We start from the raw sequence: 72,089 nt of genomic DNA on the forward strand, positions 1-72,089 counted from the left end.
GTCACCTTGTCATTGTCCTTGTTACCATTGCAACACACCTTCAGCGTCGACAATCACATGGACAGCGGTGACAAGATCTGCAGCGTCACGACGGCCTTGGAATCGCACTAAGTCTTCATCCTCGCACCCCTCCGTGAAAATCCAGAAGAGGCCCCCGATCCGCCAGAGATTGGGCTTGGGATTTGGATCCACCGCCACCATCCGATAAACCACTTCCTTCAATTCCTTTGCCAGAGACATCGTAGTAAGATCCACAATATCGATCGGATCCGAATCACGCCGCTGCCCCTGCGTGATCGGACAACCAATAGAGATCTCAAAAACGTCGATCACCATGTGTACGCCTTCCAACACATGCTCGTCTCCCCGTAGGTACCGCCCCACGAGAATGTCCTCCTCTTCATCTCTCACCGTAATCCATCGTGACGTAGGGTGATGATTGAGGATTCCCCTGCAGCGATCTCCCGTTCCCCCGATGAAGGAGAACAAGGCCTGCCACCACATCGGCTCAACTAGCTCCGGTGCTCTAGGCACATCACGCGCGCACGCCGGTGCCGGGGAGCCGCCACCCTCCGGCAGTGCAGGCGCAATTGCCAGTTTCGCCTGGTCCGTCATCAACAGACCGTCTGTGATGGCCACGTGGCAGGGGACTGTAACGAGTCTGGTTTTCTGGAGGTTCTGATGGTTGTGGAGGCTAACCAACGACACTCACATTGTACTAGCCAACATAGGACTTCTAATCTCAAGCCATGCACTCACTCAGGTGTAGTTTTAGAGAACCAACAAACATTTCCCCTTGCTCAAGCAGAGGCACTGGCATCCTGAAAGACAGTAAACAGACGAGAGAGACAACATCGTATGACAAAATGAAGACACCATTAACCAGCCAACTAGGTAAAGAGTTCACAAATTGCATGGGCCGGGGAAGCCCAACAAGCACAACCTGATATAGACTTGAAAGAGACATAGACACATGACAACGATTTTTTTGAAGATTTGTGTGACTCGAGTTCCTACACAAGATTCCTCGTGTTATTTTATAACCGCCTGAAAGCCAGACACATGTTGAATATTGTTTGCGCCTTCAGAGATAAATACACCCCATCATGGGTGGGATCACATGGGGCTATGCTCTTTTTGCTTCGATTGCTACTACTTAGGACCACAGGCTGCGATCTGCTGCTCCAGCTACATCAAAAGAAGAACAAATTAATGATTACAACATGCCTAAGGCACTGTGCATAATGTTTGTCAAGTCACAAGGATTCACAAATCAGCCATGTTACAAGGTGGTCGGTATCTTATTCCGGTCGTTCGCCAGGCTTATTTTACGTTGAGAAACAAATAAATTATATGGCTTAAAACTACCCAATATAGCTACAGAAATGTGTTGACAAAAATTAAGGCACAAACATTTCAGATACTTAAGAAACCAAACAGTATAATAAGATAAATATCAATAGCAAAAAGAATGAGAACACATTTCCCTTTTTATCTTAAACAATACATGACCGATTTGTAGAGCATGACACTAGTCAGAAGTTGGAAGTCAAAAGCCAACATAGGTACATAAGGGGCTACCTGCATCATGGTCTGGAACTTGTTGCACACATCGCAGAACTCATTCCTAAGAAGAGACAACGCCATGAGGCACCTAGAATAATGCAAAAATACCACATTGTCAAATGCTGGAGAGAATAATTAAGCAAACTGAATTGACATGGTTCGAAAATCGTAAGCCTAGGCATGGAAAAAATATCTCGAGCCATCTCAGACTTAGTCATGCTATAAACATAAGTCTAGAAAAGTTACAATAGAACAATCAAAGAAGCATATTCAGATAATGAACAGAGTTCTGCCATCACGTGGATGGAAATAAAGTGAACGCTGGTCCTTAAGAATATTAGATTAGTATGAACATAGTATAGTGGTGTAAAAGAGGAAATTTGCCAACAGCTTTACATATGGAATGCAAACAATACAGAGTGTGGAGAATAATTATTGTGCAACATGTATAGTAAGCTACTAAGTGAATAATTCCTTTTCGAAAAAACTAAGTGAATAATTAAACTGAAACACATATAATAAGGTACCAAGTATACTGACCCTTCTTTGCTTCTTGACTCAATGAACTGATGGAAATACATACAGCAGAGGTTCACTTTCTTAGCACCAACACTGATACAAGCCAAAAAGAGCAAGATAAGGACACTAGAATTTTCTCAAACTTACTAAGACAGTGTTTATTTCCAGGGACTTATTGGTCTAAGGACTTAAATAAGTCTCTATAAGTCCCATCTAAACCAAACAGGAGGGATTTATAGGAACTTAAAGTAGGCATTTGGGACTTATGAAATAAGACTCTCAAGGAGGGACTTATAGAGACTTATAGTTGTAATATGGTCTTATAGAGACTTATAAGTCCCAGGAACCAAACAAGTAGGGATTTTTTAGGGACTTGGGACTTATAAGTTGGGACTAAAAAAATTCCTAGGACTTATGAACCAAACAGGGCCTAAACGCTGTTGCTGTCATAATAATGTTCTCAAGGAGCCATTTTCTCTAACGGTTGTCAACACAGTAAATTGTTTGATCAACCAGAAAAATAAATAGCACTACCCTTGAACGCAATTGTACATGTAGTACCAGAGATAATTACAACACGTTAAAAATTCCACTTGTCGAACCATAACATTTGCATGACTATCAATGATTTAGTTACAAAAAACACAACAAAATTCGGCTTTTCTAATTACAGCTATACGATCGTGCGAGCTACACGAGCCACATGCCAATGCCATACACACCCGATGCCAGCTCATCAGAATAAAGACAACAGCAATAGTGTGGACAAACTAGAAAAACAACCATTGTCATTACGTAGAATAGCCGATCATTCAAATGTTTGCAGAAAGACAATTTATTATTGCGAGCCTAGAATATTGCCACTAAGTAAATAATAGATTTGTTAGCACTAGAAATGTCGGCAAGACAACAAGTATTCCTTGCGGATCTATAGCATCGCCGCTGGGACGAATACACAAACAGAACTCAGATCTTATACTTATGTATCCAACAGTCGCAAACTTCACCGCGCCAACACATCTGAACATAAACTTGGACAAACCAGGAAACTACCATCAGCGTTACACATATATAGCAAATAATTAATACCAGTAACGTTCACAACACGACAGGGTAGCCATAATATTGCCGTTGGCATGAATACCGGTACATCCGTTTCATGAAACACAAGTAAACTCGACACTTCTACCTATGACTACACAAAACGCAAGCAACAGCATGAACTGCATGCCCATGACAAGCACATCTAAATCACACCGACATCGATGCGACGGAGAACAAACATACAGTAGTTATAAATGGGTGGGAGAAAGACAATGGCTTATCATCATCACCTGCAGCTGCACCCCTTGAGCTGATGCACCAGGTCGTCCACCTTGTTGAAATCTACCACGGGCTGGTTCCTGCGAATCGCAAAACAGAGTGGACGAAATCAGTACCCAAGATGAGATGACGAAAGCAGATGGAGGGAGGAGGGGTTGGGGGCGGACAGCAGGCCAGCGATGCCGTTGAGGATGCTGTTGGCGTCGCTGATGAAGAGGTTGATGACCTCGGCAACCAAGCCCGGCGCTGAGCTGCCGTCCTCTTCCACCGACTGCAGGTACTGGAAATACTCGTCCACCGTACCCTACATGAATCACATCACATCACGAGAAGGCACAGCCAGCCCGTCAGCCCACAAGCACACCGGATCTAGATGGGGATGGACTCACCGTGTTGAACATTGAAGTGACATGGGAGTTCAGTCGAGCCCTGAGCGCGGCGGCCGACATGGCGAAGGGATCCGATGGAAACTGTGGTGCCGGTGGCGGAGTGGTCGAGGTAGAGTTGGAGGGGGTTTGGGGTCGATGGAGCCCCTTATATATCTGGAAGCACGAGGCTCTGCCCGCGGGAGACGTTTGGCTGGGAGTGCCACCATTAACAGTACAGGCACGGCTGGGAACCATTAGCTAGCTACAAGGTGGACGACGCCGGATGCAGCCAGATCGGCTCTTCCGCGGAAGCTTTTGGCGGTGAGTGCTACGTTACCTCTGCTTGCTTGGCCATGCATGAACGAGCGGGCATGCGTGCAGTGCATGAATGGAGCTACAGGTTGAGGAAGCCAGCTGCATCCAGATGATCATAGCGATGTGCAGATGGAGTAGGCTTCTTCTTTGGATGGTTCTGTCCCGATGGTCTTGTTTTTACGTACTTTTGTGTGCGAACTGGTGTCTGGTTCTCGTGCGTGCCTGCGTGGGCACGTTTTGTTAGGTTTAAGATTGATCCTATGAGCGGCCTTGCATCAGTGGTTGACGGGAGGATTTCTCAACAAAAAAAAAAGTCACGAGAGCCATCGCTTAATCAGGCATCCCGAAGGATCACGGTCCACGGAATGGCACGGCAGAGGCTCCTTCTCCACCTTCTTCTCAGAACTCCTTTCCCTTTCTTGCTGTGTGATCTTTACAAGCATGCTTGAGCTTGTATCTGTACCTTGAATCCGCCACCGAATCTACACTGAGTGAATCCTAGTGAGGTAGCTAGCAGATTCTGTTATGACAGTGTGGTGCCGCTCAGTTTTCGCACCATGGTGGATGTCTCAATTGCAAAGAGATCAGCTGTGTGTTTTCGTTGATATATAATGGCCAGGGGATTAGCCCGGTTCAAAAAGCTGCAACAGTATGAGCATCCGATCAAGGCTATGACCCGGGGCGGAGCTCTGTAGGGGCTGACCTGGGCCATGGCCCGCCCAGGAACTTGACCAAATATTTATACCTATGTGTCTACCTAACCTACCCCACGCACGCACATGCACAACATCCCCTGCTCTCCTCGTCTCATGCATACACAGCACGAAATAGTCATATCGTCCACAAATCCCATCCTTTCAGCATGTAGCCGCGCCCGACGGCCGTGGACAGGGAGCACCGGGCCCCGGAGTGCGCCGCCCGCCATCTCTGACAAGGGGATTGGCCCGGTACAAAAAGCTGCAGCAGGATGAGCGTCCAATCGAGCTCTGTAGGCTGCCAGTGCAGCCTTATTCTCTAAACCTCAAACTAACTGACGAACTGACTATGTGCGGCAGGCTTAGGCTAACAATTCACCCCCTTAAGCCTACTGCATGGCGATGACACTAAGCTTCTCCGGCATCTCCACAAACCTGATCTTCCCCAACGCCTTGGTGAGGATGTCCGCGAGCTGGCCGTCAATACCAACATGGGATTGACGTCGAGCATGCCCTCGTCTATGCACTGACGAATGTACTGGTACTTGATGTCAATGTGGTTGTTCCGGTCGTGGTGCACCGGATTCTTGCTCAGAGCGATCGAAGATTTGTTGTCGACGAAGAGCTGAAATTTCTCCGCCGAACGCCCCGTCAGGTCGGCCAAGAGGAAGCTGAGCCACACCCCAGGCATGTCGCCGCCGATGCGGCCATGTACTCTGCCTGGCATGATGAAGTTTCCACCACCTTCTGCTTCTGTGAGGTCCAAGTGACAGTGCTGCCACCAAGGAAGACAACACCAGACGTGCTTTTGCGGTCGTTAACGTTGTCGGGGAGGTTGCTGTCACGGTAGCCGACGAGTAAGGGAGAGCCTGACCCCCTCTTGTAGCTGCACCCGTAGTGCAAAGTGCCACGGATGTACGTGAGAATTTGCTTCACCACAGCCCAGTGACGCGAGCTTGGCGCTTCCATGTATCGGCTGGTCACGCTGACAGCCAGAGCGATGTCAGGGAGGGTGTTGACGAGGTAGCGAAGACATCCGATGACGCTGCGGTATTCTGTGGCATCCACCCACGGCGAGCCATCCTCCTTGCTCAGTTTGAGCTGTTAGACTATACTGTATTTGTATACCGCATGTGTGTACGCATCGCCTCTGGCATACGGTGTAGCGCGTGCGTGTGATCGCGGCGCCCTCCCGCAGCGATGGTGGCGCACGATCTCTAGTAGTGGAGCACCCATGATTCCCTGGGCTGGCGTCCTCAAAGTGTATATATGACCCAGCCTAGAGCATGATCGAGTGTGATGATCAGTTCTCCCTAATCCTCTCAGTTTACATGGTATCAGACTCCCCCGACCAGCTCAATCCATTTGCGCCCGTAGCCGGTCCTACTTCCGGCGCCATGGACGACAACCCCGCCGTCTCTCCTCGCTCCTTTCAGCAAGGCGTTGACGGCGTCCTCCAAGCCGCTCCCCTGGCTGATGCAACACCTAGGGCTGGACACGAGCCGAGCCGAGCCGAGTTCGGTCCGAGCCTGGATTTGGCTCGCCATGAACGAGCCAAGCTGGACTCGGCTCGCTGGTTGAACGAGCCCGCATCTGGAGGCTCGGCTCATCTTGCCTATGGCTCGGTCCAGCCCGAGCAGCTCGTTTTGCCTCTGGAGGCTGGGTGCGTGGGCGTACGGGCGCATCAGGGGAGGCTGGAGCTTGACGACGTTGAGTGGAGCACGACCGAGACATGCCGGCGTGGCGAGGTCGGGCGTCTGGTGCGTCGAACGCAGGTGGCTAGCCTCCGTAGCAGTTGATCTTGCTTCCTCTCGTACGTGTGCATCCAGCCAACTCCAGGATTCAATCAACGTGATTCAAGTTTTGTACTTGTGTCCAAGAATCAATCAACAGGCTGGTGATGCGTGCATGCGCTGCGGCCGCTGGATGCGTTCGTGCGTGCCGACGCCGGCGGCAGGATGCGTCATGGTGGCATGCAGGAAATAGCTTGGCGAGAAGCGTGGGGCGGCGGCGGCGGCGGCGAACCCTAGCGGGAGGAGACAGTGGAGACGCCGCGACTCGCTAGGTTGGGCTGGTTGCGCTCCTCTGCTGGGCTGCGTGATTGCGTCGCGTCCTGGGCTTCGGCTTCAACGAGCCACCAAGCTGGACCGGGCCAAACAGGCTCAGCTCGGTCTGCCAACGGGCCCATTTCACGTGGCTCGGCTCGGCCTATTTAGCTCTCGGGCCAAGCTGAGTCGGGCCGAGCAGGAGCGAGCTCCGAGCCGAGCCTATTAGCCCGTCCGGACGTCTAACCCTAGCACCACCACCACCTCCTCCCGCCGATGCAACTGACGTTGCTGCGGTTCCTGCGGCACCGGCTGCACCACCACCTCCCGCTCTCCCCGCTCCGGTGCGTCCTTCCCAGCCTCCTTCTGCATCACCTACGCCCTCCGTCCCGTCCTCCATCTTGCAGACGGTTGACATTCGCCGCCATGTTCCCGTCACCCTCGACTTCCGTGCCAGCAACTACACGCAGTGGCGTCGCCACTTCGACACAATCGTCGACATATTTGGCCTCCGCGACCACTTCGACTCCGCAGCCGTCCATCACCACGGCGATCCAGAGTGGGACATGGTGGACCACGTCGTGGTGCATTGGCTCTACACCACCATTTCGCCAGAGCTCCTCGACGCCGTCATGCAGCCAGATGACACCGCGCTCACCGTCTGGGCGGCCATCGACGGGATCTTCCGTGACAACCAGCTTGCTCGTGCCGTGTACCTCGATGCCGAGTACCACGCCGTTGTTCAGGGCGACATGACGGTTATGGCGTACTACACCAAGCTCAAGCAGTTCACCGATCAGCTTCGGGACCTCGGGCAAACGGTGACCGAGCCACAGCAGGTCTTCAACCTCCTCCGCGGCTTGAACCGGCAGTACCACTCGGCCATCCCGCACATCACCTCGCAGGTCCTACTCCCATCTTTCCTGCAGGTGCGCTCCTTCCTCCTGCTTGAAGAGCACCGCGCCGAGCAGTCTATGCACGCTCTCGTCGCGGGCCGAGGCAGTTCCTCGACGCCACCCGCGACCCCGCCGAGCAACACCAACCAGGGGCGTGGGCGTCAGCGTCGCCGTGGACGTGGCAACGGCGGCGGCAAGCCTCCTTCGCCGTCTCCTTCGGCTCCCCGTCCTCCGACGTACCCCGCGCCGGCACCTGGTGCCAACTCGTGGACTGGCCTGGTTCAGGCCTGGCCGATGGCCTAGCGCGCGCCCGGCGCCGGCGTGCTCGGCCCACGCCCTGACACACCGCACCAGCAGGCCATGTTCGCGGCTCCGTCGCCACTGCCCCCGTCGTATGGCTACGGGGCTCCTCCTCTTGGGTATGTTGTCACCTCTCCTGGTTTCGGCAGCCCCAGAGCGAGCTCATCCATGACTTCCCACCAGGCCTGGGACATGGCCTCGCTGCAGGCCGCCCTCCACAGCGCCTCAACCGGCCCTTCGTCCTCTGGGAGTACACCGGAGTGGTACCTCGACTCCGGCACTGCGTCCCACATGACCTCCTCGCCAGGTAATCTTCTCTCTGCTCGCCCATCCTCTACTGATGCGTGCATCATTGTTGGCAGCGGCGAGCGCCTGCCCGTCACCCATGTTGGTGCTGGCTCGCTGATCACCGGCACATCCCCTGTTCCTCTTCGCAATGTTCTCGTTTCTCCTTCTCTTGTTAAAAATCTGCTTTCTATTCGCCAGCTTTGTCGTGATTATCCCATCTCTGTTGAATTTGACGCGCGTGGCTTTTCTGTTAAGGACCTTCGAAACAGGGTGGTGATTCTCTGATGTGATTCTGACGGCGACCTCTACCCTGTGGTGCGGCCCAAACTCCCCTCCTAGTGCATCTTCGTCGGCGTTGCTACGACCGACCTGTGGCACCAACGCCTTGGGCATCCCGGTGCTGCCTCGCTTCACACCATTGCTGATGATCTGCACCTGGAGTTCAGCCGCGAGCCGCCCATCTGTCATGCCTGTCGCTTGGGCAAGCACACTAGACTTCCGTTTCAGTCATCTAGCACCACTAGCTTTTCCCTTTCAAGCTTTTACATCTTGATGTACGGACATCTCCCGTTGTAAGCATCTCAGGCTATCAATTTTACTTGGTTGTGCTTGATGATTTCAGTCACTACGTCTGGACGTTTCCCCTAAAACACAAGTCTGAAACTCTCTCCGTCCTTACTGATTTCTTTGCATATGTTTAGACCCAGTTCCAGCTTCCCATCCTTGCGCTTCAGACCGACAACGGGCGCGAGTTCGACAGCGCTGCCGTGCGCGCCTTGCTTGCCCTCCATGGGACTCATTTCCGCCTCACCTGCCTGTACACGAGCTAGTAGAATGGGAAGGTTGAACGCGTGCTTCGCACTATTAACGACGGGGTGCGCTCGCTCCTATGCCATGCATCGATGCTGCCGCGATTCTGGGCTGAGGCTCTAAACACCTCCACCTACCTCATCAACCGCCGGTCGTGGCGCGCCTCGGCGCCTTGCACTCCGCATGAGCTTCTGCTCGGTGTCGTCCCGGACTATTCCCAGTTGCGCGTCTTTGGGTGCTTGTGCTATCCGAATATCTCTGCTACTACTCGCCACAAGCTTGACCCTCGATCCATCGCCTGCGTCTTCCTCGGATATCCTTTCGATCACCGTGGTTTTCGCTGCTTTGATCCGGTCTCGCGCCGCATACTGACTTCCCGCCATGTACACTTCCTTGAAACAGTATTTCCCTTCTCCACGACACCGCATGCTCCTTCGCCCATCGGCCTGCATCGCCCGCTTCGCCCCCTATCTTGCAGGTCCCGCCCGTGATCAGGAGCCGTGTTGTTCCCGCGCTTTTGCCTGCTTCAAACGCGGGCACTGGATCTTCATCGGACGCCTCGCCATCGCCTGCGCCAAGCGCGCCCTCGACGCATTCAAGATCCACTGTCGGATCTCCCACGACCGGCTCGTCTTCACCACCCGCTGCCCCACGTAGCCCTAGCCTCGCCGTGCGCTCCTCAATGGGCGGCTCGGCGTCATCTTTGTCAAGCACTCCTGCGTCCCCCTGCACTGGGTGCGCGGGCATCTACGTCAACAGCACCACACCGCCAGCGCCGCGCGCACCGCCCATCACGCCTTCGGCGCCCATGGTCACGCGGGCTCAACGCGGCATCTTCTGCCCCAACCTGCGCTACTACGACACGGCCACTGCCTCAACATCTGCCCCGCCCACTACTTCCTCGACGTCCTCGTCGGTTTCGCCGGTTCCCAGCTCCGTCCGCACTTCCGTCCGCGACCCGCACTGGCTCGTCGCCATACAAGATGAGTATGACGCACTCGTCCACAACCGTACATGGGAGCTGGTGCCGCGTCCCCCGGTGCTAACTTGATCACTGGGAGTGCAACCTACACTCTAATAGGTAATGATAGGTCCTAATCCTACCCCAGTATGTGTAGATTGCGTTCATTTTCCCATGCTATGCTCCGGATCCGACGCAAAATTTCGGCAGCACCTCCCCATTATTCTCCTGATACACGTCTCTGCAATAAACAAAGAGGATGTTTACCGGGAGAACAACAGGGGAGGCACTGACGAAATTTATGCGTCGGATCCGGAGCAAAGCATATGGGAAAACGAACCCAATCTACACATACTCGGGTTGTCCATGGATAGCGTTGGACAATTCGAAAGAATCAAGGTTATAAATATGCAAATGCATGCATATTTATAACTATAATGCTTTCGAACGGGAGACACATATTGGTTACGCATACTGATGGTTCAAGACACATGTATAGCTAGCTATCAAGTTTCATCGGCATGTACACCGGAACAGAGGAAATAATTAATGGGGGAGGAGGACATGTCATTTGTGCTCACCCACGAACGAAGGGGCAGAGCTCGTCAAACGCACGGCGAGGTCGTCAAACACCAAACCTTGCAGCGATGAAACAACTGCACATTTAATTCTACCCGATCAACACAATTATATATGATGTTTTTCATAACAAAATTGAAAAATATATGACCTAACTCATAATTCACAAATATATGACCCCGTCGGCCTCTGTAAGGCCAAAGAGCACCTTTTCGGGAGGTGTCGGGGGTCGGGGTGTCGTGTCGGTGTCGGGGTGCCGTGTCGGGGTCGGGGTGTTGCTTCGGGGTCGGGGTGTGGTGTCGGGTCGGGGTGTCGGGGTCAGGGGGTCGGGGGTCGGGGTGTCGGGGTGTGGTGTCGGGGTCGGGGTGTCGGGGTGTGGTGTCGGGGTCAGGGTGTCGGGGTCAGGGGGGTCAGGGGGTCAGGGGGTCGGGGTGTCGGGGTGTTGTATCGGGGTCGGGGTGTCGGGGTGTGGTGTCGGAGTCGGGGTGTCGGGGTCAGGGGGTCAGGGGGTCGGGGTGTGGTGTCGGGGTCGGGGTGTCGGGGTCAGGGGGTCGGGGTGTTTCCTTCTATCCTTCTTCTTCTTTCTTTCTTTCTCTTCTTCTTCTTTCCTTTCTTCTTCTTCTTCTTCTTTCATCTTTTTTCTACTTCTTTTCGTTTCTTCTTTTCTTCTTCTTCTACTTCTTCTACTTCTTTTCTTCTTCTTCTTTTTTCATCTTTTTTCTACTTCTTTTCTTTTCTTCCTTTCTTCTTCTTCTACTTCTTTTCTTCTTCTTCTTTTTTCATCTTTTTACTACTTCTTTTCTTTTCTTCTTCTTCTATTTCTTCTACCTCTACTTCTTCTACTTCTTTTCTTCTTCTTCTTCTTCTTTTCTTCTACATATTCTTTTTTCTTCTACTTCTTTTCTTCTTCTTTTCTTCTTCTTTTTTCATCTTTTTTCATCTAAAACCCATGCACTAAATCTAACACTAACACATATGTAGCACTAAATCTAACACTAACAATTAAACAGCAAAAAAATTGAAAAAGAAAAAAGAAAGAAATAACTCACCGAAGCAATGGGACGGTCGGGGGAGTGGGGCGGGTGGGCCGGCGACGTGGTGGCGCGCCGGGGCGCCAGGGCGGCGGGATGGTGGAGCGACGGGGCGTTGGCGGGTGGGGTGGGGGCGGCGGGGTGGTGGGGCGACGGGGCAAGCGGGGGCAGGGATGGTTGCGGGGGCGGCGCCGGGCGGCGGGATGGTGCGGCAACGGGGCGTCGGCGGGTGGGGTGGGGGCAACGAGGTGGTGGGGCGATGGGGTGGTGGGGCGACGGGGCAAGCGGGGGCAGGGGCGGGGCGGGGGCGGTGGCGGGGGCGGGGGCGGGTGGCGGGGGCGGCGCCGGGCGGCGGTGGGTGGATCTGGTGGCGGGGCGTCGGGGAGGAGAGAGGGAGAGAAACAAAGAGAGTAACGGCCGGGGGATGGGGGCTCGATCGGCCGTTAGTTAGGTTAGGTTAGTTAGCCTTTGCCGTCCGCCAAGCCTTTGTCGTCTGCTTTTTTTATCTTTGCCGTCTGCTAGCATCCGGCAAAGAAGGGGGGCGTTAAGTTTTTCTAATCGGCTCGTTAGTGGGGGCCACCTCTCTCTTTGCCGTCAGCCAGCTGACGGTAAAGAAGTGATAGATGGCAAAGACCTTTGCCGTCTGCCAGTTGTTTGTCGTCTTCTTTTTGGTAGCTGATGGCAAAGACCTTCTTTGCCGTCTGCTAGCAGACAGCAAAGAACTGGCAGACGGCAAAATTCCTGATTCCAGTAGTATATGTAGACATGACCGAGACATGTCTCTGGTCAATAACCAATAGCAGAATCTAGATGTTCATATTGGCTCCCACATATTCTACGTACGAAGATCTTTATCGGTCAAACCACATAACGATATATGTTGTTCCCTTTGTCATCGGTATGTTATATGCCCGAGATTCGATCGTCGGTATCTCAATACCTAGTTCAATCTCGTTACCGGCAAGTCTCTTTACTCGTTCCGTAATGCATCATGCCGCAACTAACTCATTAGTCACATTGCTTGCAAGGCTTATATTGATGTGCATTACCGAGAGGGCCCAGAGATACCTCTCCGACAATCGGAGTGACAAATCCTAATCTCGATCTATGCCAACTCAACAAACACCATCGGAGACACCTGTAGAGCACCTTTATAATCACCCAGTTACGTTGTGACGTTTGGTAGCACACAAAGTGTTCCTCCAGTATTCGGGAGTTGCATGATCTCATAGTCATAGGAACATGTATAAGTTATGTAGAAAGCAATAGCAACAAACAAAACGATCATCGTACTAAGCTAATGGATGGGTCAAGTCAATCACATCATTCTCTAATGATGTGATCCCATTAATCAAATGACAACTCATGTCCATTGTTAGGAAACATAACCATCATTGATTCAACGAGCTAGTCAAGTAGAGGCATACTAGTGACATTCTATTTGTCTATGTATTCACACATGTAATAAGCTCCCGGTTAATACAATTCTAGCATGAATAATAAACATTTATCATGATACAAGGAAATATAAATAACAACTTTATTATTGCCTCTAGGGCATATTTCCTTCACCCCAGGTCTATCTTTATCATATATTAAAATCGTAAAAATACTTGCTGCAATTTTACTTTACTTATTTTATTTTGTATTTTTGTTCTATCTATTTATCTATCACTTACTATTTAATCTCGCACTTTATCGTCGAGGGAATGACAACCCTCGTTCGCGTTGGGTGTGTGAGGAGTGTTTGCTTGTGTGCAGGTGTTGTTCACAAGTTGTTTCTTGGTTCTCCTACTGGATTGATAACCTTGGTTTCAAAAACTAAAGGAAATACTTACCATTGATGTGCTGCATCATCCCTTCCTCTTCATGAAAAATACCAACGTGAGTACAAGCAATCAGGAAGAATTTCAGGCGCCGTTGCCGGGGAGACATCATCAATAATTATCAAGTACCTAAGCATAATCACTCATCTCCTTTCATTTACTTTATTTGCCATTTGTCTCGCGTTTTCAGATCCCCCATTTCTAAAATGTTTTTACAAAAATACAAAAATATATTTTTCGTTTATCTTTTCAACGTTTGCTTGTTTTATCGCTATGGCTAGTTCTTCCCTTGTTGCGTGCACCCCTGAAAATGAGTTCCTTAATTTTAAACAAAGGGGAGGAGAGAATTTAAAAGATGCTTGGTATAGGACTTGCAATTCTCATAATAGATCAATTTGTAAGCAATCCACTACTATTCTCCTTTGAAATTTTAATGTGCTTATTACTACTAGGTATACATTTGTGCTTGACACTATTAGCAGAGGGAATTTTTTGACGTGTCCCTCTATGGATGCTTTCAATACTATGGGAAACTTAGTGGGATCACCACCTATTACTATTAATGAAGAACCTTTGACTATGGAACATGTTATGCAAAGGCTAGAAGCTATTGAAAATAAAATACGTACTGTTGAGCACCTTGAGAATTTAGATAAAAAGATCCATAATAATATCACTCAATTTGGTTCTAGGGTAGGAATGACTTTAAAACCCTTGAAGGAAACGGAACCTGTGATTGATAAGAAATTAGAACAAAGTCCCGCTAGAATCGATAAGTTGGAAGAAATTGTTGAAAAGTTGGCTCGGACTTTTCCCCTACTAAAAAAATTGGTAGAACTTCTCCCAATAATAATTGCAAGTTCATGTACGTCCCCAAGGCTAGTGGTGCCACTTCTACCAAAAGAAGCGAGGATCTTAAAATGATAAGTGTGCCCCCAAATTTTGTTGAGACTTTGAAGCAACGTATCCATGAAAAAGAAATTTATGATTTTGTGCCACGAAGTGTTATTATGAGAAACATGCATATTGAACCTCCTAAAATAGGTGGCTGTGTAATTGAGTAGTTAGTAATCAAAGATGACAATACTTGAAAACTACACATAATCCCTAGCTAGGGGCATAAAATATTAGAGCTTGTTGGGCCTTTCCTAGCTAGGGTATGCTTTACTCGGCTTAAGATTGATCCTCTGAGCGGCCTTGCCGAACGAAAGGTGCCACCAAGCCGGTACTTGGGCTGTGGGTGACGTGCTTGGCCCAACTCATAATAAAAAAAATTCCGCTCCCAGTTCCAGAGACATGGTTGTGACTCTGGCAGAAGAAATCCGTATCTGTACGAGAAGTAAATCCGTGCCTCTCGTCGTAGGAAAAGTTCCCCTTTTTATAAGAGGTATGACCATGCCTCTCACGTAACCAAATTCGTGCCTTCATGAAAAGTAAATCCGCGACTCTCACGAAAGGAAAAATAAATAAAACATGTTTTTCCTATTCAAGAGGCACGGTCTCGTAGAAGCAAATTCGTGCCTCTACGACAAGTAAATTCATGCCTCTCGTCATAGGAAAAAACATGTTTTTTTCGTATGACGAAAGGCAAGGCCGTAGAAGCAAACATGTGCCTGCACGACAAGTTAATTGGTGGCTCTCGCGGCAGGGGAAACGTGTTTTTTCGCATCAAAACTTTCTTTTTTGAAAATAATTTTTTCCAAAACCTAAGAAAAGTCGGTGAAGAACCTAAAAGCCAAAAAATAACCAAAAAGTGAACATAAAGGCGAAAACGCGTGCATAAAAATAAAAAATAAAAGAAATCCAAAGGAAACGCCCAGACTGCGACACGTGGCGACGTCTGAGAGCGCGTCAAGTGATGTGCTCTAAGCCCACCCTAAGTGACCCTTGGGGAGGCTTGTGAAGTTGCGCTTTTTGATTAGTTACTCTCTCGGTTGATGATCAGGCATCCAGAAGGATCGCGGTCCACGGAAGAGAACGGCGGTGGCTCCTTCTCCACTTCCGGCTCTGAACTCTTTTCTCTTTCTTTCAATTTGATTTTTAGCAGGCTTGTGCTTTCTTCTGTACCTTGAATCCGACACTAAATGTTCATTGAGTGAATCCTAGTGAGGTAGCTAACAGATTCTGTTATGATAGTATTGTGCCATTGGGTTTTCGCACCATGATGGATGTCATGATTGCGAGCGGTGCTTTGGACTCGATTCTTCCCTTTCCCGTCTCCTGAACTGACTTTCATCGGCTTTTGTAACGCCCAACATGTGGTACTAGTCCCAACAAAGACTTCACAGTCCTTGCTAAGGCTAGAAGCGCATATTGGTCACCCAACATATGACTTCATAACATACACACATTGTCATATACCGGTAAACAAGGTGGAGATCACAACAAATGCAACTAAGCATGAATAGAAGAGTTATAATACAAGTGAACAATAGGGCAAACATATGCCAATATCATAATTTATCACCATGAGGTCAACACGACCCAACATTACATCATTCAAGCAGCGGAAGAAACGCGGATCCGAGTACAGACAAGAAGCAAATGATGCCTCAGAGGTGAGATAAATAAAACGACGTCCACCCTGCAGTGTCTGACTGCCAATCGTGATCCACTACCATTGATCGTCGTTGAAGAACTCCACATAGAACATTCTGCGCTCTCACCTTAGAGGAAAGCTTTACCTGCACTTGGGGTTGTTGGCAAGGGTGAGTCTTTTGGACTTAGCAAGTCTCATTACCACGGGTACCAAGACCAACAATACTTATAGGTAGGGTATGGATAAGTGGTGAGGTTGCAGCAAGTCCTACGAGTACTACAATAAGATGAGATCAAACTAGTTGATAAAAAAGTGATCATGAACACCTGCCTGCGAGTTCATTCATCACCCTACTGTGTCCTCTTCCTTCTTGCATACCCACAAGAAGAGACAATCATGGTACGCACTGATATGTCTCCAAAGTATTTATTATTTTTTCTTGTTCCATGCTATGATATTATTATTCTTGGATGTTTTTAATATCATTTCATACATTTTTATATCATTTTTGGAGACTAACCTATTAACTTAGTGCTAATGTTAGTTCATGTTTTCTGCCATGTTTGCCTTTACCGAAAATCAATATCATATAAGATCAAATCGTCCTGAAACTTTTTGGAGATTTTTTTGGAGATAAGGATAAATGTCAACTTGGAGGCAAAGGAAGAAGCTTCTGGTGGGCCTTATATGCCACCAATGCGCGCCCCGGGGGGGTGGCGTGCCCCTATGCCATGTGGGCCCCCATTGGCTCATTTTTCCTACTTCCACCTCTATAAATTCAAAAAAAATCCAAAAAACCCTAGGGGAGCAGAAGAAACACTTTTTCCGCCGCCGCAAGTCTTTGTTCTTGCGAGATCCCATCTGGACGCCTTCTCCCGTACTCCGCCGGAGGTGGAACTCGTCACGGAGGGGCTCTACATCATCCTTGCCGCCTCTCCGATGATGCGTGATTAGTTCACCCTAGACCTACGGGTCCATAGGTAGTAGCTAGATGGCTCTCTCTCTCTCTCTATGTTTCTCAATACAATGGTATCCATGATCTTCGTGGAGACTCTTGAGCTCGGGTGGCGTTCAGGCAGCGGGGCGGCGGCGCTCGCCGCCGCGCTGTAGGGAGGCGCGGAGGAGGCAGCGCGTGCGGCAGCGCAGGACGGAGGGGACGGCGTGGCCATGGCCCTGGAGATGTGTGGTAGACCTCCCAGCCAGTGGTGCTAGCACACGGGCCTGATCTGGGGCGAACCTTGGGCTCGATCCGAGCCAGAAGGGGTTAGCCCGCTCGATCCGATCGCCGAAAGCCTGTCGGCGGTGTGGGGGCTGCTGGCTAGGCATGAATAAGTGTGGTTTGGCCTTGCTGTTTCTTCAAGCTCCATGTCCTCGATCACCTTGATGTGGACCTCCTCGATCAAGACGCCGACGAGTTCCGGTCTTCCTCTTAGTGATTCCGCTGATTGGCGCATGACGCCACTGGATATGTAGATCGGAATTGATCCTGTCGTGCTCTCCCTTATCTTCGGCCAGTGAGCCTTCGTGAGGGTGTTGCGCGAAGCTTCACTTTATTGACAGGGTCATGGGACATGTCTAAATATAGATTTCCATCGCACTGACAGAGGTGGAGAAAGTCATGGTGACCGCGATCGGAGGTTTGCAATGGTGTAGAGGTGCTTTGGTGCCAATGAAGAATGGCGGCACAGGTTCTTCCTTTGTGTCTAGTGTTGATGACTTGCTACAGCGATCTTGGCAAGAGGGGGTGGCAGCACAGGTGAACTGCATTTGTTGTGGTGCTCCTCGAGCACCGAGTCATGATTTTTCAGGGTGAAAGCCCAAGGTCTGGCCTTCATTGGTTGTGCCTGGCAATGGCCTTGCAGAAGGCATTGTTTTGTGAATCGGATTTTCTCCTGAGTGAAAACTCAAGATCTTCGATCGGACGACGAAAATGCTGGTGCATTTTTTCATTCTTTAAGGCATCATTTTTGGAGAATCCTTTTTGCAGTTCAGGTGTTGTCTTCGATGGTGGTTAGAGTGTTGCTCTTCTAAGTTTTTCACTGTGACAGGTCTTTTTTTATTTTTCTCTCTTTTTTATCTTTTTTCTTGGCTGTGTGCCTAATATCTTTGGATATCTTATTCGTATACAGTGCCCCTTAAAATGTTGCCCACGAGATTTGTATGTTAATATGTAAAGGCTGAAGGAGTGTTCTTACAGTGCACGCAGCAACAATAGACCAGCATCATGCTGATAGGTAAGAAGATCACCGAGCTGACACTAGTAGAAAAAGGGTCAAACGTGAAGCACATTAGTGCCGGTTTGTATTTGAGCCGGCACTAATGTATACATTAGTGCCGGTTCCAACGGCTAGCCGGGCCGCTTTCATTAGTATCGGTTCGTGGCGAACCTTTAGCACCGGTTCGTGCCACGAACCGGTACTAATGAGAGTGGTGGCAGGATGTTGTCAGACTGGGGGCCCTCCATCCCCTTTAGTACCGATTCTTGGCACGAACCGGTACTAAAGGTCGTCCTACATAAACCCTTCGTCCACCCGAGCTCGCTCTGTTCTTCCCCTTTCCCCTCTCCTCTCTGTTCTTCCCCTCTTCCTCTCGAGGTCATCACATATTTTGCCCAAAATTTGTCAAGATTTGAAGGCCCCCATCCATTCAAATGATCACAAAGGTTAGCAACTTTGTCCTTTCATCTCTCATTGCTAGATTAGCTCTTGCAATGCTTTATATAGTGATTAATTTGTGAGTTTAGTAATTTGGGAGGATATATATATATATGTATATGTGCTAGTATTTGATTTATATGCAATTTGAGGTCAAAAATAACACTTAGTTTGCATATGTAGGTGTGGTTTACTTAGTGCCTTCTAAATCTCCGTCGTAACCACCGTCGATCGCCCGCACCGTCCCGTAGCCGGCACCACCTTCTGGTGAGCCTCTTGTTCATGAAATTTTATATAAAAATTGATGTTTGTGTGATTTGGATATATAGTTACTCGTATAATTATCTTACCTGTACGTTGTTTGTTATACATATAGTGCCATGGTTTTGATATCCGTCCCCGTCGGCCCTCGTCCTTGTTATGATCCAGATGTGGTATATATATTCTCTTTTAAAACTAGTTGCATTTCGTGTTTATGACAAATTATGCCCATCAAGTTGACATAGAAATTTTTTCTAGGAGGTATGTGAACCGGAAATTCCAACCGACCCTATTGTCGAGAGGTTAAATTTAGTTGAAAGAGAAAACGAGTACTTGAAAGAAAAATTGAAAAGAATTGAGGGGGAGAAGATGGAATTGGAGTTGCATGTTGCCGATGTCGTCGATGATCACAAGATCAAGATGGAGAAAATGCGCTTGAAGATTAGAAAGATTAGAAAATATGCCATCGATAGTGAGACTTGGTATCATTATGCTGTTGGATCCATTGTTACCTTAGTTGCAATCTTGATCGTATTTGTTGTTGCATTTAAATGCTTTAGCTAGAGAGTTATTTGTTTGTTGCATTTAAGTGTTGTATGAACTTTATGTATGAACTTGTATTAATTTGGTCTATTCGGTGTTGTGTAATGAAGATGAGCCGGCAATGGATGTACGATGACCGATGCTCTCCCCAGTTCATTGAGGGCGTGCATACTTTTCTGCTTGCGGCTGAGGCAAACAATCGGGCGGATGGTTTTATTCCTTGTCCATGTGCTCGCTGTAAGAATGGTCACAATTACTCTACGTCAAGAACCATTCACGTCCACCTGTTTAAGTCCGGTTTCATGCCCCACTATAATGTTTGGACCAAGCACGGAGAAAGAGGGGTTATGATGGAAGAAAATGAAGAAGAAGAGGACGACGACAGCTATCCTGGCCATGGGTTCCCTGAATACGATGATACAACAATGGGGGAAGAAGCTGAGCCGGTAATGCGGGAAGAAGCTGAGCCGACAATGCGGGAAGAAGCTGAAGAAGAGGCATCAGATGAGCCCGTTGATGATCTAGGTCGGGCCATGGCCGATGCAAAGAGAAACGCGCAAGTGATTTGGAGAAGAAGAAGTTGCAGCGCATGTTAGAGGATCACAAAATATTGTTGTACCCGAATTGCGTAGGTGACAAGAAAAAGCTGGGCACCACATTGGAATTGCTGCAATGGAAGGCAGAGAATGATGTATCTGACAAGGGATTTGGAAAGTTGCTGGTAATGATAAAGGATATGCTTCCAAAGGACAACAAATTGCCTGAGAGTACGTACGAAGCAAAGAAGGTTGTCTGCCCTCTAGGGTTAGAGGTGCAGAAGATACATGCATACCCTAATGATTGCATCCTCTACCGCGGTGAGTACGAGGATTTGAACGCTTGCTCGGTATGTAGTGCATTGCGCTATAAGATCAGCCGCGATGACCCTGGTGATGTCGAGGGAGAGCGCCCCAGGAAGAAGATTCCTGCCAAGGTGATGTGGTATGCTCCTATAATACCACGGTTGAAACGTTTGTTCCAAAACAAAGAGCATGCCAAGGCGATGCGATGGCACAGAGAAGACCGTAAGAAAGACGGAAAGTTGAGAGTACCCGCTGACGGTTCGCAGTGGAGAAAAATCGAAAGAAAGTACGGGAAGGAGTTTGCAGATGACGCAAGGTGCGTATGGTTGGGTCTAAGCGCAGATGGCATTAATCCTTTTGGGGAGCAGAGCAGCAACCATAGCACCTGGCCTGTGACTCTATGTTTGTATAACCTTCCTCCTTGGTTGTGCATGAAGCGGAAGTTCATTATGATGCCATTGCTCATCCAAGGCCCTAAGCAACCCGGCAACGACATTGATGTGTACCTAAGGCCATTAGTTGAAGAACTCTTACAACTGTGGAATGGAACAGGTGTACGTGCGTGGGATGAGCACATGGGGGAAGAATTTGACCTAAAGGCGTTGCTGTTCGTGACCATCAATGATTGGCCTGCTCTCAGTAACCTTTTAGGATAGACAAACAAGGGATACCGCGCATGCACGCACTGTTTGGACGATACCGACAGTATATATTTGGCTAATTGTAAGAAGAATGTGTACCTGGGACATCGTCGATTTCTTCCGAGCAGGCATCCCGTAAGAAAGAAAGCCAAGCATTTCAAAGGTGAGGCGGATCACCGGACGAAGCCTCGCCACCATACTGGTGCTAATGTACATGATATGGTCAAGGATTTGAAGGTGGTCTTTGGAAAGGGTCCTGGTGGACAACCTGTTCCGAATGACGCTGACGGACGCGCACCCATGTGGAAGAAGAAATCTATATTTTGGGACATGCCCTATTGGAAAGACCTAGAGGTCCGCTCCGCAATCGACGTGATGAACGTGATGAAGAATCTTTGTGTGACCCTGCTTGGCTTCTTGGGCGTGTATGAGAAGACAAAAGATACACCTGAGGCACGAGAGGACCAGCAACGTATGCACGGAAAAGACGGCATACATCAGGGTCATGCAAGCTACGCTCTTACCAAAGAAGAGAAGGAAATCTTCTTTGAATGCCTGCTCAGTATTAAGGTACCGTCTGGCTTCTCGTCGAATATAAAGGGAATAATAAACATGGCAGAGAAAAAATTCCAGAACCTAAAGTCTCATGACTGCCACGTGATTATGACGCAACTGCTTCCGGTTGCATTGAGGGGGCTTCTACCGGAAAACGTTCGATTAGCCATTGTAAAGCTATGTGCATTTCTCAATGCAATCTCTCAGAAGGTAATCGATCCAGAAATCATACCAAGGTTAGAGAATGATTTGGTGCAATGTCTTGTCAGTTTCGAGTTGGTGTTCCCACCATCCTTCTTCAACATCATGACGCACGTCCTAGTTCACCTATGCGAAGAGATTAATGTTTTGGGTCCTGTATTTCTACACAATATGTTCTCTTTTGAGAGGTTCATGGGAGTCTTAAAGAAATATGTTCATAACCGTGCTAGGCCAGAAGGAAGCATCTCCAAGGGCCGTCAAAATGAGGAGGTCATTGAGTTTTGTATTGAATTTATTCCTGACCTTAAGCCGATTGGTGTTCCTGAATCGCGGCATAAGGGCAGACTGGATGGAAAAGGCACGCTAGGAGGGGAACAAATAATATGTATGGACGGACATTCTCTCACTGAAGCACACTACACAGTTCTACAGAATTCCGCCTTGGTGGCTCCGTATATGGATGAACACAAGAATTTGCTACGCTCCAAACACCCGGAGCGGTCTGATGACTAGATTACACGTGAACAAACCAGGAGTTTCGCCAGCTGGTTGCAGACACATACCATGCATGACACCTCTATTGAAGATGACCTGTACTTGCTGTCCCAGTTACCATCTTCAAATATAATGACTTTCAAAGGGTACGAGATAAATGGTAATACATTTTACACGATCGCCCAAGATAAGAAGAGCACCAACCAAAACAGTGGTGTCCGCTTTGATGCAGAAACCAAGACGGGAAAGGAAACATATTATGGTTATATACAGGACATATGGGAACTTGACTATCGACGTGGTTTGAAGGTCCCTTTGTTTCGGTGCAAATGGGTCAATATGACACGAGGCGGGGGAACGGAAGACCCGCAGTACGGAATAACAACAGTGGATCTCAACAATCTTGCGTATGTAGACGAACCATTCGTCCTAGCCAATGATGTGGCACAGGTTTTCTATGTGAAGGACATGTCTACCAAGTCAAGAAAAAGAAAAGATAAGTAAGCGAATGCATCGTACGATGAGCAAAAGCGGCACATAGTTCTTTCTGGGAAGAGAAACATCGTGGGAGTGGATGACAAGACAGACAAGTCAGAAGATTATGAAAAGTTTGATGAAATTGCTCCATTCACAGTGAATATTGACCCGAGCATCCCGTTAAATGATGAAGATTTTCCATGGTTACGGCGCAAAGGGACACACGCGGAGAAAAAGTTTCACACCAAAGATCTGGGATGTGATCGACTTCACTATCATCACTTTCTTCTGTGTTTCACACCCAAAAGGGAATCTCTGTAATAGTTAGGGTAGTTAATTATGTGTTTTGGCATTTGAAACGCGAAAATTTTTATGTGCAAACAAATTCTTTCATGCCTTTACTGATTTTTAAAGTGAAGTTATTCACAAACTAGTGATTCACACTAATTTCAAATAATTCAAAATTTAAACTATTCAAATTTGAAAACTACGGGCACTAACAGAAAGTTTGTAATTTTTTGTACCTAAAGCAAAAATATTCACAAAGAAACTCTAAATACACAAAAAAAACAACTCAAAAATAAATAAAGCAAAAAAATAAAAAAAAAAGCCCGCCTACTAGGCCAAAGCGGCCGGCATATGACTAGAAACCCAACCTGTTGTTGGGCCAGGATGCAGGCCCGCAAAGGCCCAGTAGGCCAACAGGGCAGCACAGAACATGTAGGCCCAGTAGGCCTGCTTTGGACAGGAGCTCGAGAGAGCTACCACACGGGGGTTTATAAACCAGTGCGGTCGCCCCTCGGCTAGCGAGGTGGGACTAAACTTGCCGCACCGCACCTGCACCAGCGCACCCCCTTTAGTACCGGGTCGTGGCACCAACCGGTACTAAAGGGGGGCCTTTAGTACCGGTTGGAGCCACCACCCGATACTAAAGGGGGTCGCTTCCCGCCGCTTGGCTTGGCCAAAACAGGCCTTTAGTACCGGTTGGTGGCTCCAACCGGTACTAAAGGCCCCTCCTATATAAACAACACTTACGAAAATTTTAGTTTCTCAGCTGCTTCTTCTCCTCTGCACCGTCGCCTGCCGCGCCCCCCGTACATCTCCATCCCTCGCCGCCGCCCCCGTCGCCGCCCAGTCCCCGTCGTCGCCGCCCCGTCGTCCCCGTCCCCGTCGTCCCCGTCGTCACCGCCGCCCCGTCCCGGCCTGTCCCGCGTCGTCCCCGTCCCCGTCGTCGCCGCCCCGTACGTCCCCCTCGTCGTCGCCGCCCCGGCCCATACGTCCCCGTCCCTGTCATCACCGCCCCGTCCCTGTCCCCGTCGTCGTCATCCCCGTCGTCGCCGCGCCCATCGCCGTCCCCGTCGCCGCCCCCCGTCGCCTCTCGCCTCGCCGGTGAGCGCGCACACACACACACATACATTTTTTGTTTTTTAGTTATACAAATAGTTAGAAATTTTTCTGTTTTTTAGAAATTGTTAGAAATTTTTCTGTTTTTCAGAAATAGTTAGAAATGTTAGAATTGTTAGAATAGTTAGAAATGTTAGAATTGTTAGAATAGTTAGAAATGTTAGAATTGTTAGAAATTTTTCTGTTTTTTAGTTATAGAAATAGTTATAAAAAATTTAGAATTGTTAGAAATTTTTCTGTTTTTTAGAAATTGTTAGAAATTTTTCTGTTTTCTAGAAATAGTTAGAAATGTTAGAATTGTTAGAATAGTTAGAAATGTTAGAATTGTTAGAAATTTTTCTGTTTTTTAGTTATAGAAATAGTTATAAAAAAGTTAGAATTGTTAGAAATTTTTCTGTTTTTTAGTTATAGAAATAGTTATAAAAAAGTTAGAAATTTTTCTTTTTTTTAGTTCTAGAAATATTAGAAATGTTATAGAAATGTTAGTTACATAGAAATGTTAGAAATTTTAGTTATCAAAATCCAATCATTAAAAAAATGTTACTTTTTGCGGGCATATAGCTAGTATTTGTTCTCGACGATGCCTGGCCCGCATCCTCGCTGCCGACCCGTCCGCGACGACGTCCGACTGACCCATGTCCGGGACTGGGCTCCGCCGGGCTGGCACTGGGAGGTGCTGCCTGGAGGGGCGCGCCGCTTGATGAGGAACCCGGCCCCGGGTCCCGTCGTCGACCCTGATCTCATTTGGTGGCGTTCGCATGGGCCAGTTTCGGTGCGGAGGGAGCCGGCCCCGCCGGAGGTGGTACGTCGCCGTGTCAGGGAGGAGGACGAACACGTCCATCGCTACATGGTTGTGTTAGAGGGCGGCGGGTTCTCCAATACCTGGCAGTTTCTTCAGGGATCTCACTGCAGCTATGACCCTGTGAGGGTTCCTTCTCTCTGGGTGTCCACCGCCTGCGCCGCAGGAACCGCGAGTGTCCTAGATTCTTCTATAGTATTCGATCTTTATGAGCTACCCAGCCAGTGATGTACTCGATATATAATATTCAAGACGATGTATTCGAGATTATATATTATTGGAGACGATGTATTCGAGATTATATCTATTATTCGAGACGATGTATTCGAGATTATATGTATTGTTCGAGACGATGTAATTTGAATACTAAATTGTTTTATATTTCTTTTGGCATAGTTAAATAAAAGCTATGGAGGACAATACCAACAGAGAGGGAGAACAGACCATGTTCGATATAATACGCGGGCCAGATGATGATCAGAATGAAGAAGATTATGACGGCTCTGAATTTCTAAACAACACCGGAGAGGGTGATATGATATTCGATCGCGACGACCGAATTGATGAAGTCATGAACTACGATTATGACAACACCGGAGAGGTATATATATTTATATAAGCAGGCATCTGGTGATCATCACATGTTTTAAATGAGTTGAAGATATATTAACGAATCGATCTTTCTTCTTTCAGCCATCCGGATCGAGCAAATCTTCAGGCAACAGGACGAAACGAGGCCCGAACAAAAATTTGAAGGAGGGCATAAAGTATAATATCGAGGCAATTAAACCTAATGGCGAACCATTAGCGCCTAAGAAGATTGCGGACAAGTTCGTTCGTCAGTGCGCAGTTCTTGTGAAGGACCAACTCCCGATCTCCCTTCAAGAATGGAGAAACCCAGCAAAGCCACATCCAGATCTTACTTTTGTCGACGATAGACAAAAAAGTATGCTTTGGGATACTCTCATGGAACATTTCACCCTACCAGATCATTTCACAGAAGCAGATGTGCAGAAAGTCAAGGACGCTGCTCTTAGGAAGATGGCGGTTGCATTCAAGAACCACAAGAATCGTGAATGGGACAAGTACGTCAAGGGAGGAAGGAAGACTCCAGTATTCGAGGGAACACTAGAGAATCAAAGTGCTCATTGGGACGATTTCGTGAAATTCAAGGATTCAGAATTATCTAAGGAACGGTCAAGAATAAACAAGGCCAATGCCACAAAAAAGGATAAGTTCCATAAGCTGGGGCCAGGTGGCTATGCGGTGGGAATGCCTAAGTGGGATAAGTCTGAGAAAGAGATGCTGGATGCAAGTGTCACTCCAGAAACATTGAGCTGGCCCCCCAAGTGCAGGACTTGGTTCTATGCGCATGGGGCGGAGTTGGACCCAAAGACAGGCAAAGTTTCCAAGAAGGCATGTCTGGACGGAGCTGAAGATAAGCTACTTGTTGCAATAGAAGAGGCTCAATCCGGGTTGTTCGAGACCAACAGAGAGAACGACGAGCTTACGCGTGCCCTGGGAAATCCTGAACACCCGGGAAGAACACGAGGCATGGGCGCTATTCCGTGGTATGAGGGGTTTTCGGACTGGAACGCCGACTACAGAACCCGTGCGAGAAAGAAGATTGCGGAGGAGAAGAAGAGGAAGATGGAGGAGGAGCAGAGGAAGCTCGACTATGAACGCCTTCAAGGCCTAGAATCAGCGCACGCGGACTTGGCAATCAAATTCCAGCGGCAGCAGGAGCAGATCGACTCACTTAGCCAGCAAAGGGGGTCTCAGCAGCTGCAGCAGCTAGTGGATGATCCAGCATTGGATACCACCGCCCCATCCATGCCGAGAAGAAGCGTGAGTTCCGCCCCGTTTGATGCAATGCTGGATAGATACCCCGTGGATGATATCGCGGAGAACACTAACTGTGAGCTACACTTCAAAATTAAGAACATGTCCTTGAAGGTGGCAAACGGCGTTGCTTATACAAATTCCCCCGATGCAACCTTCCATTGCAACCCGATTCCAACAGGCTATGCTCGTGTCGTGGTTGATGAGGTGGTGGACCAATATTCGGGGCTAGAGCTTGACATTCCTGGAGGTGACGAGGAGCACACACTCGGAGATGCCAAACATCGTATCATCCTATGGAGAAAGGATTGCATCATCTTTCGAAGGCCACCGACACCGCGTCACCCGATTCCTCGTCGAAGTCCGCCACCGAGTCAGCAGACTCCCGCTCCTCCAAGTCCACCAACGCGTGAGGCCACTCCTCCTCCTCCAAGTCCGGCAAAGTGTCAGGCCACTCCTCCTCCAAGTCTGACACAGCGTCAGACGTCCACTCCTCCTTCAAGTCCGGCACAACCTCAGGCCACTACAAGTCCGGCACAGCTTCAGGCCACTCCTCCTCGTCCAACTCAGCCCCGTCAGCCGTCTCCGCCGCCTCAGCAATTGCAGAAGAGACACCCCGCAGCTATGGTGCGTAGCGGTACGAGTCGAGATCATAGTACAGGAAGTACAGGCGGAGGCAAGCGATATAAATATGGTCCAAACCTCACTACTCCTCTTCCTGAGAGGGATTACGACAGGACCGAGGAGCAAACCAATTGGACCATAGTGCGGGCAGAAGTCGACGCCCATTTTGGACCGAAACCGCCACCGCCGCCAAGGGAGAAAGTGCCTGTGGAAGTAGTTGACCACTTCATTTGTATGGCTCAACCACCAGCTCCTAAGCCTGTTGACACAGACTATGAGCGCCACATCAGGAAGTTACATCGACAACGTCTACAGAAGAAGGCGAGCTCGACCTCGAGCAAACAACAAGCAGCTGTAAAAACATGCGGGAAAACCGTTGCCCGGCTGGGAGAACAGGCGGCGCAATCGATCCCCCCGCTTGTTGTGCCGCCAACAACACGTGACAGTACACGCGCCCAATATTATTATGGCCAAACAGTTTACGTTCCCGAGATGGGCGATGTGGTAATAACCCAGGAGCATATAATGCAGGCTGAAACTCTCAAAATCACTGTTGGACAACTTCTCGAGATAGAGGACATGCTTGTGCTTACAGAGGAGGAAATAAAACGGAAATATGCCCGGGGCCAACCTTTGGTCAAGCCAGAAGAGGTCAAGAAGCTCCCAACGAGAATGTATGAATTACATCAATGGTACATGGACATTACCAAGAGATCCGATCGAGAGTCCCTCATGGTGCAAGTCAAGAAGGATCATTACTACCATGAGAAACCTATGACCATTGAGTATTCTGAACTGTTTCAGTTATACAATCAAGACGCACTCGACAAATCTATCGTCAGTTGCTATTGTGTGTAAGTGATTTCTTTCTGTAATTTAAGTCTCAAGCTAGCTATAGTGATCCTTTTGATCAATCATTACCTGTAATTATCCTCACTATATTCTTTTCTATGGTATTATGCAGGATGAAGATGTATGAAATGAGAAAGGTGGACGCTATGGCATTGGGTTCATTAACCCAAACACCGTTAATGAATACACATGGACAATAAACAAGCATCATGAAAAGCAGGTAGAGGACAGCATGCTACAGTTCTTGAAGCGCCTCAAATACAATGAAGATATACTACTTCCTTACAACTTCCAGTGAGTCACACTTTCTTGTACTACAAATTCTCTGTTTTTGCCTACTAGCTAGCTACATGTTTTTGCTTACATATGCCCGCTTAATTAAGACATGCAAACGTGTATGCATGCAGATTTCACTGGATCTTGTGTATCATTAAAGTTGACGCCGGAATAGTTCAAATACTGGACTCACTACTCAAAGCAAATAGTGACTATAACATCTTGTTTGGGATAGTCAACAGGTAATTTCAATCATTATTAACTATATATCTCGGCCTATTTAGTTCGTCATTTCATGATATGAACTATTTAATAACCCCTTTATTCATTTTCTTTGTCGACGGGCAGGGCTTGGGTAAGGTTCATCAGCGTCACGGAAGGCGAATGGAAACGATAGCTGAAATGGTTTCGACCCAAGGTAAGTAATTAATTAGTACTAGCTAGCTAGCTAGCTGCCATCTCTTTAATTATCATGCTTGATTAATTATTATCTGATCAAATTTAATACCATTCTCGTAATAAAGGCCCTGAAGCGGCGCAGGGGACTAATCTGTGTGCATTCTGCGTTTGCGAGAACATTCGCATGATGGCGTCCGAAAGGAGCAGATCTCAAAGACAGGAATGGGTACGCTTGTCAGAACACTATTTACAATTTTTACACTATTATCGATATCTAGTCACACAACTAATACACATGCATATTGATCTCCTTCTTAACAGTTCAAAGAGGTGCAGGACAAGCTCCTAGAAACGGAGCGCGTAGAGGCACTTCAAGAGGAAATAACGGGATTTTTGCTCGACCAGGTCATAAATCCGAAGGGAGAATACTATTACCCGCTACCGCCCCCATCGACCAGGTCATGAACCACTCCCAATTGTCATCGTGCTCCGAAGACACCAATTAGGCTAATGCCACTGGCTCCGAAGGCAACATGCATATGTAGGAGAAATTGTATATAGCTATACATGTGTGTATGTGTAAATTAATATGGTGGTTTGTGAGACATTGATGATATATATATGATTGGTTCCACTAGAAATTCTATATATATATATGCATAACGTGTACAATGTGTAGTATCGTAAAATACCAACAAACGAAAAAGAATTAAAATGGAAAACACAAAATGAAATGAAAAAGAAATCATAAAACCAAAAACCCCCCGAACATTTTAGTACCGGTTGGTGTTACCAACCGGTACTAAAGGGCTCCCGGGCCCCGGAGCTGGCTCGTGCCACGTGGTTGCCCTTTAGCACCGGTTCGTGCTGAGGGCCTTTAGTGACCACACTTTAGTGCCGGTTATGTAACCGGCACTAAAGGGCCTTACGAACCGGTGCTATTGTCCGGTTCTACACTAGTGTGATCAAGTTTCAGCGAGCCAGCAAGGGCGTGTTCCTGAGCTCAGCTCGGAGGGCCTGGACGTCATCATTGGGGAGCACCACCATGACGACGCGGCCAAGCCCGCTGGCGTCGGGCTGCACCAGCACGGCGCCCTCCTGGCCGACGCCGTCCATGCCGTACTCCACGTGCGCGGGCCTCTGCCCCTTGATCTCCAGCCCGTACAGGTCCACCTGCTCCATGTCCACGAACGTTAGGTTCGCGCCGTAGATGACCACGTCCCCCGGGAACCCGACCATCGTGGCGGTCTCGTCGACCAGATCCTTGGCCAGCAGCGCAGCCAGCTCGGACATGTCCGTGCTGGCCGGCGGAGAGCCCGCCTCCACGTACCCGACATTTTGCTCGTTGGCCAGGGAGTAACCGCTCCAGGCGGCCATGTCGGTCTTCACCACCGTCACCGTCTTCACCTCCTTGTTGGCCCTGATCTTGGCCACCGTCTGCCACAGGAGCGCCGAGATGAGCTCGAAGATGCCGCCGGGAGCCGCTGGCTCCTGCTGCCGCAGCCTCTCGAGCATCAGTTCGGTGACGTGGAAAGAGTAGCACACCATGTCGACGCCGGCGGGGACCAGCCAATGGTCTTGGATGGGTCCGACCGGCTTGACCGAGCGCGGCGCGACCGCGGCAGGCGCACGGTTTCTCTCTCGCGGCTCCTTCATGGGGCTCATGGTGACGGCGACTGGCTTCTCGCCGCCGAGTATCTGTGCCCAGCGGTTGAAGCAGGTCGTCGCCGACGCCACGTCGCCCATGAGGTGCGCCCAGCTGAACCCCAGCGCCATCCCTCCACATTTGAAGTTGGTGACCTGCGATCGAGCTCAATCAGATTTTGTCATTATGTACGTACTCACTCCGTTCTGAATTACTTGTCGCAGAAATGGATGTATCTATAACTAAATTACATCTTCAATAAATAATTCGGAACGGAAGAAGTAAAACTTTGAGTCACTACTATACTATACCGTGTGGGAGATATACTAACACAGTATCCCCACAAGAGCTTTGAGTCACCACTATACTACAAACATGGTAACAGAGCAGCGGGACGGTTAGTCTACCTGGACGAAGAGCAGCGGGGAGAAGGAGAGCTCCGGGCCGAGCACGTCGTGGTAGCAAAGCTGCTTCACGCGATCGACGGCGTCGTCGCGGAGCAAGTCGTCGAGCGCGCGGTCGCACTGGGCCTCTACGACGCGGATGCCACAGTCGTTGCACTTGACGTATGGGCGGCGCGAGGCGTCGGCTTCGTCGGCGGGGCGGCGGACGCGGCCGGCCAAAGGGTAGTACGCGTCGAGCCAGGCGAACATGGGCTCCTTGAGCACCATGGTGGTGACCCCCGCGGAGTAGTAGTACACCCCGCGTAGGTAGTGCAGCCGGAACGCCAGGTCCGCGTCCGCCAGCTCGTAGCTGCCCACCTCCGTCACCGAGCTCGGCACCACCGTCGACAACTGGTGCCCGTGCACCGCCGCTGCTGCTGCCTCCGAACCCATGCCGTTTGCAAGTTCTTTGGCGTATTTCGTGAACGGTTTCGGCCCGTGGGACGCGTGTACTGCTGGTGCCCCCTTTACTTACCGGTGGTGGTGCACGAGCACGGGCTGGTGTTTAAATAGAGTTTTTCTTTTTCTTTTTCTAGAGCATCTCTAACAGACGCGCTAAATAAGCGCCGCGCCATAAATTTGCCCTTTTTAACGCGCGCAATCGGTAGAGGGGCTCCAGCGGACGCGCAATAAACGTGCGCGCGGCATATAGAGTTAGACGCGCGGTCCGAATCGCCATCGTGCGCTGTGTATTTGGTGCGCCCGCTTTCACGTGCGGCACACTCGAGCGCTCGCGCCGCACTCTCTCCGCCGTGCCACCTTCGCCTCGCTCGAGCCGCCGGCGGCGAATTGACCCGATGGACGTCCCCGCCGGCACCCCCCTCACCCCTTCCTACAGCCGTTTGCGAGTTCTTTGGCGTATTTTGTGAACGGTTTTGGCCCGGTGGGACGCGTGTACTACTGGTGCCCCCTTTACTTACCGGTGGTGGTGCACGAGCACGGGCCGGGGTTTAAATAGAGTTTTTCTTTTTCTTTTTTTGCTTATGGGGTTTAAATAGAGTTGGGTACTCACTTTTAACAGGTGTGTTGATGCTGAGTTTATGAATAAATGGCATGACTTGATCCAGATCATATCTACCAAAAACCTAACCAATGAGGAGGACTAACCTGTTTGGCAGTTGGAGCCATCAGGGGTTTATTCGGTCAGATCCTTTTATAACATGATTAACTGGGGTGGGGTTTCTACTCCGTTATGGAAAAATTTCTGGAAGATAGTGGTACCTAACAGATACCTAGTCTTTGTGTGGTTGGCTTTTAATAATAAAATTCTTACCAGAGATAACCTAAACAGAAGAAGTGTAGTGGAGAACTTAACCTGCTTATACTGTTATGAAGAGGAATCAGTCCACCATTTGTTCTTTGAATGTGTGGTAGCCAAACAGAGTTGGAGTGATGTTGCTGAAACTTTCGGTTTCAATGTGCCTAGAAATATGATTGAGCTTTCTTTCTTTTGGAGTATGAATAACAAGAAAATTGTCGTTAACATTGCTTGTGTTGCTGCCATTTGGGGCATTTGGATTTGCGTAACGATATCTGTTTTCAGGGTGTGCCATGTACAAGCACTCGCGTGATCTTGGGGAGGATCAACTCTTCCCTATATCAATGGAAGATTCTCTGCGGGGGTGACCAGTCAGTGCTGCTACGACGCTGCCTCCAGCTCCTAGACCGTCGAAGAGGCGAACTGCTCAGGATCGTCTGGGTTGGGAACTGAGAGCGTGCGCAAAGAGAACTCGGGGCGGAAGCGTGCTGAGAGCTCACTCGAGATGAGCTTTGGATGAACCTGGTGATCGCTCTATATTCATGAGACAACAATTGTGTGTTTCGGCTGATGATTATGTTGTTTGCCTTGTGTGGCGCATAGACTCTTTCTGAACAGTTCATGTTGAGGGATGATTTAGTCGTTTTTAGGGAGACCGGCTTTTCTACCATGCACGGGAGGTACCGTGCATGCATAGCTGAGCTGTTTATGCTTTTATGGGAACCCTCCCACTTTTGTCCACTATGATATTTCTTTTTACCTCCATGCTCTCATAATCATTTAGTGTTGTGTCAGAAATGTTACTACAGTTATTTCTCCAAAAAAATGTTACAGTTACGTGCGTGATTATGGAACTTGCACAGTGCAAATATTCATCTATTCTCTCCTTCCACAAACACATGCTTTACACTATAAAGGCACTAATTAATTCAAATGTTTTATTATGTTTCAAAAAAGAACAATCACACTATTTCAATGTGGTTCATTTGTTCGAAATTGTATCATAATGTTTCGTTCCGTGTCAATACACTTAATAGGGAAAGTAGTGGCTGAGCCTCAACTTAATAGGCATTTGTTCTCATGAATTTTTATTAGGTTTTATCATGTTCTAGATTGCATCATTATGTTCATACAGTTTCATCATGTTTCAAAATACGAATCTAGAACTTGTGAAAATATATTTAGAAGTGGTCTTGTTTCAAAGTCCTAATCACAAGGAAATCAAATATTTAAATGAATAATAAATTGGAATTGTGATTCAAAAAATAAAATATATTGAAGCTTGGAAATCATATGAAAATGTACGGATGGGTGAGGTACTATTGTGTCAGGGGGATATAGAAGAGAGGTTGCTAGTGGTCAATGTATGGCATAATTTAACCGAAAAAGGTACTATGGCTTAATTTGTGACTCATTAATGTGTGTGGACCAGCATGCATGGATCCATCTTCAAGAGAATGGACGGCTGAGCCATGCACGGGATCTCCCGTGCATGGTAGAATCTCTTTTCTCGTTTTTAGGCTGTAGTTTGATTTACTTTCTCTGGTCTGCAAGTCAGGTAGACCCGAACGCGTGTAAACAGTCGCTGGGACTTGCTTTGCCCTGTTTTCTAATAAGATGGTGTGGGGGGAAACCCCTTTCGATCAAAAATAGAGTTGGGTGGTGAACCAAAGGCATGGATGGATCCATGGATGCTAGGTATGGAAATACAAACATTCTTGTACATGCTCTATTGTGTGTTTGCTTTTGTTTAATTCTATAAAATTGCAGTAGGATCCTAGCTACTCACGAAAATGAACCTCCATAAGTGACAGCCAATACGGTTTTTTTCTTTTTCCTTTTTGCGAGTAGTGACAGCCTATACATTGGAGCCTGGAATTTTCTTTGCAGGTTTTAGTCTGTTCTTTACAAGCTAGGTTTATTAGGGTGCGTCTATGTCTCTGTCAACTTGGTTGGGTCTAGGTCGATTCACAAATTTAAGGAGTTGGGCACCTGCATGTGTTGAAGCGGCAAGCTGGCAGGCGAGGGGGTTGGGGGAGTTGGGAATTGAACTTGCCGGACCACATCCACCCACGGGATCAAGTGAGCAGACGCAGTGCCTGTCCGTCCGATCAACGTGTTATAATGCATGAGAACGGCACCGCAGCAGCAGCTAGTTGCGTGTCTCGACCACGAGAGGAGACCACTCAACAACACAGCATTTTGCATTTTATCCAACTCTGAGAACATGCATGTCCAGAGTGTTAGATTTTATGGGCTTCAGCCCAGTAAATTTTGTACCTCAGCCCAGTAAAATATACTGCTTATATGTTATCATGACATTTATATTTTACCAAAAAGGTTGCATCTATGACCACTGAGCAATCTCAAGAGGAGAAGCGGGGCTGGTTATGGGGCTATCATACATGAAATACTAGAGTACTCTACTAGTTTTACTTCATGTAATTTTGTTCATGAATTTAGGAGCTCGAATGTCATGGCCCACAATCTAACAAAGCATGCACTTAAACTGGGGCTTGGTCGTCATGTTTGGTTGGGCCACCCCGGGGATCTTCATTTCGTCCATGTAAACTGTGTGACGGGTTAATAAAGTTTTGCTGATTGTCTAAAAAAAAACCAAAAAGGTTGCAATTCTATTTACGCACACCATTATCTAGAAAAGCCCTCTTGCTTGCAGGAATTGACGGAACTCGTGGGCGAGTTCGCCCAGTGATAGCCGGCTTAGTAACTAGAGACGTGCTCCTCCGGAGAGTACGTAAAGAAACTTGCACGAACCAGGCCGTACCACGGAGTTCCATCTGAATTGTAACCTGGTTGGTAGTAGCTCGAATCCACCAAGCTAGAGGACTCGCCATAGGAAGCAGCGGGCCTGTCATAATAACCTTGGTCGTTGTAGCCCGAGTGTTCCATCTCGCCGGATGGACGTGCAGCCGACGATCTATATTTGATCGGATGTTGTGAAGTCCCCATGGTCGACGCCATCTCCGTCGAGGGTAAATATATTGGTGCGTCATAACAGTACGGTACCTGTACATGTTTGTTTGGTAGTAGGGTGCCGCATCTTGTCATTGGTCTCTGCGGAGTAATAGCAGCGAGCGCAAGAGGACCCTTGTGCTAGTGAGTGCCACCTTTGTTCTACGTTTGCCTTCACCACAAGCTGACCCTAGAACACCATGGAAAAGCAATTTTGACGCCGCAATTAATCACTGGGGGTTTCTTCATTGCTTTTTGTATAGGGGTACCCAACATGGTATGAGTCCAAACCTAACACGATGGCACCAGGAGTATATCTCACCGGTTTACAACGACTCACACAACCCAAGAATGGGATACAATCGGAGACCATCTTATAGATTGATGATTCGGTTACAAACTCAATAAACAGACCTTAATTGCCCAATGTGCATTCTCAAGACATCTCCCCCGATCTTAATAATGTTTAAACTCAATGAACTGATCTTAATAATGTATTTTGTAGGCTAGCTGCGTACTAGTTGTTTCGGACGTCAGGAATGTCCACCGGATACCTGTGGATGCACGTGGACCACGGCCCATCAGTGCTGCGGGCAGGAGGGTCTATGCACTCCCACACCGCGCTGTTGCACTTAAACCCTGAGCCGAAGCCGATCATCCAAATGCGGTCGCCCTTGCGCATCCGGCCCTTGGCCTCCACGTAGGCCAGCTCGTACCACAACGAGCTGCTCGACGTGTTACCGAACCGGTGCAGCGTCATCCGCGACGCCTCCACCTGCTCGTCGGAGAGGCTGAGGTTCTTCTGCAGCTCGTCGATGACGGCGCGGCCGCCCGCGTGGATGCACAAGTGCTTGAACGCCGTGGAGAAGTCCGGGATGTAGGGCTTGACTCGCACGCGAAGCACCTTCCGCGCAACGAAGGAGAGAGCGAAGAGGAGCTGCTCGGAGGCCGGCAGGACCAGTGGCCCGATCCTGGTGATGTTGGCCTCGAGCGAGTTCCCTGCGATGGCCATTAAGTTCTTGCTGAGGTTGATCCCGATGTTCCCCTGCTCATCCTCCTCCTGATACACGCACCGGTAAGCGCTGTCGTCGGTGCCGGTGAAGGTGCGCACAACGTGCTTGAGGCGGAATCGGGCCTTTGCGGGGGACGTGGACAGCAGCGCGGCCACCCCGCCGACACGGAACAGGCAGTTTGGCAGCAGCATGGCGCGCTCGTTGCCGACATAGTAGTTGGGCGTGATGGTCTCCGTGGAGACGACCAGCGCGCGGGAGCCTCGGGGAACAACCTGCAGGAGGTTCCTGGCGAGCCCCACGGAGATGAGACCCGCGCTGCACCCCATGCCCGAGAGGTTGATGCTACGGACGTCGCTACGCAGGTTGTACTTGTTGATGATCACGTCCACCAGGGATGGCGTGGGGCAGAACAGGCTGCAGTTGAGGACGAGCACGCTGATCGCGTCCGGGGTGACGCCGGTCTTGGCGAGCAGGTCGTCGATCGCCGAGAAGACCACGAGCTCGAACTCGGCGCGGGCGTTGTCGAGGGTGCAGTACTTGTGCGTCGGGACGTAGTTGTGCGCCGCCGGCAGGCAGGTCTCCTCCCCGAGCCCCGAGCGCTCCAGCAGCCGCGAGATGAACCGGACGCTGCGCTCGTTGATGCTGGGCGTGTGCTTGTTGTGCTCGATGAATGAGGCCATGGGGATGCGGGCGAGCGGGCGGTTGAAGGAGGAGCTGAAGCAGGCGTAGTCGACCAGGTACACGGCACGCGGACGGAGCAGGAGGTACAAGGTGGCTGCTGCGGCCGCAACGAACCCCGCGAAGAACAGGTGCGCTGGCTGGAACTCACGGCCACGGAGCCAGCTGATCAGCTCCTCTGGTCCGAGCCACACCAGGGCGACGACAGATAGAGTGGCCATGGCGGCGGTGACAACGGCAAGGAAGTTGTCCACGATGAGCCGGTACACGGCCTTGGGGTGCATGGCGGCAGACGACGAGCTCATGCTGCTCGATCGGTTACGTGTGGGTGTCTTTGGTGCTTTGTGGGTGTCTGATGAGTTTAGGAAAAACTTGCACTGATAATCACAACGGCAGTGGTTTTGTGTTATATATAGACTTCCATTAATGATTCTAGGTAGATACCAGCCAACCACTTAAGTGCACAGTTAGCACAACCGTACCTCCCAGCGCGCTCCCTCCACATAAGAGGTAAGAAGATAGCAGCGTAGCAACCTATCCGGAAATAGCCTTGGTAGATTTGATGTTCTCATGTTTTTCCTCATGGTAATATGTGTAAAATTTATATCATAAAGATCATAGTACAAGCCACGTAAACACCGACCTGTCAAAACTGAAAAGATAGTAGAACGCTAGCCTTTACACAAAGAAACACCAACCAAGAAGGAAATTACAATCAAGACCGAAGAATCCTCTGAGCTTGACACCAATGCCTGTCACCTGCCTCTAGCACCACCACAACAGCCACCAAAGGCAAAAAATGACGGACCACCTCCTCATCCGAGCTTGACGCGGCTCCATCGCTTATATGCAGCTTTGCGGACATCCAAGGTGACACAGCAAAGGCGAAACCATTACCGTTGAACGAATCGGACCGGGACAACACCTCGGACGCTCCATCGAACTCCAGATCTAGCACCCCTACACGACTAAGACGTCGAACGATGAAACCATACCTGCCATCCACGAACCACGAACCTAGCACACGATCCATCATCTTCCAGATGCCGCTGATGTAGACCACAATCTGCATCCGCTCCTGGACTACTTCCCAAGCTCCGCCCTGTCGCTGGCAAACGGCGTCGCAACAGCAGAGCCCGATGACACAAGTCCACTACGAGGATGCCGCCGCTGCTACGCTATCCTTATTTGGACAGACTGGTTTCTAAATCCATCCACAACCATGGAGCCGATCGCCTCGTCATGGAAGGATCTGAAGATTCTTTATTCAGCGCCGCTAGCGCGCCGCCGAAGCCAAAACGATGAGCACCCTAAAAACCTAAGCTACTAGGGCCTAAAAACGATCCCCCGCGTGGATTCGGCAAACCCCTCAACACCGACAACCAAGGTCATCGGCAGAGGGAAGCCGCTGGAGAACGTCGGCGGAGGAGACTCCTAGAGGCTGGGCAAGATCGCCTTTCCATCCTTCAAGAGGAAAAAAATATGCACGTCATTTTTGAAGTAAAATATGTATACAACATGCATACGTACCTTAAACGTAGAAATATGCTTCATCTTCTTTTGCACGTGACAAAGTTTCTATAACAATTGTGTTCAGGTATAAACACTCAGAGGATAACCTTTTGAAACCTACCAATAAAGGGTAAATGTTGAAAAGCCAGCTTAAATATAAACTCAATTTCTTGTACGTAAGGGCTTGTTCAAAAGTCATCCGGCTTCACTGAATCCTTAAATCTCGCTTCTATTTCCCGATTCCGGCTTCTTCCACGTTTTGCCAGCGATGGAAAACCATTCGGCTTACGCGCTCGAATTCTCGTACGCGCCAGCAGGCCAGCCTGCCTAGGCATGCTGTAGCCCAGCCGGTTGAACAGTTAAGATGGCCTTAGGGCATCTCCAACGCTAGTTCTCAAATGGAGGTCACCAAATGTCCGTGGACACATTCGGATGTGCCCGTGGACATCCGGCCGGCTGGAGGTCAGCCAGCCGTGATCACCAAAAAGTTGCGGAAACCGGATTTTCATTAATATGTAGAATAATTTTTACATAGCAAAAAGAAATTCCAGAAACAACTTGTGGGTGTCTGATGCATTTAGGAAAAACTTGCGCTTATAATCACAACGGCACTGGTTTTCTGATAGACTTTCATTCACTACCGGAAAACGGCCCTACCCCGACGGCCAAAACAATGCCGACGGCCGCCGTCGGCCTACTTTGAGCTATGCCGACAGCCACGTCCTGGCCGTCGGGCTACCATGAGCTAAGCCGACGGCACCCGTCGGCATAAAACTGTCGTCGGCCCAGCTGCGAACATGCCGACAGCAACCGTCGGCATAAATAGGCCGTCGGCATACCCGTGGGCCTGGCGACCCCGCCCTTGATCAGCGGCTAACGTCGTCAAATCTATGCTGACGACCGGGATGGGTGGCCGTCGGCATATATCCTCATGCCACGTCACCGATCCGCGGCGCACCATCCAGCAGATATGCCGACGGCCGCCGTCGGCATACCCGCCATGTCAGCGATCCACGGCACGCCGCCCACCTAAAGCCTGCCGTTTATATGCCGACGGCAATGCCGTTGGCATATTAACTGACATGTAGCATATGGTTTTTTTATGCTTTTTATGTATTATTATATTAACTGACATGTAGCATATGCTTTTTTATGTATTATTATATGAATATATATATGTAGTCTGTAATTTTTTCCATAGATTATGAATATATATATATATATAGTTTGTAATTTTTTTCATAGATTATGAATATATATATATATATATAATTTGTATTTTTTTAGCACAGTAATAATGTGACGTCATGTTCTTTTGAATATAGGACATTATATTTTATTAAAATCAAAAACAGCTATGCCGACATAAGTTTTGTGGTGATTGCAAACTCCCGGCACCCTTCTTCGGAGTGTGACCCCCTCACGTCCTCGGTCTGCCCCCCTCACGGACAACGCCGACGCCGGCATCTGGAGGGCGGAAACAGCCACATCGGGTCTATACGGAGGGGACGTTGCTCCGAAGTGTTTCTATGGGATGACCTACCACACCCGGGTGGTGTTGTGGCATGTCCGAAGAGGCGGCACACATCTCCGGGGCATGGTCCCCCTAACGGACGGCGCCGCCGTCGGCACCTGGAGGGGGGAAACGGACGCATCGGGTCTACACGGAGGGGATGTAGCTGTCGGTTTGGCCCCGAATGTTGCTCCCAGGTGCCCCTCTGTGCTGACCTGACACAACCGGGTGGAGAGGCCCACTGGTCAAAACCCGTCCGTGGAAAGTCAAAGGGCTAGATCTCGTGGTCAGCCGCTCCAGGGTTAGGTGGGACGGGGCCCTGGGGGGTAGCAATGCCACTGGAGCGTCGCACCGGCCCCTCATACATGCGGGGTGGTGTGGTGGCATGTCCGAAGAGGCGGCACACGTCTCCGGGGGGTGCCCCCCCCTCACGGACGGCGCCGCCGCCGGCACCTGGAGGGGGGAAATGGACGCGTCGGGTCTACACGGAGGGGATCTTGTTGTGGGTCTGGCCCGGATGTTGCTCCAAAGTGTTCCTATGGGCTGACCTAACACAACCGGGTGGGGAGGTCCACTGGTCAAAGCCCGTCCGTGCAAAGTCAAAGGGTTAGATCCCGTGGTCAAACGCTACAGGGATAGGCGGGACAGGGGACCTGGGGGGTAGCAATGCCACCGGAGCATCGCACCGGGCCCTCATACATGCGGGGTGGTGTGGTGGCATGTCCGAAGTGGCGGCACACGTCTCCGGGGTGTGCCCCCCCTCACGGACGGCGCCGCCGCCGGCACCTGGAGGGGGGAAACGGACGCGTCGGGTCTACACGGAGGGGATCTTGTTGTGGGTCTGGCCCGGATGTTGCTCCAAAGTGTACCTATGGGCTGACCTAACACAACCGGGTGGCGAGGTCCGCTGGTCAAAGCCCGTTCGTGCAAAGTCAAAGGGCTAGATCCCGTGGTCAAACGCTACAGGGTTAGGCGGGACGGGGGCCCTGGGGGTAAGCAATGCCACCAGAGCGTCGCACCGGGCCCTCATACATGCGGGGTGGTGTGGTGGCATGTCCAAAGAGGCGGCACACGTGTCCGGGGTGTGCCCCCCTCACGGACGGCGCCGCCGCCGGCACCTGGAGGGGGGAAACGGACGCGTCGGGTCTACACGGAGGGGATCTTGCTGTGGGTCTGGCCCGGTTGTTGCTCCAAAGTGTTCCTATGGGCTGACCTAACACAACCAGGCGGGGAGGTCCGCTGGTCAAAGCCCGTCCGTGCAAAGTCAAAGGGTTAGATCCCGTGGTCAAACGCTACATGGTTAGGCGGGACGGGGGCCCTGGGGGGTAGCAACGCCACCGGAGCGTCGCACCGGGCCCTCATACATGCGGGGTGGTGTGATGGCATGTCCGAAGAGGCGGCACGCGTCTCCGTGGCGTGGCCCCCCCTCACGGACGGCGATGACACGGTAGTAGACGTTCTGCGGTAACGATGCGGCGTGAATATTATTAAATACTCGGAGTGCGATAAAATCATGAGTTTTTTTGCGTGACGTGGGCACATGTGCTATAGAAACGTTGGTATTTTTTCATAATTTTTGGTGATGGAGAAGTATCTGAAAAATTCCCTCTACGCGGATTGCCCTTCGCGCGTCTACGGCTGTGGCCGGCGGCCTCCGGGGGCTAGCTTGCCGCCAAATCTTGCGTAGGCAGCCTCTCACAAGTCTAGAAGTGTTGTGGTGGTCGCAAACGCCCGGCATGCATGTCCGGGATGTGCCCCCCCTCACGGACGGCGCCGCCGCCGGCACCTGGAGGGGGGAAACGGACGCGTCGGGTCTACACGGAGGGGATCTTGCTGTGGGTCTGGCCCGGTTGTTGCTCCAAAGTGTTCCTATGGTCTGACCTAACACAACCGGGCGGGGAGGTCCGCTGGTCAAAGCCCGTCCTTGCAAAGTCAAAGGGCTAGATCCCGTGGTCAAACGCTACAGGGTTAGGCGGGACGGGGGCCCTGGGGGGGGGGGGTAGCAATGCCACCGGAGCGTCGCACCGGGCCCTCATACATGTGGGGTGGTGTGATGGCATGTTCGAAGAGGCGGCACGTGTCTCCGGGGCATGGCCCCCCCTCACGGACGGCGATGACACGGTAGTAGATGTTCTGCGGTAACGATGCGGCGTGAATATTATTAAATACTCGGAGCGCGATAAAATCATGAGTTTTTTTGCACGACGTGGGCACATGTGCTATAGGAACGATGGTATTTTTTCATATTTTTTGGTGATGGAGAAGTATCCGAAAAATTCCTTCTACGCGGATGGCCCTTCGCGCGTCTACGGCTGTGGCCGGCGGCCTCCGGGGGCTAGCATGCCGCCAAATCTTACGTAGGCGGCCTCTCACAAGTCTAGAAGTGTCGTGGCGGTTGCAAACGCCCGCCACGCGTGTCCGGGGTGTGCCCCCCTCACGGACGGCGCCGCCGCCGGCACCTTGAGGGGGGAAACGGACGCGTCGGGTCTACACGGAGGGGATCTTGCTGTGTGTCTGGCCCGGTTGTTGCTCCAAAGTGTTCCTATGGGGTGACCTAACACAACCGGGCGGGGAGGTCCGCTGGTCAAAGCCCGTCCGTGCAAAGTCAAACGGCTAGATCCCGTGGTCAAACGCTACGGAGTTAGGCGGGATGGGGGCCCTGGGGGGTAGCAATGCCACCGGAGCGTCGCACCGGGCCCTCATACATGCGGGGTGGTGTGATGGCATGTCCGAAGAGGCGGCACGCGTCTCCGTGGCGTGGCCCCCCCTCACGGACAGCGATGACACGGTAGTAGACGTTCTGCGGTAACGATGCGGCGTGAATATTATTAAATACTCGGAGCGTGATAAAATCATGAGTTTTTTTGCACGATGTGGGCACATGTGCTATAGGAACAATGGTATTTTTTCATAATTTTTGGTGATGGAGAAGTATCCAAAAAATTCTCTCTACGCGGATTGCCCTTCGCGCGTCTATGGCTGTGGCCGGCGGCCTCCGAGGGCTTGCATGCCGCCAAATCTTGCGTAGGCGGCCTCTCACAAGTCTAGAAGCGTTGTGGCGGTTGCAAACGCCCGGCACGCGTGTCCGGAGTGTGCCCCCCTAACGGACGACGCCGCCGCCGGCACCTAGAGGGGGGAAACGGACGCGTCGGGTCTACACGGAGGGGATCTTGCTGTTGGTCTGGCCCGGTTGTTGCTCCAAAGTGTTCCTATGGGCTGACCTAACACAACCAGGCGGGGAGGTCCGCTGGTCAAAGCCCGTCCGTGCAAAGTCAACCGGCTAGATCCCGTGGTCAAACGCTACAGAGTTAGGCGGGACGGGGGCCCTGGGGGTAGCAATGCCACCGGAGCGTCGCACCGGGCCCTCATACATGCGGGGTGGTGTGATGGCATGTCCGAAGAGGCGGCACGCGTCTCCGTGGCGTGGCCCCCCCCTCACGGACGGCGATGACACGGTAGTAGACGTTCTGCGGTAACGATGCGGCGTGAATATTATTAAATACTCGGAGTGCGATAAAATCATGAGTTTTTTTGCACGAGTGGGCACATGTGCTATAGAAACGATGGTATTTTTTCATAATTTTTGGTGACGGAGAAGTATCCGAAAAATTCTCTCTACGCGGATTGCCCTTCGCGCGTCTACGGCTGTGGCCGGCGGCCTCTGAGGGCTTGCATGCCGCCAAATTTTGCGTAGGAGGCCTCTCACAAGTCTAGAAGCGTTGTGGCGGTTGCAAACGCCCAGCACGCGTGTCCGGGTGTGCCCCCTAACGGACGGCGCCGCCGCCGACACCTGGTGGGGGGAAACGGCCGCGTCGGGTCTACACGGAGGGGATCTTGCTGTGGGTCTTGCCCGGTTGTTGCTCCAAAGTGTTCCTATGGGCTGACCTAACACAACCGGGCGGGGAGGTCCGCTGGTCAAAGCCCGTCCATGCAAAGTTAAAGGGCTAGATCCCGTGGTCAAACACTACAGGGTTAGGCGGGACGGGGGCCCTGGTGGGTAGCAATGCCACTGGAGCGTCGCACCGGGCCCTCATACATGCGGGGTGGTGTGATGGCATGTCCGAAGAGGCGGCACGCGTCTCCGGGGCGTGGCCCCCCCTCACGGACGGCGATGACACGGTAGTAGACGTTCTGCGGTAACGATGCGGCGTGAATATTATTAAATACTTGGAGCGCGATAAAATCATGAGTTTTTTTGCACGATGTGGGCACATGTGCTATAGGAACGATGGTATTTTTTCATAATTTTTGGTGATGGAGAAGTATCCGAAAAATTCTGTCTACGCGGATTGCCCTTCGCGCGTCTATGGCTGTGGCCGGCGGCCTCCGAGGGCTTGCATGCCGCCAAATCTTGCGTAGGCGGCCTCTCACAAGTCTAGAAGCGTTGTGGCGGTTGCAAACGCCCGGCACGCGTGTCCGGAGTGTGCCCCCCTAACGGACGACGCCGCCGCCGGCACCTAGAGGGGGGAAACGGACGCGTCGGGTCTACACGGAGGGGATCTTGCTGTTGGTCTGGCCCGGTTGTTGCTCCAAAGTGTTCCTATGGGCTGACCTAACACAACCAGGCGGGGAGGTCCGCTGGTCAAAGCCCGTCCGTGCAAAGTCAACCGGCTAGATCCCGTGGTCAAACGCTACAGAGTTAGGCGGGACGGGGGCCCTGGGGGTAGCAATGCCACCGGAGCGTCGCACCGGGCCCTCATACATGCGGGGTGGTGTGATGGCATGTCCGAAGAGGCGGCACGCGTCTCCGGGGCGTGGCCCCCCCCCCCCCCTCATGGACGGCGAAGACACGGTAGTAGACGTTCTGCGGTAACGATGCAGCGTGAACATTATTAAATACTCGGAGCGTGATAAAATCATGAGTTTTTTTGCACGACGTGGGCACATGTGCTATAGGAACGATGGTATTTTTTCATAATTTTTGGTGACGGAGAAGTATCCGAAAAATTCTCTCTACGCGGATTGCCCTTCGCACGTCTACGGCTGTGGCCGGCGGCCTCCGAGGGCTTGCATGCCGCCAAATCTTGCGTAGGAGGCCTCTCACAAGTCTAGAAGCGTTGTGGCGGTTGCAAACGCCCAGCACGCGTGTCCGGAGTGTGCCCCCCTAACGGACGGCGCCGCCGCCGACACCTGGAGGGGGGAAACGGCCGCGTCGGGTCTACACGGAGGGGATCTTGCTGTGGGTCTTGCCCGGTTGTTGCTCCAAACTGTTCCTATGGGCTGACCTAACACAACCGGGCGGGGAGGTCCGCTGGTCAAAGCCCGTCCATGCAAAGTCAAAGGGCTAGATCCCGTGGTCAAACACTACAGGGTTAGGCGGGACGGGGGCCCTGGTGGGTAGCAATGCCACTGGAGCGTCGCACCGGGCCCTCATACATGCGGGGTGGTGTGATGGCATGTCCGAAGAGGCGGCACGCGTCTCCGGGGCGTGGCCCCCCCTCACGGACGGCGATGACACGGTAGTAGACGTTCTGCGGTAACGATGCGGCGTGAATATTATTAAATACTCGGAGCGCGATAAAATCATGAGTTTTTTTGCACCACGTGGGCACATGTGCTATAGGAACGATGGTATTTTTTCATAATTTTTGGTGATGGAGAAGTATCCAAAAAATTCCCTCTACGCGGATTGCCTTTCGCGCGTCTACGGCCGTGGCCGGCGGCCTCCGGGGGCTAGCATGCCGCCAAATCTTGCGTAGGCGGCCTCTCACAAGTCTAGAAGTGTTGTGGCGGTTGCAAACGCGCGGCACGCGTGTCCGGGGTGTGCCCCCCTCACGGACGGCGCCGCCGCCGGCACCTGGAGGGGGGAAACGGACGCGTCGGGTCTACACGGAGGGGATCTTGCTGTGGGTCTGGCCCGGTTGTTGCTCCAAAGTGTTCCTATGGGCTGACCTGACACAACCGGGCGGGGAGGTCCGCTGGTCAAAGTTCGTCCGTGCAAAGTCAAAGGGCTAGATCCCGTGGTCAAACGCTACAGGGTTAGGTGGGACGGGGGCCCTGGGGGGTAGCAATGCCACTGGAGCATCGCACCGGGCCCTCATACATGCTGGGTGGTGTGGTGGCATGTCCGAAGAGGCGGCTCGCGTCTTCGGGGTGTGGCCCCCCTCACGGACGGCGCCGCCGCCGGCATCCGGAGGGGGGAAACGGACGCGTCGGGTCTACATGGAGGGTATGTAGTTGTGGGTTTGGCCCGGATGTTGCTCCCAGGTGTCTGGGAGCGCCAACCATCTCCCTCCGACGGATTTGGATCCGCCGCCGCCCCCACCCCCACCGCCGACGACCCCCTCCCCCTTCACTCACCTGACCAACTAAGCTCCAAATCGAGCACGCAAGGCGGTGGCCATGGCGCTCCCGGACCCGCGACCAGGCCACGACCTCGGCGGACGAAGCTACTCGAGTTCGGCGCCTCCCCTTCCCTCCTCTCTATGTGGTTCCAGGAGAGGAGAGGGCCGAGCGGTTAAAAGAATTAAAAAATCTATATGAAATAATAATACAGAAAAACATAAAATGGAAAAATATTACTATAAAAAAATCTAAAAAAATATAACTATAAGAAAATATTAAAAAATCTAAAAAAATGGAAAAATATAACAATAAGAAAATATTAAAAAATCTAAAAAAAATATGCCTACGGCTAAGCCATCGGCATAGGTGCCACGTGGCATCGTCAGATATGCCGACGGCTTAGCCGTCGGCATACTTCACCTTATCCACTGACGGGCTCGCCCCCTCCACGCATTCCCCATCGCCCCCCGACTCCCCACGCTGCGGCGCCTCCTTCTCCACACCCGCGCCGCCTCCTCCTCCACACCCGCGCCACCGCCGCCGTCCAACCCGGCCGAGCCCCGCCCCGGCCTCTCCAACCCCGCGCCGCCTCGCCTCCACCCTGGCCCAGCCCCGTCCCCGCCTCTCCAGCCCGGCGCCGCCGCGACCCCGCTCCTGCCCTCTCCACCCCGTGCGCCCTGACCTCCCCGCCGGCCGCACCGCCTTGGCCCTCCCGTTGGCCATGCTTCTCTGGCCGGCCGAACCATGCCCTGGCCCTCCCGTCCCTTCCACCGCCGGCCCCAACTCCACAGCCGCGACACCCCTCTCCTCGGTGAGCTAGCACTCCTTTGTCTTTTTTTCTTCATTTTTTTGCATGATTTAGCTACTGTTGGATGTATGAATGGATGGATGTTGGATGTATGAATGGATGGATGTTGGATGTTTTTAGGTTGTTAGATGGATGAATGTTCTATGTGTCTTAGATGGATGGATGAATCTCGGCAAAATGAATGGATGCATGATTTAGTTTTTATTTTCAGTTTGTGATGTTGTTAAGTAGCTATGTGAGATGTGCTTCAAATTTGGGATATGATACGTGGTTATTTCATGGGTTAATTAGATAAATGCCACTCCAATTATGGTGATTCATAAAAATGCCATTGCAATTTCCAAACTTTGAAAAATGCCACTGCAAATTTTGCAATCTTTGAAGAACACCACTGCAGACTTCGAAAAATGCCACTGGAAGTGGCATGAAATGGCATTTTTCAAAGTTTGGAAATTGCGGTGGCATTTCTAAGAATCGCCATAACTGGAGTGGCATTTATCAAATTAACCCTTATTTCATCATGATGATCTTGCTAAAAAATGATATGCCAGTGCTTAATGTGAGGTGATTACCTAAATTGGGATATGATAAGTGCTTCCAAAATTGACACTTGAGAAAATATGATTTTTTTTCATAGTTTAATGTGTCAATGCTTAATGTGAGGTGATGACCTAATTTTTTCACTCGGTGGAATTAACAGGATTTGTGGTGTTCCATCTTCGTGGAGTGATCATCTACATTGGAGGTGTTGGTCCACGATTGTCCGTCCTTTGATCGACTACATCCTCTACATCGGAGGGTGAGCAACAATTCCATGACCTCGTCCGATTTTTTTCCATGTCACTAGATTTCATTTTCATGTCAAGTCGCGTAAACCTAGGCGTCTCCCGTCTGAAAGGGTTGCATCAATAAATATGCATTCAATTGCATATTTATCACCGCAGCTCTTTCGGATTGTCCAGCGCTTTCCACAGACAGCCCGAGGATGTGTAGATTGGGTACGTTGTTCATGCTCTACCCCGTTCCGAGACAGGATTTCGGCGGCGCCTCCCTATTGTTCTCCGGATGCACATTCTCTCGGCATTTTGCCGAGACGTGTATTTGGAGAACAGCGGGGAGGTGCTGCCAAAATTTTGTCTCGGAATGGGGTAGAGCATGGACAACGTACTCAATCTACACATTCTCGGGTGGGATTAGGACCCATCTTTACCTATTAGAGATGTAGGTGGATTAAATGTCGATTCTCGTCAACCTTGTAAAAAATAAAATATTGATGTGAGTAATTTAAATGAATCCTTAATTTTGTTGTGTGGCTTCCAATAAAGCAGAGATGGCAGATAATCAGTGGATGTATAGTGGGTTTTTCCATCGGAATCAAGTAACAACAGAGTGGGTCGAGAAAACTGATGTGTTTTTTAAAGAGATATTCCGTAGTCCAATGAGGATGGTGCCAGAATGCCCGTGTGCCAAATGTAAGAGATGTATCCGCAGAGATAAGAGTGAGATGACTATGCACCTTCGCACGCATGGATTTATGCCCAACTTTAATATGCCAATAAACTTTGCCCAGCGGGACCATGGTAGAGAGGATGTGATATGAGAACGCGTCGCTGGTTATGAGGACGATGGGGTTAGAGACATGCTAGATGATGTCTTTGCTGCACAGCCGACACCTCCGTCACATTCAGCGAATGAACCGGAGGAGCCGGAGGAAACCGCAAAGGCCTTCCTGGAAATCTTGGCCTCCTCAAAGAAACCTCTCTATGAGGGTGCCAAGTTGTCTGTGCTGGATGCCATCTCGCAACTGATGGTAGTCAAGGCTGAGTACGGCTGTAGCCGAGGTTGCTTCAAAGCATTTCTAGGAGTATGGGCTAACAGCCTGCCTGAGGGCCATGAACTGCCGAAAACCATGTACGCTATGAAGAAAAACATGAAGGCGCTCTCCATGGACTATGAGAAAATACATGTTTGTCCAAAGAATTGCCTTTTGTTTAGGCATGAGTATGCGGATGACAAGTACTGTAGGAAGTGCGGTTCCTCTCGGTATATTGAGGTGGTCGATAAGCATGGTCAGAAGCAGCAGCTAAAAATCCCTGTGAAGGTTCTTCGGTATCTTGATTTTATAAAAAGACTGCAGCGCCTTTTCATCACCGAGGAGTCTGCCAAAATGATGAAGTGGCACAAGGAAGGGAAAAGGTACAATCCAAAAAAAATTGTACATCCATCAGGAGGTGAAGCATGGAAGTCATTCGATATAGACTACCCGGAGGAAGCAGCCGAGGCTGGGAATGTCAGAATTGCTATAACAGGTGATGGGTTCAATCCATATGGTATGTCGTCTAATCCATACAGCTGTTGGCCCGTATTTGTTATTCCGCTCAATCTCCCTCCCGGCGCCATAATGCAACGCAAGACCATGTTCCTGTCGCTTATAATTCCGGGGCCTAAATATCCGGGGAAGAATTTGAGTGTGTTTATGCAGCCGTTGGTGGATGATTTGCACCATTCTTGGTACTTCCCGAGGTTGACATATGACCGACATCTGCAGAAAAATTTCTTGATGAAAGTTTGGCTACAATATTGCATGCATGACTTTCCCGGTTATGCCCTGTTCTGCGGATGGTGTACAAGTGGAAAGATGCCTTGCCCAGTGTGCATGCAGGCCTTGATTTTCATTTGGCTAAAGAAGGGTGGCAAGTATGTTGCATTTGACCTGCATCGACAGTTCCTCCCTCCAGACCATCCTGATAGGGAAGACAAGAAGAACTTCACAAAAGGCAAAGTTGTCCATGAAGTAAACGAGATTCCAACGTTTTCTGGTGTGGATGTGCTTGCTCAGCTGAAAGCTCTTAAGCCTGCCGGTGAAGGGAAAGGCAAAGGCAAAGGCAAAACCACAGGCGAAGACGAGGGTGAGGGCAAAGGAAAAGGTAAAGGGAATTTTTTTGAAGGATACGGTGAGACGCACAACTGGACTCACATTACCCCCTTCACGCAGCTTCCCTATTTTAAGGACCTCAAACTTCCATACAACATAGACGTGATGCACACCGAAAAGAATGTCACAGAGTCCTTTTTTCACACGATCCTCAACATTCCTGATAAGACAAAGGATAATGTTAATGCTAGAGTTGATCAACAGAATATTTGTGATAGACCACGTCTACACATGCAGCCTCCCATAGGCAATCGAAAATCTTGGTTCAAGCCAGATGCTGACTTCGTACTTAAAAAGGATCATAAGATGGAGGCATTCAAGTGGCTGAAACACGTCATGAAGTTCACTGATGGTTATGCGTCGAATATAAGTAAGGGGTCAATCTTTCAACGGGCAGAGTGACCGAGCTCAAGAGTCATGACTATCATGTATGGATTGAGCGGATTATGCCGGTGATGGTTTGGGGCTATGTTCCCGAGCGTGTCTCGCGTGTGCTTGCGGAGTTAAGCCATTTCTTCCACACGCTTTGTGCTAAAGAAGTATGTCCTGAGAAGATAAAAGAAATGCATAAGAAGGCGCCGGAGTTGATATGCAAGCTAGAGAAGATCTTCCCGCCAGGCTTCTTTACTCCGATGACACATCTCATTTTGCACCTCCCGAACGAGGTATTGTTGGGGGGCCCTGTGCAGAATCGTTGGCAGTACGGCCCTGAGAGACAGAACAAGCATCTGAGACAGAAATGTGGAAACAAAGCTAAGATTGAAGCTTCCATAGCTGAGGCAGTTATCCTAGAGGAGGTGGCAGACCTCAGGACAGCCTACTATCCGGACCATGTTCCCACGTTGCACAATAAGGTGTCTCGATACAATACAGAAGAACCCAAGTATAAACCCAAGTTGCCTCTATTCATCGGGCAAGGTGGTAGGGCTGGATGCTCGAAACCTTATCTCATGCCACGAGATGAGTGGGAGGATGTCATGTTCTACATCTTGCACAACATCAAGGAAGTTGAGGATGAGTGGATGAGGTAATACCTTTGCACCATTCTTTTAGTCAATTCGTTATGTTCACTTTGCCTAGTTCTTATACCGCTTTTCTTATTGTAGTCGATTCGTTGAAGAAGAATGGACGGGAATGCTGCCTCCTACTGAAGCGGAGGCAGTTGCTCTTCTCCGAAAGGGTGCTGATGGAAGGAAAAATTTCGTTGCGTGGTTCATGGAGAAAGTAATTGTTCACACTTTCAATTAAACTCATGCACCCTATAATTTCAATTAAACTCATGCACCCTATAATTTCAATTAAACTTGTAGGGAAATGATCCGACTGAATCAATGGATGAAGAATTGAGATGGGTTTCCATGGGTTTTGACCCTGTCATCATGACATGCCAAAAGTATGATGTGAATGGGTATCGCTTCCATACAGAGGAACACCAGAACAGTCGGCCTGATCCCAAAACCATAAATACCGGAGTCTTCACTGAAGGAGATAATAAAGTAGATTACTACGGAAGGGTAGGAAAAATATGCGAGCTTACATTCAAACGTGGCCACGAACACCTAAGTCTCACTGTGTTCAAATGCCGATGGTTCGACCCCAAAAAGGGTCTGAGACATACGCCTTCTGTTGGTTTAGTTGAAGTTAAACCATCAACCGTCTATGCCGGAGCTGATCTGTTTATCGCCGCTACCCAGGCCACACAAGTATATTATCTGCCTTACCCATGCCAGAAAGAGTACCTAAAGGGTTCGGAAGTTGTGTTCAAGGTGTCGCCGCATGGTAAGCTACCGGACCCGAACGATGATGATTACTACAACATAAACCCCATGACATACGAGGGAGTGTTCTATCAAGAGGAACATGATGACGTGGTCCGAAACAACGAGGATGATGACTTGGGATATGTTGACCTGGACCCAAACGACGACGACGCACGGATTGATGGTGAGGCAGTTGTGAAATAAAGAGACATAATTATGCTTGAAAAGTTAAATGAAGACGCTGACGATGAGGAAGAGCCTCCACCTCCGTCAGACAACAAAGAAGATATGCGTGATAGTGATGATGAGACCGGTCCACAAATAGATTACAATAGTGATGATTCATATGGGTTCTAGAAAATGTAAGTTCTTTTAATGATCATTACAATAGTATGCTTAATGTGCTCTTCTGGTATTAATGTTTTTCCTGTATGCTTGTTTAATTGATATCCTTACTAATTGTTTATTCTCTTCTCAATGCAGGTTTGCTAATCATGGGCAAGTCCAGCGGCACCACTTTCCTTAGTAAATTCAAAGGACTTACTCGGAGTGGACGAGCCCACAAGGTTCCCTCCCGACTACGCAAGGATGACACCTCCCAGGGAGGTGGAGGGGTCGAGGGAGGAGACCCTAGAGGAGGAGGCGGTGGGGGAGAGCCCCTAGAGGAGGAGGAGGTGGGGGGAGAGGTAGCCGGGGCAAAAAACTCCGGACCGTGTCCGAAATAGGAGGGTCTTGTTCAATGCCCTCCTATACAGAGGCACCTTCTGAGTCTGAGGAGGAGGAGTATGTTCCTAATGGCGAGGAGGAGGAGGGTGAGGAGGAGGAGGGCGAGGAGGAGGAGGCCGAGGAGGAGGGTGAGGAGGAGGGCGAGGAGGGTGGAGGGGATGTTGATCCCGAGTTGTGGGGTGATTTGCCACCGGGTGCTCCGCAGGGGTGGCTGCGTGGTAATGCCGGACTACCTACACCACCTTCTATCGAGGAGCACAAGTGGATCATTGAACCTGTGGGGACAGAGTAAGTGCCTCTCAATCATATTTTCAACACATGACAACATTTTCTTATTGTACACATGGCAATCATTTGATTCTTTTGCAGAAACTGGATCCTTCGCGGAAAGGGCCATAAACCGAACGGCCTTATCATTGTCCTGTTGAAGGAGTTTTGGCCTGGCCTATTCTGCCCACGGCCAGACAGGGACCTGCAGCTGCGGGTTTTGGCCACGAGCTGGGCCCACTATGAGGCTTGCAGCAATGCGGAGTACGGGGCGGCTGCTAAGGCCATGATCACCAAATTTTGGGTAAGTTCTCTTCTGAATCACTTGTCTTCAGTTTCGTTCATAGTTTATCATTGAATCACTCAACTCATGCCTTGTTTGCTTCTGGTTTATGCATGATTGCAGCAACTCTATAGAGTTCTTGACGAGCACAAGGCCAAAGCCGACGTGGTCTTGCTTGCGGCTGCGAAGAAGAAAGCTCGTCAGCTGCAGTACGAGGTGCGCTGGGTTACTGTCTCGCAGTACTACCACATTTACCTGCAACAAAATATGACCAAAACTCAAGCGCAGAGGCAATGACTTACCTTGAACAGGGAGCAGTTCATGATGGTAACTATTACTAACTTTTCATTGTTTCAAGCAGTCAACTATATGTTTCGTGCTCACATGTCATGCTTCCAAAATTTGCATAGGTTGTTCCTCGTTGGTGCTATGGAAGGCATGATGGATGGGCGAGTTTGGTGGATAGGTGGCTCGGCACCGATGCAGAGTTTGCTGCCAAGAGCATCAAGGCCCGGGCTAACCATGGAGCCGACGGGACACACGGCCAAGGAAACAGGAACCACTGGGGCTTCAAGGCCATGAAGGTATATCTATGTGCATGATGCATTTTTGTTCTTCTTTACCGTCATGTTCTTATGTATGGCTAACTTCTATTTGACGTTGTAGGAGGACAAGTTAAAGAGGCCGCTCTCAGACATGGAGTCGTGGAAGTTGTCCCGCGAGCGGAGTCATCGCAAGGAGGGCGAGAGCCAATACTACGGCAAGACCGAGGAGCACCCGGGGTCTTACATTCATCACTGTCAGGAGTTGCATCCGGATGTGCCTGTTGCTGAGGTCGCCCAGTCTCAGATCGACGACACGGCAGTGGTGGCCATCCAGGGGAAGAAGAATGGCCGGTATCCGTGTTTCGACGTCCTTCGATCTCGTACACACGGCTTCGGGCTACCAACCCGAGCCAGTTAGAGAGTACGGGGCGTTCACAGACTCCCTTAGCCCGCCAGCATGCTGTAAGTACTTCCTCTTTATCTTTTTCTATCTAGCATTCTAAGTTTATTTTCAGCATTTCTCACTTAGAAACAACCTAAATTATGTAGGCATATAAGGAGTTTGTCGAGCATAGGAATCTCGAGGTGCGGGAGTACTTGAAACGAGTGAAGGCAAACGATGATTACAACCGTCAAATGATGACGGTTAGTTTTGCCCTCTTAAAACCAAGCTAAAATTTTGCACTTTCATTCCTTCTGATCTTCTAGTTTGCTTGTTTAACTAACATTCAGGCTATGTTGGCGTCTTGGAGTAACCGCACGGATCCACCACAAATGGGACCCCCACCACCACCTGCGGGAGAACCCCCACACGTGCCCACATTCGATGAATGGGTGGCACTAGGCAGTGATGGTCCGGTTAGTACATTTTCCTAACTACTAGCAAACTAGTTCTCGTTCATTCAACACTATCATATCATATTTACCGTTAGAATCTTTTCTGAAACATGTAGGGGACCGGTGGCTCGACTACTGCTCCGTCGACCCCAGTCACTCCGATCTGGCAGAGTGGTGGTGGTCGCGATGGCGGTTTTGGCGGAGGTGGTGGTTTTGGCGGAGGTGGTCTTGCTTGATGATTCCGTGCATGTGGCCATCGTGCCATGCCTTTCATATTCCTACTTTTATGATGTTTCATGTCTTGCACTACTTTTATGTTCATGAACTTCCGTCGGTGATGATCTTTAGATGATGTGATGAATTTGAGTATGTTTAGATGATGATGGTGAACTTGAGTAAGTTTAGATGAACTTGAGTATGTTTAGATGATGAATTGTCATATTTCTGCATAATTTCATATTGTTCTGTTTTGAAATGCTGTCAAATGAATTGGAAAAGAGAAAATAGGGAAAAAAAACTATGCCTACGGCAAAGCCATCGGCATATATACGCCCTGGAGTTACCAGGGCTCACCACGTGGCATATCTATGCCGACGGCTTTGCCGTAGGCATAGATGGAAATCTATGCCGACGGCTTTGCCATAGGCATAGCCCTGCTGCCAGGAGTAACCAGGAAACGACACGTGGCAGAGCTATGCCTACGGTAAAGCCGTCGGCATAGATTCATCTATGCCTACGGCTAGCCCTGCCACCAGGAGTACCACGGGTTGCCACATGGCAGAGATATGCCGACGGCAAAGCCGTCGGCAAACCTCTGCCACGTGGCATTGCACGATTCGTCAGCGCTTTTGACGGCGCCGTCCGTTGCCGTCAGACGCAAAACACTGCCGACGGCTGACGCCAGGCCGTCGGCATAGGTCCCTATGCCGACGGCTATACTATGCCGACGGTCTGACAAGACTACACTGACGACATCTACGCCGACGGGTCTATGCCGACGGCAACCGTAGGCATAGATCTATGCCGACGGCAACCGTAGGCATAGATCTATGCCGATGGCTTAGGGGCCTATGCCGACGGCCCGTGGCCGTAGGCATAGACCGCGAGTCCTGTAGTGATTAATGATTCAAATTAGCTACACTAGTAGAAAACATGACTTTGGTTGAGGCCAGAATAAGAGCATTAATCGCGGTTCACTCACGAACCAGGACCAAAGGTGCATCAGTCCCGGTTCGTGAGGCCAGGACGCTGGCCGGGCCTCGGGGGCCATTGGTCCCGGTTCGTCTGACAATTTTGGTCCCAGTTCTAGACATGAACCGGGACCAATGGGCCTCCCTCCTGGCCCAACACTTTTAGTCCCAGTTGGTGGCTGGAATCGGGACCAAAGGTTGTCCTTTAGTTTTGGTTTTAGCCACAAACCGAGACTAAGGAGAAGCCTATATATACCCTCGCCCCTGCCCGCTCGCTCACTGCTTTGTTTTTTGGCCCGCCGTGTGTGAGAGGTGTGTGTTTCTCTAGCTCTCACCTCCTATACACATGAGGTGTTCGATGAAATGCCCGAGCCAGACTTAAGTTTTCTCCTCTCCAAGCTCCATTTTCCTCAAGGTTTGTCTAGGTTTGGAGGTTCGTCCTATCTCGTCCCCGTCCTCGCTGCCGTCGATTGCCCGTGCCGATCTCGTCGCCGACACCACCGTGGTGAGCCTCTTGTTCTTATCTTCTTTCTAAAACAAAAAAAAAAATCTTACTTGTATGATTTAGATAGATACTTGTATAAATTTCTTACTTTTATTATTGTTTGTTATTATATAGTGCCATGGTTTTGGTATCCGCCCCCGTCGGCCCTCGTCCTGTCTATGATTCGTATGTGGTATATTATCTTTTATAACTATTTGTTTCATTTAGAGTTTATGACAATTATGCCGACCAATGTGGCATAGATGTTTTTATCTAGGAGGTATGTGAACCGGAAATTCCAACCGACCCTCTTGTCGAGAGTTTAAATTTAGTTGAAAAAGAAAACAATTACTTGAAGAAAAAATTGAAAAGAATTGAGGAGGAGAAGATGAAATTAGAGTTGCATGTTACCGATGTCATCGATGATCACAAGATCAAGATGGATGTGAAGGAAATATGCCCTAGAGGCAATAATAAAGTTGTTATTTTATATTTCCTTATTCATGATAAAGGTTTATTATTGATGCTATAATTGTATTGATCGGAAACCTAAATACATGTGTGAATACATAAACAAATACCGTGTCCCTAGTAAGCCTCTACTAGACTAGCTCGTTGATCAAAGATGGTTAAGGTTTCCTAACCATAGACATGTGTTGTCATTTGATAACGGGATCACGCCATTAGGAGAAGATGTGATGGACAAGAACCATGCGTTAGCTTAGCATAATGATCGTTCAATTTATTGCTATTGCTTTCTTCATGTCAAATACATATTCCTTCGACTATGAGATTATGCAACTCCCGAATACCGGAGGAATACCTTGTATGCTATCAAACGTCACAACATAACTGGGTGATCATAAAGATGCTCTACAGGTATCTCCAAAGGTGTTTGTTTAGTTGGCATAGATCGAGATTAGGATTTGTTACTCCGAGTATCGGAGAGGTATCTCTGGGCCCTCTCGGTAATACACATCATAAGCTTGCAAGCAAATGATTACAGAACGAGTAAAGAGACTTGCTGGTAACGAGATTGAACAAGGTATAGAGATACCAACGATCGAATCTCGGGAACATACTGACAGACAAAGGGAATTATGTATGTTGTCATAAAGGATCAACCGATAAAATATCTTCATGGAATATGTAGGAATCTATATGGGCATCCAGGTCCCACTATTGGTTATTGACCGGAGAGGTGTCTCGGTCATCACTACATAATTCCCGAACCCGCAGGGTCGCACGCTTAACGTTCGTTGACACTAGAGTAGTATTGGGATATTTGATGAGTGGTAAAAAAATGTTGTTTGGAGTCCCGAATGAGATTCCGGATGTCACTAGGAGTCTCGGAATGGTCGAGAGGTAAAGATTTATATATGGGAAGTCATATTTCGGGTTCCGGAAAAAAGTGCAGTTTTTTTGGTATTGTACCAGGAAGCTTCTAGAAGGTTCCAGAGGATTCCGGAGGGGTACGGAAGTCCACAAGTGGTTCCACCATGACCCAAGGGCTAGTATGGGCTGTGGGGAGGTGCCCTGGCCTTATTGGTCTAGGCGCACCAAGTCCTCAAAAGCCCATGTGGCTATGGAAGGCAAAAAAAGGAAAGAGTGCTAGTAGGAATAGGATTGGAATTGGAGTCCAAGTCCTCTCCCCCTTAGCTGCGCCCTAGGGCTTGGAGGGGATGTTTCCCATGCCCCTCCACCTATATATAGAGGGGAGGGGCCGCCACAAGAGCACACACCAAGCCCTTGGCGCCCCTCTCTCTCTCGTTACTCCGTAGTTCCACCGCCTCATCCCAACGACGCTTAGCGAAGCGCTATCGGTGCTCCACCACCACCATCACCACCATGCCATTGTGTCGGTTGTGATCCCATCTACTTCTCCTCTCCCGCTTGCTGGATCAAGAAGGAGGAGATGTCATCGAGCTGCATGTGTGCTAAACTCGGAGGTGTCGTCCGTTCGGCACTAGATCGGTTGGATCGTGATCAGAAGGCATGATTCTGTGTAGATTTTAGCCAATTTCATTATGTTTGTTTCCTAATCTTTTTCAATCATCCTTATCTCATGAAACCCTATGACCTAACCCTCTTATATACTGCTCCGATCTCTTTACAAATAACAAAACCATGTCAAGGCCTCTCATCGCGTCACAAATAACAAAACCGATCTCTTTAGACCATTGTCAAGTTTGTGTGTAGAGAAGCCATGGCGCGTTCATGGGATGAGAAGCAAACCACTTCCTAGGACGAGGAGGACCGTGAGATCGAAGGCTGCGATCCACCACTTGGGACAAAGCTGGAGACCCATGCCGCATGGATAGCGATGATTCTTCATCCGAAGAAGAATCGAAGGAGGTGGTATTTGAAGAGGAAGAAGAAGAGGAAACAAGCAAGACACCGAGTGAGATCCCCATTGAGTCGGTAAAACTTATTAGCACCGGTGATCATCTTTGTTTTCTCAAGAACACTCCAACCACTGTGGCTAGTTGTGGCTTTCATGGATGCACTATCCATGGGTCATTGGAAGAACCTCAGCAGGAGAACCCCAAGCCACGCGAGAATTTCACCATGGGGGCTTCCATCACCGTTGGACCCCAAGGAAGAAGTTTCTTGGAGATCACAACTACACTCCAGATCCTCATCCATGCCCCATTAAGGATCGCGTTCGTCAACTTGAGGTACATACTAATGGTTCACAAATCTAGCATGCGCTTTTATGTGATCGTATCAAGGATATGGTGGACAAGATCGCACATGGCACCAAGATGGTTTTGGCCACAAGCCTAAGGGTTATTGACAACTTAGAGGACACGGTAGAGGTACTCAAGCTTCATGTTGCTTGTTTGGATAAAACCAACGAGTTTCTTCTCGCGAGGATCGCTCGCCTCGCTGCATCTACGCCTGCCAAGAAACAGTACCAACAATAAGGGGGATGAATGGATCTCATTGGCTTAGAATGTTAATCTTGGGGGGATTTTGAAGCCCTTGTTCAAGTTTAGTTCAAGTTTCTTCTAGCTATATCTTCTTTTTACTGCTTTGCATGTTGGTTTCTAGTTCAAGTTTAGTTTGCTTTAGTTGAATAAAAGTGGACCATCTATACCTTTTGATTGAGGGGAGACTCTTTGATCCGATGAGTAATGGATAGTTTTAATGAGTGGTTTCATTGCATTATTTTGAAAAAAAATATTAGATGCATGATTAGACATGTGTGTTAATATATTTTCAATTGTTGATGATTATAAGTCTTCCACATCTCCGGTGTCGATCGGGTAGGGAAGGTGAACAACTGTATGAAGTAAATTACTTTGATTTCAATTGTTCTCTTTCAAAAGGTTTTGAAAAGAAATTAAAAAGACTAGTGAGTCATATTAGTCCAACTGTTGAATTTCCAAATTAATGCCAAATAAAAAGGATTTTGGATATAGTTTTCCTTGTGACGGCCCAGGGCGCGGCGGTACTTGTGATATTTCTGCTTGGGACGCATTTTATTTGGCAGTTTTCTGGATTTAAATACCATTGGGTGGGTTACTTCTTAGTGGCATTGGAAACATATCACATTATGGCATATAAAAATAAAAACAAGTGTGACATGGGCACGTAAGCCTGCCCCTTAAGGAAAAAGGGAACAAAAACTTGGCACTTTAAGAAAGAAAAGAAGGAGAGCCTGTTGCTACTTGCAGGATTGAAAAACGGGTAACTTACTGCATAGAGTTATAGTATGTTTGCTATTTGATCGAGTAGCAAAGGTGTGGAAGCCTTCATGATCATCTTAATAGCGAGAATGTAATAATACTCGTTGTGATCATATATCTCATGTGGGTTTCGAAAAAAGCAATGGACTCATGCATTTACATTACCCGCACCTCATGAACAAGGTGACCTCATCCTTACAAGTTGCGGCATTTGCTCGGCGATGAGCAATCTTCTAAGCTTGGGCGATTTGATGAGTCCAAATTTTGGATTGTTTTTCAACACTTATTTCATTCCGTAGTATTAGGTTTCTTCCGATTTAACCGCGTTCATGCATCTCACTACCGACCTCCGCATCCCACCTTCGCACCAATAGTAATCACCTTTCGTTTAAAACCGGCAAATGTTGGATGGTTGACTAAACCGAACATCAAAAAGATCATTAACATAAACATATAAAGAGGATGTTAAATCCTATCATCATTCGATTCTAAACATACTAGAGTTCCTCCGTGTTCTCATGAACTAGGGAAACAATCGCACATTGAGATCATGAACATCGCGGGATAAATTATGGTAAGGATGGGTGTAGTTGAAGGAAATATGCCCTAGAGGCAATAATAAAGTTATTATTTATTTACTTATATCATGATAAATGTTTATTATTCATGCTAGAATTGTATTAATCGGAAACATAATACATGTGTGAATACATAGACAAACAGAGTGTCACTAGTATGCCTCTACTTGAGTAGCTCGTTAATCAAAGATGGTTACGTTTCCTAACCATGAACAAAGAGTTGTTATTTGATTAACGAGGTCACATCATTAGTTGAATGATCTGATTGACATGACCCATTCCATTAGCTTAGCACCCGATCGTTTGGTATGTTGCTATTGCTTTCTTCATGACTTATACATGTTCCTATAACTATGAGATTATGCAACTCTCGTTTATCGGAGGAACACTTTGGGTACTACCAAACGTCACAACATAACTTGGTGATTATAAAGGAGTACTACAGGTGTCTCCAAAGGTACATGTTGGGTTGGCGTATTTCGAGATTAGGATTTGTCACTCCGATTGTCGGAGAGGTATCTCTGGGCCCTCTCGGTAATGCACATCACATAAGCCTTGCAAGCATTACAACTAATATGTTAGTTGTGAGATGATGTATTACGGGACGAGTAAAGAGACTTGCCGGTAACGAGATTGAACTAGGTATTGGATACCGACGATCGAATCTCGGGCAAGTAACATATCGATGACAAAGGGAACAATGTATGTTGTTATGCGGTCTGACCGATAAAGATCTTCGTAGAATATGTAGGAGCCAATATGGGCATCCAGGTCCCGCTATTGGTTATTGACCGGAGACGTGTCCCGGTCATGTCTACATTGTTCTCGAACCCGTAGGGTCCGCACGCTTAAGGTTACGATGACAGATATATTATGAGTTTATGCATTTTGATGTACCGAAGGTTGTTCGGAGTCCCGGATGTGATCACGGACATGACGAAGAGTCTCGAAATGGTCGAGAAGTAAATATTGATATATTGGAAGCCTATGTTTGGATATCGGAAGTGTTCCGGGTGAAATCGGGATTTTACCGGAGTACCGGGAAGGTTACCGGAACCTCCCGGGAGCTAAATGGGCCATGATGGGCCTCAGTGGAAAAGAGAAGAGGCAGCCTTACATGGGCTGTGCGCCTCCCCCTTCCCCTAGTCCTATTAGGACTAGGAGAGGTGGCCGGCCCCCTCTCTCTCTTTTCCCCCTCCGCGAATCCTATTCCAACTAGGATTGGGGGGGGGAATCCTACTCCCAGAGGGAGTAGGACTCTCCTGGCGCACCCCTTGTGGCCGGCCAGCCTCCCCCCTTTGGTCCTTTATATACTGAGGTAGAGGCACCCTAGAACACACAAGTTGATCCACGTGATCTATTCCTTAGCCGTGTGCGGTGCCCCCAGCCACCATATTCCTCGATAATACTGTAGCGGAGTTTAGGCGAAGCCCTGCTGCTGTAGTGCATCAAGATCGTCACCACGCCGTCGTGCTGACGGAACTCTTCCCCGACACTTTGCTGGATCGGAGTCCGGGGTTCGTCATCGAGCTGAACGTGTGCTCGAACTCGGAGGTGCCGTAGTTTCGGTGCTTGATCGGTTGGATCGTGAAGACGTACGACTACTTCCTCTACGTTGCGTCAACGCTTCCGCAGTCGGTCTGCGTGGGTACGTAGAGAACACTCTCCCCTCTCGTTGCTATGCATCACATGATCTTGCGTGTGCGTAGGAATTTTTTGAAATTACTACGAAACCCAACAGTGGCATCCGAGCCTAGGTTATTTATGTTGATGTTATATGCACGAGTAGAGCACAAGTGAGTTGTGGGCGATATAAGTCATACTGCCTACTAGCATGTCATACTTTGGTTCGGCGGCATTGTTGGACGAGATGACCCGGACCAACATTACGCGTACGCTTACGCGAGACCGGTTCCCCCGACGTGCTTTGCACATAGGTGGCTTGCGGGCGACTGTCTCTCCAACTTTAGTTAAACCGAGTATGGCTACGCCCGGTCCTTGCGAAGGTTAAAACGGAGTCTTTTTGACAAACTATCGTTGTGGTTTTGATGCGTAGGTGAGATTGGTTCTTGCTTAAGCCCGTAGCAGCCATGTAAAACTTGCAACAACAAAGTAGAGGACGTCTAACTTGTTTTTGCAGGGCATGTTGTGATGTGATATGGTCAAGGCATGATGCTGAATTTTATTGTATGAGATGATCATGTTTTTTAACCGAGTTATCGGCAACTGGCAGGAGCCATATGGTTGTCGCTTTATTGTATGCAATGGAATCACGATGTAATGCTTTACTTTATTACTAAGCGGTAGTGATAGTCGTGGAAGCATAAGATTGGCGAGACGACAACGATGCTACGATGGAGATCAAGGTGTCGCGCCGGTGACGATGGTGATCATGACGGTGCTTCGGAGATGGAGATCACAGGCACAAGATGATGATGGCCATATCATATCACTTATATTGATTGCATGTGATGTTTATCTTTTATGCATCTTATCTTGCTTTGATTGACGGTAGCATTATAAGATGATCTCTCACTAAATTATCAAGAAGTGTTCTCCCTGAGTATGCACCGTGCCAAAGTTCGTCGTGCCCAGACACCACATGATGATCGGGTGTGATAAGCTCTACGTCCATCTACAACGGGTGCAAGCCAGTTTTTGCACACGCAAAATACTCAGGTTAAACTTGACGAGCCTAGCATATGCAGATATGGCCTCGGAACACGGAGACCGAAAGGTCGAGCGTGAATCATATAGTAGATATGATCAACATAACGATGTTCACCATTGAAAACTACTCCATCTCACGTGATGATCGGTTATGGTTTAGTTGATTTGGATCACGTGATCACTTAGAAGATTAGAGGGATGTCTATCTAAGTGGGAGTTCTTAAGTAATATGATTAATCGAACTTAAATTTATCATGAACTTAGTCCGTGATAGTATCTTGCTTGTTTATGTTGATTGTAGATAGATGGCTCGTGCTGTTGTTCCGTTAAATTTTAATGCGTTCCTTGAGAAAGCAAAGTTGAAAGATGATGGTAGCAATTATTCGGACTGGGTCCGTAACTTGAGGATTATCCTCATTGCTGCTCCGAAGAATTACGTCCTGGAAGCACCGCTGGGTGCCAGGCCTGCTGCTGGAGCAACACCAGATGTTATGAACGTCTGGCAGAGCAAAGCTGATGACTACTCGATAGTTCAGTGTGCCATGCTTTACGGCTTAGAATCGGGACTTCAACGACGTTTTGAACGTCATGGAGCATATGAGATGTTCCAGGAGTTGAAGTTAATATTTCAAGCAAATGCCGGGATTGAGAGATATGAAGTCTCCAATAAGTTCTATAGCTGCAAGATGGAGGAGAACAGTTCTGTCAGTGAGCATATACTCAAAATGTATGGGTATAATAATCACTTGATTCAATTGGGAGTTAATCTTCCAGATGATTGCGTCATTGACAGAATTCTCCAATCACTGCCACCAAGCTACAAGAGCTTCATGATGAACTATAATATGCAAGGGATGAACAAGACTATTCCCGAGCTCTTCGCAATGCTGAAAGCTGCGGAGGTAGAAATCAAGAAGGAGCATCAAGTGTTGATGGTTAACAAGACCACTAGTTTCAAGAAAAAGGGCAAAGGGAAGAAGAAGGGGAACTTCAAGAAGAACAGCAAGCAAGTTGCTGCTCAGGAGAAGAAACCCAAGTCTGGACCTAAGCCTGAAACTGAGTGCTTTTACTGCAAGCAGACTGGTCACTGGAAGCGGAACTGCCCCAAGTATTTGGCGGATAAGAAGGATGGCAAGGTGAACAAAGGTATATCTGATATACATGTTATTGATGTGTACCTTACTAGAGCTCGCAGTAGCACCTGGGTATTTGATACTGGTTCTGTTGCTAATATTTGCAACTCGAAACAGGGACTACGGAATAAGCGGGCACTGGCAAAAGACGAGGTGACGATGCGCGTGGGAAACGGTTCCAAAGTCGATGTAATCGCGGTCGGCACGCTACCTCTACATCTACCTTCGGGATTAATATTAGACCTAAATAATTGTTATTTGGTGCCAGCGTTGAGCATGAACATTATATCTGGATCTTGTTTAATGCGAGACGGTTATTCATTTAAATCAGAGAATAATGGTTGTTCTATTTATATGAGTAATATCTTTTATGGTCATGCACCCTTGGAGAGTGGTCTATTCTTGTTGAATCTCGATAGTAGTAACACACATATTCATAATGTTGAAGCCAAAAGATGCAGAGTTGATAGTGAGAGTGCAACTTATTTGTGGCACTGTTGTTTAGGTCATATCGGTGTAAAGCGCATGAAGAAACTCCATGCTGATGGACTTTTGGAACCACTTGATTATGAATCACTTGGTACTTGCGAACCGTGCCTCATGGGCAAGATGACTAAAACACTGTTCTCCGGTACTATGGAGAGAGCAATAGATTTGTTGGAAATCATACATACCGATGTATGTGGTCCGATGAATATTGAGGCTCGTGGCGGATGTCGTTATTTTCTCACCTTCACAGATGACTTAAGCAGATATGGGTATATCTACTTAATGAAACATAAATCTGAAACATTTGAAAAGTTCAAAGAATTTCAGAGTGAAGTTGAAAATCATCGTAACAAGAATATAAAATTTCTACGATCTGATTGTGGAGGAGAATATTTGAGTTATGAGTTTGGTGTACATTTGAAAAATTGTGGAATAGTTTCGCAACTCACGCCACCCGGAACACCACAGCGTAATGGTGTGTCCGAACGTCGTAATCGTACTTTACTAGATATGGTGCGATCTATGATGTCTCTTACTGATTTACCGCTATCGTTTTGGGGTTATGCTTTAGAGACGGACGCATTCACGTTAAATAGGGCACCATCAAAATCCGTTGAGACGACGCCTTATGAACTGTGGTTTGGCAAGAAACCAAAGTTGCCGTTTCTTAAAGTTTGGGGCTGCGATGCTTATGTGAAAAAGCTTCAACCTGATAAGCTCGAACCCAAATCGGAGAAATGTGTCTTCATAGGATACCCGTAGGAGACTGTTGGGTACACCTTCTATCACAAATCCTAAGGCAAGACATTCGTTGCTAAGAATGGATCCTTTCTAGAGAAGGAGTTTCTCTCGAAAGAAGTGAGTGGGAGGAAAGTAGAACTTGATGAGGTAACTATACCTGCTCCCTTACTGGAAAGTAGTACATCACAGAAAACTGTTTCAGTGACACCTACACCAGTTAGTGAGGAAGCTAATGATACTGATCATGAAACTTCAGATCAAGATACTACTGAACCTCGTAGATCAACCAGAGTAAGATCCGCGCCAGAGTGGTACGGTAATCCTGTTCTGGAAATCATGCTACTAGATCATGATGAACCTACGAACTATGAAGAAGCGATGGTGAGCCCAGATTCCGCAAAGTGGCTTGAAGCCATGAAATCTGAGATGGGATCCATGTATGAGAACAAAGTATGGACTTTGGTTGACTTGCCCGATGATCGGCAAGCGATTGAGAATAAATGGATCTTCAAGAAGAAGACTGACGCTGATGGTAATGTTACTGTCTACAAGGCTCGACTTGTCGCAAAAGGTTTTCGACAAGTTCAAGGGGTTGACTACGATGAGACCTTCTCACCCGTAGCGATGCTTAAGTCTGTCCGAATCATGTTAGCAATTGCCGCATTTTATGATTATGAAATTTGGCAGATGGATGTCAAAACTGCATTCCTAAATGGATTTCTGGAAGAAGAGTTGTATATGATGCAACCGGAAGGTTTTGTCGATCCAAAGGGAGCTAACAAAGTGTGCAAGCTCCAGCGATCCATTTATGGACTGGTGCAAGCCTCTTGGAGTTGGAATAAACGCTTTGATAGTGTGATCAAAGCATTTGGTTTTATACATACTTTCGGAGAAGCCTGTATTTACAAGAAAGTGAGTGGGAGCTCTGTAGCATTTCTGATATTATATGTGGATGACATATTGCTGATTGGAAATGATATAGAATTTCTGGATAGCATAAAGGGATACTTGAATAAGAGTTTTTCAATGAAAGACCTCGGTGAAGCTGCTTACATATTAGGCATTAAGATCTATAGAGATAGATCAAGACGCTTAATTGGACTTTCACAAAGCACATACCTTGACAAGATTTTGAAGAAGTTCAAAATGGATCAAGAAAAGAAAGGGTTCTTGCCTGTGTTACAAGGTGTGAAGTTGAGTCAGACTCAATGCCCGACCACTGCAGAAGATAGAGAGAAAATGAAAGATGTTCCCTATGCTTCAGCCATAGGCTCTACCATGTATGCAATGCTGTGTACCAGACCTGATGTGTGCCTTGCTATAAGTTTAGCAGGGAGGTACCAAAGTAATCCAGGAGTGGATCACTGGACAGCGGTCAAGAACATCCTAAAATACCTGAAAAGGACTAAGGATATGTTTCTCGTATATGGAGGTGACAAAGAGCTCACCGTAAAAGGTTACATTGATGCAAGCTTTGACACTGATCCGGACGATTTTAAATCGCAAACCGGATACGTGTTTACATTAAATGGTGGAGCTGTCAGTTGGTGCAGTTCTAAACAAAGCGTCATAGCGGGATCTACATGTGAAGCGGAGTACATAGCTGCTTCGGAAGCAGCAAATGAAGGAGTCTGGATGAAGGAGTTCATATCCGATCTAGGTGTCATACCTAGTGCATCGGGACCAATGAAAATCTTTTGTGACAATACTGGTGCAATTGCCTTGGCAAAGGAATCCAGATTTCACAAAAGGACCAAGCACACCAAGAGACGCTTCAATTCCATCCGAGATCTAGTCCAGGTGGGAGACATAGAGATTTGCAAGATACATACGGATCTGAATGTTGCAGACCCGTTCACTAAGCCTCTTCCACGAGCAAAACATGATCAGCACCAAAGCTCCATGGGTGTTAGAATCATTACAGTGTAATCTAGATTATTGACTCTAGTTCAAGTGGGAGACTGAAGGAAATATGCCCTAGAGGCAATAATAAAGTTATTATTTATTTCCATATATCATGATAAATGTTTATTATTCATGCTAGAATTGTATTAACCGGAAACATAATACATGTGTGAATACATAGACAAACAGAGTGTCACTAGTATGCCTCAACTTGACTAGCTCGTTAATCAAAGATGGTTACGTTTCCTAACCATGAACAAAGAGTTGTTATTTTATTAACGAGGTCACATCATTAGTTGAATGATCTGATTGACATGACCCATTCCATTAGCTTAGCACCCGATCGTTTGGTATGTTGCCATTGCTTTCTTCATGACTTATACATGTTCCTATAACTATGAGATTATGCAACTCCCGTTTACCGGAGGAACACTTTGGGTACTACCAAACGTCACAACGTAACTGGGTGATTATAAAGGAGTACTACAGGTGTCTCCAAAGGTACATGTTGGGTTGGCGTATTTCGAGATTAGGATTTGTCACTCCGATTGTCGGAGAGGTATCTCTGGGCCCTCTCGGTAATGCACATCACATAAGCCTTGCAAGCATTACAACTAATATGTTAGTTGTGAGATGATGTATTACGGAACGAGTAAAGAGACTTGCCGGTAACGAGATTGAACTAAGTATTGGATACCGACGATCGAATCTCGGGCAAGTAACATACCGATGACAAAGGGAACAATGTATGTTGTTATGCGGTCTAACAGATAAAGATCTTCGTAAAATATGTAGGAGCCAATATGGGCATCCAGGTCCCGCTATTGGTTATTGACCGGAGACGTGTCTCGGTCATGTCTACATTGTTCTCGAACCCGTAGGGTCCGCACGCTTAAGGTTACGATGACAGTTATATTATGAGTTTATGCATTTTGATGTACCGAAGGTTGTTCGGAGTCCCAGATGTGATCACGGACATGACGAAGAGTCTCGAAATGGTCGAGACGTAAAGATTGATATATTGGAAGCCTATGTTTGGATATCGAAAGTGTTCCGGGTGAAATCGGGATTTTACCGGAGTACCGGGAAGGTTACCGGAACCCCCCGGGAGCTAAATGGGTCATGATGGGCCTTAGTGGAAAAGAGAAGAGGCAGCCCTACATGGGCTGTGCGTCTCCCCCTTCCCCTAGTCCTATTAGGACTAGGAGAGGTGGCCGGCCCCCTCTCTCTCTTTTCCCCCTCCGCGAATCCTATTCCAACTAGGATTGGGGGGGGGGGGGGGGGAATCCTACTCCCAGAGGGAGTAGGACTCTCCTGGCGCACCCCTTGTGGCCGGCCAGCCTCCCCCCCCCTTTGGTCCTTTATATACTGAGGTAGAGGCACCCTAGAACACACAAGTTGATCCACGTGATCTATTCCTTAGCCGTGTGTGGTGCCCCCAGCCACCATATTCCTCGATAATACTGTAGCAGAGTTTAGGCGAAGCCCTGCTGCTGCAGTGCATCAAGATCGTCACCACGCCGTCGTGCTGACGGAACTCTTCCCCGACACTTTGCTGGATCGGAGTCTGGGGATCGTCATCGAGCTGAACGTGTGCTCGAACTCGGAGGTGTCGTAGTTTCAGTGCTTGATCGGTTGGATCGTGAAGACGTACGACTACTTCCTCTACGTTGCGTCAACGCTTCCGCAGTCGGTCTGCGTGGGTACGTAGACAACACTCTCCCCTCTCGTTGCTATGCATCACATGATCTTGCATGTGCGTAGGAAATTTTTTGAAATTACTACGAAACCCAACAGTAGTGTCAAAGTACTACAAAAACGGTTCCACACCGACCAATGCATTACAAGGAGATGGAGATTGAATGGTGATGATGTAGACGGATGTTGATGATGCCCATTCGATGCAGGGATGTGGCGGCAGAGTCCATGTATCAATCCCCCCCTCCGGAATCCTTCCGAAGGCTAGGGTTCTTCATTCTGGACGAGTTTCTGGTGGATACACGTCTCTGAATCATGATTTGATTGCATGGGGGTGAAGTAGTTGATCGAGCGGTGGCGGCACCGCGTGATACAACGAGCGGTATGAGTGCACACATTCGCATGTGTGTCATCATGCGCTCTGGACGCCTCTGCATGATTTCTCTCTTCTCCCAAATGCTTGATTCTTTTATGGCAGTATCCTACCACATTAATTGGCGTGATTGGACCACCATATCTTGACGTTCTTTCCTAAAACTTCGAAATGCTTCCGCAAGTGGCAACCTGGCAAGCTGCGTCCATGGGGAAACCCTTATTTACCGTTCGGTAACCAAAGTGGGGATGAACGGTAGTGGAGTATGTAATACAGGGCTGTTGCATGTATGCACATATCTGTACTTGGCTCTGCCAACTCATAGAAACATATAAAGTGGCATAGGAATCCGAATTTTGAATTATGCTTAGGCATATGTCACGTTAGATACATACTAGTGGTGAATCTGGACTCCCCGAGAACGCTTTAGTGCCCTTCATTCCAACAACTGTTACATACGTCTCGCGCTCTATATTTTACTATTGCACCTTATTACCGCGTTTACAACAACCTCACAATATTTCATACTTCTGTTTCCACTTTGCTTTCGATCGCAACTAATTTGTAGGCATCATATTATAAACCCATACAAGAGACAAAGTCCATTTTCTGTGCTCCCTGTGGGATCGATACTCTTACTTCAAGAATGTTGCAACAAAATCATGTGCACTTGCAAGACATCACTTGGCATAGACGTGTATAAGCCGAGTATCCGAAATTTAGCACTCGGCGTACACGGATACACTCGGCTACATGAGTTTCTCCTATAGTGATGCATGCCATTTTTGAAGTAAAATATGCATAGAACATACATAAGTACCTTAAGCTTAGAAATATGCTTCATCTTCTTTTGCACGTGACAAAGTTTGTATAAGAATTGTGTTCATGTAATTAAACACTCGGAGGATAACTTTTTGAAATCTACCAAAAAAGGATAAATATTGAAAAGGCAACTCAAATATAAACTATATTTCTTGTACTTCAGGGCCTAGTTGGAAGTCTTTCGGCTTCAATAAATCCTCAAATCTCGCGTCTATTTCCCGTTTCCGGCTTCTTCCATGGATTGCCATTGATGGAAAACGGTTTGGCTCGCGCACTCTAGCTAGCTTCTGGTACGCGCCAGCAGGCCAGCCTACCCTGGCAGGCAAAAGCCCAGCCGGTTCAACAGCTAAGATGGCCTTAGGGCATCTCCAATACTAGTCTTCAAATGAACATCACCAAATGTCCGAGCACATGTCCGGATGTGTCCCCGTCTGAATCTGGTTCACTGCTTTAGGTATTAGTACTATGGCTTTCAACCTAAATGGTTTCAATTTCAACCAATCTGTAGTTGATAGTCAAGGTCGCGTTATTAATACTTGGGCTGATATCATCAACTGTGCTAACCTTGGTATGGAAGTAATGCACGAATGAAATGCTCACAACTTCCCTCTAGACTTAGCTGCTGTTGAAGTTCCATCTATTAATGGATAAGGTTTTTCTACTAAGATATAAGAATTTTTTAAGACAGAAATACCCAATATCTTGCTAGAACAAGATATTGGGTATTTCTGTCTTTATTTTGAATCTTTTTTTCTTCTTAATCTTTCTACTCAGAATTCAGTTAACGACGAGATTTAGTATCCTTTCTTGCATTTTCATAACTCGTGAAATGCCGAGTAGGCACGAATTCCCCCAATTTGCGACCTACCATAGGATTTGTTATGTAAATATGTATATGTTTCTTTCCATTATGAATCGCAATTGTATGGCCAACCTTTGTGCGTAGAATGCTAGATGCCCGGGACCATGTTACTATTGTTTATTTCTCCTGCTTCAGATTGACCTTTTCTATCTTTGCCGATAAATGATGAGCTACAAAAAGATTTTTTTTTTCATCTCACAGCTGATTACTCCTTTTTTCCTTTTTAAAGAGTGGCATTCTATGTTCAATATCTCGATCGAAGTAGGGAGGTCAGAATAAATAGAATAATGATCATTGGAAAAAAGAAAAAAATCCTTTAGCTGAATAAGGGGCGGATGTGGCCAAGCGGATCAAGGCAGTGGATTGTGAATCCACCATGCGCGGGTTCAATTCCCGTCATTCGCCCATCGCATTATTGCAAATTCCAAAAATACAATTTTCCATACTCCTAGTGACGTATTTACTTACGGCGACGAAGAATAAAACTATCGCTATATTTTTTTCCTTTCCTAGTTCTTCTTCCAATCGCAGGATAACCCCAAGGGGTTGTGGTTTTTTCTACCAATGGGAGCTTTCCCTTCACCGCCCCCATGGCGGTGGTCGACAGGGTTCATAACTACCCCTCTTACTAGCTATGGGGCGTTTACCTAGCCAACACTTAGATCCGGCTCTACCCAAACTTATTTGGTACCCCAACATTACCCACTTGTCTGACTGTTGCTAAGCAGTTTTGGGATACTAAACGGACCTTCCCAGATGGTAATCTTAAATTGGCCGATTCACCCTCTTTTGCAATGAGTTTCGCTACAGCACCTGCTGCTCTAGCTAATTGCCCACCCCTTCCACGTGTGATTTCTATGTTATGCATGGTCGTGCCTAAAGGCACATCGGTTGAAGTAGATTCTTCATTTCTCTCAAAAAAAACATTCCCAAACTGTACAAGCTTCTTCCAAAGCATACGGCTTTCTAGATGTATATGACGATCTCTAGACAAATGGATCTTATATGAATCATATGATGAAGTACCACATGAGTGGATATATAG

General features: G+C 48.6%; 2 protein-coding genes and 2 pseudogenes across 3 annotated transcripts; 1 reads left to right on the plus strand and 3 right to left on the minus strand.

The window, feature by feature from the left end:
- Positions 1 to 859: 859 nt before the first annotated feature.
- On the minus strand, positions 860 to 3,944 carry LOC125553358 (histidine-containing phosphotransfer protein 2-like). Of its 2 annotated transcripts, XM_048717151.2 has the most exons (6): positions 3,798 to 3,940; positions 3,576 to 3,712; positions 3,420 to 3,488; positions 2,107 to 2,178; positions 1,582 to 1,654; positions 860 to 1,188 (listed from the first exon to the last, which is right to left on the minus strand). In XM_048717151.2, exons 1-6 carry the CDS (start codon positions 3,855 to 3,857, stop codon positions 1,153 to 1,155), a joined length of 447 nt encoding a protein of 148 aa, XP_048573108.1. In that variant the 5' UTR covers positions 3,858 to 3,940; the 3' UTR covers positions 860 to 1,152. The 2 variants fall into 2 exon arrangements, with proteins under 2 accessions (XP_048573108.1, XP_087375573.1); XM_087519447.1 differs by lacking the exon at positions 2,107 to 2,178 and having other exon boundaries at positions 3,798 to 3,944.
- A 2,173-nt stretch (positions 3,945 to 6,117) lies between these two features.
- LOC147974345 (uncharacterized) lies at positions 6,118 to 8,600 on the plus strand (annotated as a pseudogene).
- Positions 8,601 to 29,537: 20,937 nt separating this feature from the next.
- On the minus strand, positions 29,538 to 31,479 carry LOC125553357 (protein ECERIFERUM 26-like). The gene is made up of 2 exons (XM_048717150.2): positions 30,979 to 31,479; positions 29,538 to 30,726 (listed from the first exon to the last, which is right to left on the minus strand). Exons 1-2 carry the CDS (start codon positions 31,405 to 31,407, stop codon positions 29,899 to 29,901), a joined length of 1,257 nt encoding a protein of 418 aa, XP_048573107.2. The 5' UTR covers positions 31,408 to 31,479; the 3' UTR covers positions 29,538 to 29,898.
- Positions 31,480 to 35,471: 3,992 nt separating this feature from the next.
- Positions 35,472 to 37,302, minus strand: LOC125550174 (3-ketoacyl-CoA synthase 5 pseudogene; annotated as a pseudogene).
- Between the last annotated feature and the right edge of the window lie 34,787 nt (positions 37,303 to 72,089).

Source organism: Triticum urartu, chromosome 4A (assembly GCF_056163025.1).
Source record: "Triticum urartu cultivar PI428250 chromosome 4A, HENAU_Tu73, whole genome shotgun sequence".
NCBI classification, from domain to species: Eukaryota; Viridiplantae; Streptophyta; class Magnoliopsida; order Poales; family Poaceae; genus Triticum; species Triticum urartu.

Bases quoted from the DNA above. Each gene is read 5' to 3' on its own strand.
- LOC125553358 (XM_048717151.2), bottom strand. From the start codon at position 3,857: ATGTCGGCCGCCGCGCTCAGGGCTCGACTGAACTCCCATGTCACTTCA. The intron at 3,713-3,797 runs GTGAGTCCATCC...TGATTCATGTAG, and splicing joins TCACTTCAATGTTCAACACG to GGTACGGTGGACGAGTATTT. The intron at 1,655-2,106 runs GTCAGTATACTT...GCATTATTCTAG, and splicing joins GAGTCAAGAAGCAAAGAAGG to GTGCCTCATGGCGTTGTCTC.
- LOC125553357 (XM_048717150.2), bottom strand. From the start codon at position 31,407: ATGGGTTCGGAGGCAGCAGCAGCGGCGGTGCACGGGCACCAGTTGTCG. The intron at 30,727-30,978 runs GTAGACTAACCG...GCTCGATCGCAG, and splicing joins CCCCGCTGCTCTTCGTCCAG to GTCACCAACTTCAAATGTGG.